The sequence below is a fragment of the Desmodus rotundus genome, chromosome 4 (genome assembly GCF_022682495.2).
Source record: "Desmodus rotundus isolate HL8 chromosome 4, HLdesRot8A.1, whole genome shotgun sequence".
Classification (NCBI taxonomy): Eukaryota; Metazoa; Chordata; class Mammalia; order Chiroptera; family Phyllostomidae; genus Desmodus; species Desmodus rotundus.
In genome coordinates, this window is record NC_071390.1 from 59,139,850 (window position 1) to 59,211,938 (window position 72,089).

Here is a 72,089-nt window from a genome sequence, read left to right on the forward strand (position 1 = left end):
CCTGTACACAAATGTGCACAGCAGCTTCATTTGTAAGAGCCCAAAACCAGAAACAGTCCACATGCCCTTCAACAGGTAAATGATAAAACAAACCAGTATATCCATCCAATGCAGGGAACACTACTCAGCAACAAAAAGAATGAATTCAATATACATAGACACTTATATGAACCTTAAGAGAAATAGCCTGAGTGAAAAATAGCCATTTCCAAAAGTTTACATACTGTATTTTTCCATTATTATAACATTCTTGAAATGACAAAATTATAAAAATGGAGACTATATTAGTGGTTTCCAGTGTTTAAGGGAGGGATGCACACAGAATGGAAGTTACTGTGGTTATAAAAAGGACAAGATGAATAGTCCTTGTGGAATGTAAATATTTTATGTTGCAACTGTTGTTTTGAATACAAAAAACTACCCATGCTAAATTTTATATAACTAAACAACAAATAAACCTAATGAGTAAAACTTAGAAAATCCAAAAAAAACCCCAATGGATTATATTAATGTTGATATCCTGGGTGTGATATGATACTATATAGTTTTGCAAGATATTGTCATTAGAGGAAAGCAGATGAAGTATACATAAGATCTCTCCATTAGGTCTTCCAGCTGCAGGGAATCTACAATAATCTAAAAATAATTACAATAATCTAAAAATAGAGAGTTTAATTGAAAAAAAAGTGTTTTGAAAAGAGTCCACTTAATCATACGTAAGTACCTTATGAGGAGGTAGTGCGTCAATTAGCAGGTGTCTGGTATGTGGTAGACACTGTGTTTTGCTCTTCTCACTCGTGACTTTGTACATCATTTGACTAGAAAGGGAAGTTTTACATTCTCATGAAGCTGAGAATAAACCATGACCCACAGATTCTATTCAGCTTACCTCTTTCCTTACTTAGTTAGATTTGTGTTTGCTATTCAGTTTTATATTAATTACCTTATCAGACAGGAACCAACTAGGGAAAATAATAAAACAAAACTCCCAGGGTTTTAAAATTTAATTAAAAAATATAGTTCCCTCTAATTAAATAAAGGCAATTAGTAATACAAATGTTAAAAGATGTGGGAAGACAGAAGAGAAGGATGTTGGGGGAGAATAAATAAACAAACAAAATAAATTTTAAAAAGCTGATTGATAACCAGAGATGTGTAACTTCTGAAGCCACTTCCATTCCTAGAACTGAGGAAGATGAGTAGAGAAAGAAAATGGTGCTGCCAGGATCCTGGACATTTGAACAATGTGGTCAATCTTCCTTTTCCAAGTTTTTCTTCAATCCTTCATCCCTAACAGATTATCTTCCTGGGGGACTTGAAGACTCTACAAAGGTTAGTGCCTTAAAAGCAAAGGTAGTGTTTTCAGGATCCTCTTACAACCTCTTTCTGGTTCCCAGACACATATTTTGAGTTAAATCTTAGCAAAAATGATGGAGGAGAAGTTATGATTCAGTTTATGATGAAAAAGACTTGCACATCAAGGAAACTGCAGAGCCAAGTCAATGTATACTAGAATAAATGACACTGAGGGTGCTGAATCATGGAGAAGGGCATAGAGTTGGATAATGAAGAGTTTATTGGTACAAAAACACTACCCCAGGATTTAGGAATAAATGACCTGCCAGGGATCCAGGAAGACTATTTTAATGCACAACTAGAATGACTCTTGGTAGTTTGGAAACATGCTAACCCATACTAAATTACATAGAAAAGTTAGAATTTCCATGATAGATGGTGAAAGAAGTAATAAAAAGGCTCACAAAAGTGGCAATGTTAGAAGATTTTAAAACCCACAACCCAAGTATGTATGTTCAAACAGCACTAAGTAACCAGAAGTGCTGAGGAGAAGGCACTGTCATTACTGAGAAGCTCACTGGTAGTTGTCCTTCATGAACTAATGCTGGGGGTAAGTAAAGCTGTGAAAGAACAGAGCTCCCTCATAGTAATGGGAATTCTAGAACCCCAAATAGCAGTTCTAGTACTTAATCATCAGAAGTAAATTAACCATAATTATTTAAATGAGTAGCAAGCAGCCACAGAATTTCAAATCATAGAAAGTTATGAGGTTGGTACCCAGAAATATAGTACATGGGCAGCCAATGAAGGTATTACTTAATCTATACAATATTTTAAAAAGGTCAGCATAGACAGTGGATAATTAGAACCCATGGCAACTTATTTGGGCAACCATATATTGTAGGAAGGGGACTACCTAAACCTTTGGAGGACTGCTTCATCATTACTACTTTTGACAAAAGGCCTCTCAGGTAGTAGCTCTAGCACTGGGTGGATTTTGTATTAGTAGAAATAAAGGCAAGCTTTTTGATCCAGTCTTCCAAGGATCCACCAGACAGATCAAGAAAATTAATTACAATTCTTTGCAAATTAGGTCATTCTAGTCCCCTTAGTACTGACACTAGGAATGTGGGCTGTTATTTTTAAGGCTATAGTTGAGCTAGGCTGGTAAGCAGGAGGTGAGGCTGAGTAAGTTATAATACCAGAAAACTTGCTGTTCTTACAGAGACCTACTTTTCTAGAATAAGCATTTCCCTGATTGTTACAAGATTTCTGTTAGTTTGAGTTTTTATTTATTATAGATCTACAGTAAACATGATACATAATGATAATATAAAATATATTTTGTACTATTTTATTTAAAAATCCATAACTTGTTCATTCACATAGAATTCTAAACAATAGATTTTAAAAATTATACAGTAAACTTTAAATGTACAAAGACAGAAAAAGTACTTTTAAAATACAGTGTTTCAGATGTTGTAGGTGATGAATCATATGTGGCATCAGATTTTCATCAGATATTTGTATTTTATAGCATGCATGCCAATAGACTGCAGAACAGACAATTTCATAAGAAGTATATATTGGAGTATCACAGTTATTTAAAATGTTAGCTAATTAACTCTTTGGCTTAACAGCAAACTGTGATTCATTCATAAATGTTAATATATCCATTTAGAAATTACAAATTCGAAACCATGTTTCAAAAGAGAGTGTTGGGATAATATAAGCTTGTAAAAATAAAATAAAATATTTAACCTCTATATTTAGTTCTTCCACTCCTTTGGAAGCTAAGTTAGTTTTGGGAAAGAATCTCTAAAAGAAAGGTTATTTTAATAAGCAACCCAAACACAACGCTGAGGATCTTGAAACACTGTACAAGAGAGTCTGGTTAGAAATCACATTTAATTCTCCCTACTTCATATATTTTATCTTTGTGAAAGAAGCAATTTTGGTGCAAACTCAAAGGAGTATTTTATGAAGAGGACATGCAACTGTGCCAGACATTTGCCTGTCTGCTGTCATACACAAGCTACACTCTACTACTGGGAATGGCATCCCCCAAGCTCCCTGTTGGTGGCCAGTCTTTCATCTATTGAAAAATTATCTCCAAGTTTCCACAATTTATATTCAGGTAACTTTCAGAATCATGTTGTTAATTTATAACAACAATTTTTGAGGACTTGACTTTTGTTGAATTTGTAGACTACTTTCCAGAAAAATTGATGTTTTTATAATATTAAGTCATCCTATTCACACATTCAGTTTAACTTTTCAGTTTTTCCATCTTCTTTTATTACATTTAGTAGAATTCGAAAATATTCTCCACTACTTTCATACACATATTTGCTTGATACTTTGTAGGTATTTTTTCCTACATTCCTGCCCTTCTTTGCTTTTTCTTCCTTGCTTCCTTCCTTCCTTTCCTCCTCTCTTCCTTCCTTCCTTCCTCCCGCCCTCCCTCCTTCCTTTTTTAATAGGATCTTTTTTCCTTCCATTTTCTAAATGTATAGATATAAGTTATTTTATGCTTAATTGTATCTGGCAGCTTGTTTATCTTTCATGCTACTTTGTAAGTTATTTACCTATACTTTCTAGGAAGATGATACTGTAACAGTGATTAAAGTAAACATTGTATATTAATCCAGTGGTAATTAGAATAGGTTGTACTAACAAACATATAGAAAATTTATGTATTAAAAGTTTCCTTATAAGTATTTTATAGACATCAGCAGCTGAAGCTCCTGCTTAACCAAGGAACAACCTTGACCACAAGAACTGGGCAAGTGTCAGCAACTAATATCAGAACAAGAAGAAATGCTGCCTGCATTTCCTGTTCCATTTATCAGCAGTAAAACTGCAGATGGAGCGACAAAACTATATTGAGATGCACATAGGAGATAACATTGACACCACCTGAGAGCAGAGCTAGAAACTGTATGTTGCCAGAAATTCCTTAGTTCCCCTTTTCCCAGGGTTCCCCTATATCAACTAACTATGACTCCCAAGATACTAAGATGGTTTTGAAGGCATGAGCCTGGCATCTTCTCAGGTTTGTTGACTCCTGAATGAATGCCTTTTCTTTTTCGCCAGCACCTGTCTCACAGATTTGTCTTTCATTGCAACAGGCAGCCAAACCTTGGTTTCAATTACAACAGTATCATCTAAAACTAAGAGTTTGACCTTTTTCTTTCTCATGTATACAGCCATCACTTCTTCATTGTGTTGCTTGTATTCAACATTCAATACATAACTGAATGAAATAGTAACACTATGCTGGGCATTCTGGTCTCATTTTATGATTTTATGGAGAAGGCATTTAAATTTTGAAGTAGAGTATGCTTGCTGATGCTTCCATTTATATGTATATATGTGTCATAAACTTTTTTTCAATGAAGATAAAAAATTTCACTCTTACTCTCTTACGTTGGAGTTTTAAATTATTTTAAACATGAATTTGTGTTAAATTTTGAAATAATTTTCAGGATCTAATTAAATAATTATATGCATTTTACATTTAATTCTCACATTTATTGAGGATAGTAATATTCTCTTGTTGAACAATTATTATTCTCATAAATAAATTTTAATCAGTTACAAATTTATATTTTATTACATCTCTGCATTTAATCTGTTTTTTTTGTTTGTTTGCTTTTGAATTTTTGTTCATGGGTAAAATTGATCCATAATTTGTTTATTTAATTGATTGTTTTTGAGAGAGAAACATCGATATGAGAGAGAAAGATTGATCAGTTGCTTCCTATACATGATCCAACTGGTGATCAAACCCACAATCTAGGTATTGCCCTGACCAAGAATCAAACCTACAGCCTATTGGTGTATAGGACAATGCTCCAACTAACTGATTCGCCTTGCCAGGGAGGTCCACAATTTCTCATTCCCAATTGTCCTAGCACAATTTGAGTACCAGGGTTATATAAGCTCTAAAAAAATAAGTTGAATTATGTTCCATGGCTGGAAAGATGATAAGGAGACATTAGCAGTGACATTCTCACTTGACTCCTTGGGCTGCAGTACCCTAATTAATAGCTGTTGGTTGTTCCTGAGCTCATTCTTCTCCTTATTTATAGTTTCCTGGTATGAAGTAACTTTGTTTTTGCTCCCATATTTTGCAGCAGTCCACTGCACACGCAGTTTGGTGTAATTCCTACCAACAACTTGATACATCTACCACCTTGTTTTTTAGGTAATCCTCACAATTTCTGCTACTTCATGTTTTTCCATTTTTGTTTTCAAACCGTTTTAGTGTTTAACCCATTAAAGAATATGACTTCCATCATTTGTAAGAGTTACTTTTGAATGGATTCTTATCATATTTAACATAAAACAAAATTTGTAGAGTGGATCTCAGGGCTTCATGTAATCTAAATCTGTGAATATTTCATCTTTTAATCTTTCTTCTCCTTATTCATTCAGCTGCAATGATGCTATCATACTATTTCTCAACATGCTAAATATGGTCCATTTCAGAGCAGTTGCATTTTTGAATGCCCCTACCTGGAATATTCTTTACCTAATCTTTTGATGTTGTTGTTGTTGTATTGGTTTAAAGGTCACCTCCTCAGAAAGAAATACCCCTAATAGTTACCTAAAATAACACCCCTTAGTGTTATTTTCCTACTGTTTTATCTTTCTTTATTGTACTTATCATCAGCTGACATTTTGAAATATAAATATATTCATTTGCTTATTTTCTATTAACTACATGATATAGATGAAGGCAGAAAGTTATTTGTTCTGTTCATTCACCGGTGCTTTTTTTTTTCTCTTCACTTCAATATGTCCATATACATAAACTTAACTATGTCAAAAAACTCTGAAAGAGCTCAAAACAGAGTACCTGAACTTAGGAAAAATATGTTGAAATGATAAAAAGTGATCAAAGAAATATCATGAGATGGTATAGAGCATATATGCTACAACAGAATTTAACTTACTTTGCTCAATAAATAAAGGGAGAAAAGCTTCATTCTGGGCTTAGGATACATTATACAACTGAATATTAACACTGTAATAGCTCAAAAAACAAAATGTTAGATTTCAAAATTAGTGGGCACAGGAGGTAAAAGTATACATTAATGTCAAATGACTCTAGAACAGCAATTTTTAAAAACAAATTTTTATTGTTATTCAATTACAGTTGTCTGCATTTTCTCCCCATCTCTCCACCCCACCCCAGCTGAACCCACCTCCCTCTCCCACCTCCACCCTCCCCCTTGATTTTGTCCATGTGTCCTTTATAGTAGTTCCTGTAATCCCCTTTCCCCACTGTCCCCTCCCCAATCCCCCCTGCCCATTGTTAGATTGTAGAACAGCAATTTTCAACTGGTGTGCCACAAGAATTTTTAAAACATGAAATACCTGGCTATTTAGTCAGGGACACTGACCTCTTTTCTCTTAGATTGTCACATAATAAAATGACAACAGCTAAAACAACAATAGCCATCCAGTGTGAAATACATTTTGCCAGACTGGCAAAAATGTATTGTTTTTTTGGTGTACAGAATTTAGGCTTCTTTTATGTTGGAGGAACGGGGAAATTGGAAGGGTTTGAGGTTAGGAGGTGATTGATAACCACAAACATCTGGACACCAGCAAGGGTCTCATGAGGATGGTAAAACCCCTTTGTTTTGGTCAACAAATTCCAGTTGCTGTCCCAGTCACAATCTTCCTATAAATCTTTTGATAAATAGTCATTACTTTTATCAATACCTTCTTTATCTTCTTGGGGAGGTAGTTGTGAGCAGGAAGGTTATTTCAGTAATTTCTAGGCTATAGGTTAGATTTCTTTAATGATTAGCATACCTGTGTGCAGGACTAAGAAGAATTTGCTAACAGAATTTGTTATGAGAAATGGGTAGGCTCCAACTAGGTGGAGTCAGAAAGATTGATTATTTTATTCTATTACAACTGGTTTATTGTAAAAGTATATATATAACTCAGGAATAGTCAAATGGAAGAGATGCATAGGGCAAGGTATATGGGAAGGGAAATGCCGTTTTCCCTTCTCAGGCACACCTCTCAGGCACACCATGCACCTCCTATCTTCATGTGTTCACCAGCAAGAAATCTCTCTGACCTTCCTCTTTTTGGGGTTTTTTGGAGGCTTCAATACATAGTCATAACTGCTTAAGCTATTGGCCATTGAAGTTGATCTGTACGCCAGCAATTAATTCCCTGCTTCCAGGAGATCAGGGATGAGATTGAAAGTTTCAGCCCCTCTAATCACCTAGTTGGGTCTCCTGGAAACCAGTTCCAGTCTTTTGGCTACCTGAAGACTTACCAAAGTCACCTATTAACATAACAAAAGACACCTTTATCACTCTCAACATTAAGAAATTCCAAGGGTTCAAGGATCTGTGAGTCAGGAATTGTGGATGAAGACTAAATACATATAAGAAATATATTTTGATCATCTGAATAACCAAATACATATTTTTATAAGTTACAATATTACAGCAATTATATAAATATTATGGAAGAAATAATCACTTTTGATTATGTTTTATCATTTATTCCTACATTTTTAGCATTCATTACATAGTCATAGAAACAAGAATAGTATAACATGAAGACAAATAAAGTTGATGGGAAAAAACCAAAAAGTTTTGCAACCACTTAATTATCTTATAACATGGTGATAATTCTTTGTGACCTTTTAAGAGTCTGTCAAAAGACAGTTTTTGAAAATTCTGACTTAGAGAATACTGCATGACTCTAGGAGTGTAACAGACATCATTCTAATGGCATTTAGCTTCTTCAATTAGAAAAAGGAGAATAATTATGAAAAAGTATAAAGAATTAAAAAAAGCAATTCTATAGTAATGCAAAGGCTGGAATCTTCCATGCCATGAGTCCAATCATCATTGGCTAAGTGTGCCTTTCAGAAGTGATACATACACAAAAGCTTTCCAATTTTTATCCCAACAAATTGGCTTTAACTTAACATTTATTAAGCATTCACTCTGTTCTCAGTGCTTTGTCCCGGTATCCAATGATCCAAAGAGACAATGAGGAATCATTCTTTAGTCACTCTGTTATGTTCATTTCTTTGACTCAATCAATTATAAATTCTTACCAAATATGTGCTAAACATACTTTAAGAACATTTTGTCTTTAACCCATTGTCATTGCAACTACATTAGTTTAAATCCTCATCATCTCTAGTCTGGTGTAGATATCAACTGGTCCTGCTGCTTCCAGTGTTTTTGCATCCAGAACAAAGTCACCTTCTCAACAGATTGATGTATTTTTGCTTGCGTTAGAACTGAAGGATAATAGGGAACCATTCTAGATTCTGTCTCTATATATTTTTACTGAACTCTATTTTATTTCATTTAATGAAGAGAACAACTCCTTAGTTAAGATGATGAGTTTTTTATTTATTACAATATCAGTGAAAACATTTGTCTAATGCAGTGTTTCTCAAACTTAACCTGCATCCAGATCCCCAAGAGGGCTTGATAAACCACAGATTGTTGGTTTCTATGGCCAGAGTGTTTGATTCAGTAGGTCTGACACAGGGAGATCGCTGGGGAGAAGAGAGGAGTCACAGAAAGGTGAAGGCACGGATTGAAGCTGCAGCATGTCTTCTAATAGATTTTCCCTACCCCAGGGCTAAAGGGTAAACAAACCGTCACAGTAGCATCAGAAAGTCGCCTGAGCCACGGAGCTGATAGATATGCTGTCAGCGGCTAGCGAGAGAGACTGACAGAGGGAAGCCCTCTTACTACCCTTTTCATTTCTGATTAAAGGGAAAAAAAAAAAAAAGAGATCACAGAGTCATGTGTACATGAAGGTTCACATGGTGGCAAGGGGAGGGGCAAACCAGGCAGTCTAGCCTAGGGGACTGGCTGGGTAGTTGGATACTTTGAGAGTGAATGGAATTTTGAGCCTGGAGATTCAAACCGAGGAAAGGAAGAGCCTTGGGCCTTTTGTTTCCCCTTGCTCACCTGGATGGGGTTGGTGGGGGCTGCTCAGGCTAAGGCCGGTCCCACATGCCAGGTCATGGTCTGGGATGCATGCCCCTGCATCATTCCATGGGACATCACTCCCATTTCACTCTGCAGTAGAGGTCCCAGACTGTGCCCCTTCTCTTGTTCTGAGTTCAATGCAGAGATGCCTGAGCCAGACTGCTTCGCCCGGCTCCAGCGGCACCGTCAGGGCATGTGCTGTGGATGGAGCTCCTGCACCACCAGATGCAGTGGTCGGCAGCAGCCCAGGGCTTCCAGAGTCGGAAGAAACTTTGGCATGGCAATGGTGGTGCTGACCCCATGTGCATGCACTCCAGTGAGGGTGCCTGAAGTTGGAGAGCTGTCTATCTAGCAGCCTTGGGCTCCAGAAGGACAGATAAGGATGGAGGGGGCTTTCTACTTTCTGGACACTATTTCTGGAATTGGGGGTGGCTGGGTTTGTTTGCGTGAGATTGGCCTCGGAGCCAGGGGAGTCCCCTGTGTCCCAGAAATTATTTAATAAAATTAAATAATTTTAATTAAATTTATTTAATAAAATTAAATAAATTTGATTTATTTATTAAATTGTGCAACATTTTAATAAATAGCTTTTTCCTTTCCCAACATACTTTATTTTATACCTGTATTCAGCACTGGGCAGCCAAATTCCACTTTTATTTGGTAACAGGTCTGCATAGAATAACACCCTCTTCTGTATTCCCAAAATGCCATAAATAAAGTTATATGTTGTACTTAAAACCTTTTAAGGTAAAAAAAATCTTGACTAGGTTAGTTACAAATTAGCTGTAGTGCTTAATTCTATGTTTCATAGTTGTTGTTTTTTCTCTCTCTCTCTGTTCCCAACTTAAACACATCTGACAGAACACTTATTTTCTGGCATTTTGAAATCAGCCTTTTCAGTTCCTAATGTTGATACAGATTTTTCTTTTTATAACTATGGGTTATTTTAGATCATGGTTGGCATGGAGGAGAGTATGGTTAAATAATGATTTTTTTTTAAGCAAAGGTTTATAACATGCCCGTTTTAGTATGATCATTCACATTGCCCATATTATTATACTAAGTGATTGTTTTCAATTAAAAATACTATCATTTAAAAGTTAGTTATAATAGTTTACAAAGACTACTCTGTATTTAACACTGCTATCTTTAGTAAGTACAATCAGTCTAAATCAAAATACAGCACGTATACATTCCAAGGTTAATTATTACCAGCTGTTTTCACTTAGCTTTCAAATAAATCTCTTATTGATTTGCATAAAATATCATTAAATGTTAGTATATTTTTAATATTTAAAATATAAATATTATGGTTTAAAAGCAATGTGGTAGAAAAATGAGCAGTAAGCAGTGGTGCAAAGTTCAATTGCAAAATGTGTAAAAATGATGAAGCAAAATAAAACCTGGTTATACGAATTCCAGTGCTAAGCGCCCTGATACTTATCACCAGCTGGTGTTGTTTATTTAGCTTCAGTGACATACAATATATTTTAAGAAGCTCTTAAAGCTTAATGTAAAGATGATTGTAAATGGCTATTGAATATCATCCTTTATTGAAGTGATAGTATTTCTAGACAGAATTAATTTAGAAGGATATTGAACAAAATTGAATTTTGATGAATCAGTTATGAAATAAGTTGTGAAAATTCCATAAGAGAGATGACTGGCTCTTTTCAAGGTGGGAAATATATTTCAGTTTTCAGTTCATGGGGTTCACAAAGATTTAAAAAAAAACACAAAGTGAGAACAACTGAATGAGAAATCACTACATAAAATGCTGAATATTTGAAAAAATTAAAACATAAAATGTTTAAAATAATGGAACAATTCATTCTTTGGCCCTGTCTTTTGATAACTAAATCATTATTTGTACCTTTGTATCAACTAGAGTAATTGCCCCAACCCCCTCTTGTGATTTTACTTTACTTGATTTCAGTTATCCATGGTCAAATTTGATCTAAAAATATTAAATGGAAAATCCCAGAAATAAACAATGTATAAGTTTTAAACTGTGTGCTGTTCTGAGTAGCATTATGAAATTTCATTTCATTCTTTGTCTTACCTAGGACATAAATCATCCCTTTGTCCAGCTTGTCCATGCTGTATATACTACACACCCCTGAGTTCATTAGTAGCCTTCTTGGTCACCACATCAGTGTCAGATATTGTGTGTGTGTATCTGTGTATGTGTGAGAGAGAGACAGAGAGAGATATAGGAAGCCACATTCACATAACTTTTATTACAGTATATTGTTATAAGGAAATTATTATTGTTAATCACTTACTGTGCCTAGTTTATAAATTAAACTTTATCATAGGTATGCATGTCTCCCAAAAAACAGTATATATAAGATTCAGTACTATCCATGGTTTCAGACATCATTTTTAAAAGCAGATTGCTTGTTTTATTATTATTGAATTTGAGAGTGTTCCGTTTAACATATTCTAGAAACAAGTCTTTCTTTCAGATACACTATTTAGAAATATTTTCCCAATTATCTTTCATATATCTTTTTAATATCATACATTTTATTTTTTATAATGTCAAATTTATATTTTTCTTGTATAAATTTGAGTTGCCTAAGTAAAGATCACAGGTTTTTTCTGGAAGTATTATAATTTTGGACTTTTTATTTAAGTCTATCTTTTATTTTGAGTTGATTGTTAGGTATGGATATCCAATTGTTCCAGTGCCATTTGTTGAAAAGATTATTCTTTTCCCAATGGGTTCCTTTGGCACATTTGTCAAAAATTAATTATATAACTTGTTTGAGTCTAAAGTGAATTCTGTATTGTTTTATTAATATATATATTTATCTTTATATCAATACCACACTTTCTGATTATAGTATCTTTATAACTAACTTTAAAATCAGGAAATAAGTCTTCTAACTTATTGTTTTATAAAATTATTTTGGCTATTTGGGGTTCATTGCATTGTCATGTAAATTTTGGAGTCTGCTTGTCAGTTTCTCCAACTAAACCTCTTGAGTCATGTATTCATAACAACTTTAATTTATAATAACTTTTTATGAGCGCTAACCCCATCTTCAGTGACTGTGCAAGATTCTGCCTGGTCAGTGCTAGGGCTCTGGGGGCATGGAAACTTCCTATCTAGACCACTGCTGTGCTTGTCTGACTCCAGAGCACATTCTGACATGTCCTATTTACATATCTTGTGAATGAAGTTGGGCCTGACTTTTCATTTGCACAATGTGTGATTCATCAGAAGGGGTTTGACATACCTGGTTTAACTCCACCACACACTCTGTCGATTGTCAGTATTCCACCTTCATGTTTCTGTTTTATATTTTCCCGCATCTTCTGTGAAATCCTTCTACAGTATTTTGGTGTATGCCTCTCATTTTTTGGAAATTACTAGTAATTTTTCATCCAATGAAAATGCTCATTTTATGTTTTAGTATGACATGGAACTCATTTATTATTAAGTATTTTTTCTTCTATTTCTGGAGAGTTGAGAATGGAGAAGGAGGCTAGAGCATGTGATCATGCTGCTGTTTTGGACTGATTCACCTACACATTACTTTTCCCTTTTGCCATATTTATTGTTATTAATATACAGAAAAGATTATACTTTATTTTGCATTGATTTTTATATGAATGTGACTATATTTTTTATTATCTTGTTTTTGTTTATTTATGTTTACAAATTAGCAGTGAGTCTCAAAGAGCTTTCCATGTCAAAATAATTACATTTACAACATTATTTATAACTGCTTAAACATCACTATTTTGGAAATACTATAATTTATTTAATAAATGCTGTGTTAATGGACATTTATATCACTTCTGTTTTTTCCAAATTTAAATATTATAAGTAAAATTATGATTTACATTTGAAATTCTACATCTTAGTGTTTGTATGATAACATTTGTAAAGAGTACATTTTGAAGAAATAAAATAAGTTTGTTAAATGTTTGTTCATTATAATTTTAACAAATATTTCCAAATTATTTTAAAAGAAGATTATAGCAAATTTTTCTCCTGGCAAAAATATGCATTATCCCATATTCTCATAAACAGTTTATCCATTAAAACATATTAATATATTTAGTGAATATTTCCCATAGTTCAGATATTGTGCTAAGCCCTGTGAATTAACTAGTGGGAAGACACATTAGTTATGGTATTCTTCATAAATATAAAGTTGCTACTTAAATAATGGTGCAATGTGACTATCTAAGATTCTGTTAAAATACAAATTAGGAGAAATAGACCCAGTTAAGGAGAATAGTAAAGAATTCCCTAAAATAATATATTGTGTATATTTTTAAATTGGTACTCAGATGAGCAAAACAATATTTCATTTTATTTTTAATTCTTATTTTCTTGGTTAACAATAAGGTTAACTTACTTTTATAAATTTATAAGCTACTTCTATTCCCCACTATGTATCATCTGTTAATGTATTTGGCCCATTATTCTAATAAGCTATATAAATTTTAATATATATTTTCATTTTTGTTTTTGTAAGATATACTGTATGTTAATTTTTTTTTAAGTGGTGAGCTTTATAGGGTGAGCTTTGGATCAGTCAAATTTATGTATGGTAGTTGTTTAAAAGATTAAGATTTTGAAAAGGAAAATATGTCCTAAATCATCTTACATATTAAAAATAATTGCATCCTGGCCAGGTGGCTCAGCTGGGTGAAGAGTCCTCCCATGCACCAAAAGGTTGCTAGTTCAATCCCCAGTCAGGGCACATACCTAGGTTGCGGGTTCATTCCCCAGTCAGAGGCAACTGATCGATGTTTCTCTCTCATGCCCCTCTTTCTTCCTCTCTCTAAAATCAATAAGCATATCCTTATGTGAAGATTAAAAATATCCTTTAAAAATAATTGCTTTATCTTCATTTATTTTATTCTTATGTTTTTTGTGACATAAAATGGAGACTTAAATATACTTTTGCCAGATGTATATAAATTTTATTGAAAAATTAATTAAATACTTTATTTTACCACTGAATTAATCTTTTACTATTTATTTCATCCCCACCCAAGGACATTTTTTAAAACTGCTTTTAGAGAAAGAGGATAGGAGGAGAGAAAAACATCAATGTGAGAGAGAAAGATCAATTGGTTCCTCTTATATGCTCCAGGACCAGCGGTTGAACCCACAACCTACATAGATGCACTGACTGGGAATCAAACCTCAACTTTTCAGTTACAGGATGATACTCTAACTAACTGAGCCACACTGGCCAGGACAATTTTTTTCTATTTATAATATAGGAAATAAAACTCATGGCATATTTGGAAATATCTGAGCTTCAACCATATTCTCCCTAACAAAAATGTATCTTTAGCCACTTTAGAGTTTTAGAAGTGAATCCTATAGTAAGCAGAATTTCTAGGCTTCCATAACCAAGATTCCTTAACCAAAAATTCTTAGAACATGTAAATTTCAGGGAATACCTCTCCCTGTAATTATGTTATGTGATATTCTACAGTAGAACTTAAAAAAAAGGACCTTGACCACTTCAAGCGAAGATGGAGGTGTAGGTAGATAAATTTTGCCTCCTTGCACAGCCAAAGGAAGGGCAACAAATGTAAAAACAAAAAAATAACCAGAACTGCCAGAAAATCGAACTGTATAGAAGTCCACTACCAAGGAGTTAAAGAAGAAACATTTATCCAAACCACCAGGAGAGATGGATACAGGCAGCCAGGGTGGAAAGGACTCACAGCAAGGTGGTGACTGGAGGACAGGGGTGTGAGAGGTGGGGGCATGCAGACCAGGTGAGGTGGCTGGTGGACTGGGCAGTCCACATTTGTGTGCAGATAAACTGAGAGGAACAACTGGGGAGCAAGGCAGACCACACAACCTAAGGTTCCAGAGTGAGGAAATAAAGCCTCAAAAACCTCTGACTAAAACACCTGTGGGGCTTGAGGCAGTAGGAGAAACTCCCAGACTCCCAGAAGAGTTTGTTGGAGATACCCAAGGAGTCCTAGAAGGTACACAAACCCAGCAACCCAGGAATCAGCACCAGAAAGGCTCAACTTGCTTGTAGGTAGTGGGGGAAGTGACTAAATGTGGGACAAAAGCCAAGCAAGCGGCAATGTTCCCTCTCAGACCCCTCCACCACATACAGTGACAATGCAGTATGTGGGTTGCCCCGCCCTGGAAAATACTTAAAAAAAAATTGCAGAGGACATTGAAAAACAGATGGTGAGGAGATTGCACTGGGATGGTAAGATCCCTGGGATCTGCACCAGGACCAAGGCTGCTGTGGCCCCTGGCCAGGCGCCTGCCACAGGATATGTGGAGGAGAGTTAGATCACCAGCTCCCTCCCCTACCAGAGCAGGGAGGGCACCCCAGCACTAGGAGGGACCTGGGTACTGGAAGTCACTGGGGGCAATAGAGACAAACTGGGAGATACACAGACACATCTGCTGGGACTGTGGACACTGGTACCAGAGAAAGTGGGGTGCCGGGCAGCACCTAGAGAAGGGAGGAGTTGGGCCCTGTCCGATCCTGATTTGGAGAGGCTCCAGACTGGTTGGAAAGTGGGGCTGTGTGAAAAGCCATGTGCTTGTTGGGAACTGTGGGCTGCTGCTTTTTAAGGAACTCTCCAGCAGTGGCTGGCATGTCCTGAGGGTAATTTCAGCTGCACATGCCCAGAGCAAGTGGCTGAGCAGAACCATGTGCCCCACTTGTCTGCCACTGTGTGCCCAGAGACAGTAGCTGAACAGAACTGTGGCCCTTGCTTGTCTGGCACTGTGCCAGAGATTGACTCACTCTGTGAGCAGCTGAGTGGCTGATTTGAGCCTGGCAGCTCACAGAGGACCTGGAAACTGAATATTGTGACCCAGACCTGGTCCCCATCTTATCACAACCAAAGGAAGGGAGAAAAGTGAAGCGCAGCTCCCCTCTTCCTGTGACATCTAGGAAGACCAGCAGAACTCGCTGAACAGGTTTAAAGTCAGCAGAAGGCTTATTATTATCTTTTTTTTTTCTTTTTGGGTCCTCTCTCTTTTTTTCCCCCTTTTTTTTCTTCCCCCAAGTGAGACAATAAGACATGGAGTTACAAAGGGTCTAGAGACAGATTGAAAGGGGGAGCACAAGGCTAACCCCAAAAACTGAGAATAAGAGACAAATGTCACTTTGCTATCATGTAGAACTGACATTTTATTGTGCATGTGTATTATTATTATCTTGTCATTATCTTTACCACTTTTATTTTATTAGTATTTTTTTCTTACTTATTTTATTTCTTACATGTAAATTACAGTTTATAAAGTATGTCTACCCACATCATTTCTCTTTTTTTTTAATTTTTTTATTTTTATTTATTTATTTATTTATTTTATTGTTATTCAATTACAGTTGTATGCCTTTTCTCCCCATCCCTCCACCCCACCCCAGCTGAACGCACCTCCCTCCCCCCTCTCCACCCTCACCCTTGGTTTTGACCATGTGTCCTTTATAGTAGTTCCTGTAATCCCCTCTACCCACTGTCTCCGCCCCCACCCCCCACCCCCGCCCTGGCTATTGTTAGATTGTTCTTAACTTCAATGACTCTGGTTATAATTTGTTTGCTTTTTCCTTCTATTGCTTATGTTCCAGTTAAAGGTGAGATCATATGGTATTTGTCCCTCACTTCCTGGCTTGTTTCACTTAGCATAATGCTCTCCAGTTTCATCCATGCGGTTGCAAAGGGTATAAGCTCCTTCTTTCTCTCTGCTGCGTAGAATTCCATTGTGTAAATATACCATAGTTTTTGGATCCACTCATTTGCTGATGGGCACTTCGGTTGCTTCCAGTACTTGGCTATTGTAAATTGTGCTGCTATGAACATTGGGGTGAACAGCTTCTTTTGGATTGGTGTTTCAGTGTTCTTAGGGTATAATCCCAGCAGAGGAATTACTGGGTCAAAGGGCAGTTCCATTTTTAGTTTTCTGAGGAAATTCCATACTGTTTTCCACAGTGGCCTCACCAGTCTGCATTCCCACCAACAGTGCACGAGGGTTCCCTTTTCTCCACATCCTCTCCAACATTTGTTTGTGGATTTGTTTATGTTGGCCATTCTGACTGGTGTGAGATGATACCTCATTGTGGTTTTAATTTGCATCTCTCTGATGGCTAGTGATGCTGAGCATCTTTTCATATGTCTCTGGGCCCTCTGTATGTCTTCCTTGGAGAAGTGTCTGTTCAAGTCCTTTGCCCATTTTTTAATTGGGTTGTTTGTCTTCCTGGAGTGGAGTTGTGTGAGTTCTTTATATATTTTGGAGATCAGGCCCTTGTCTGAGGTATCATTGGCAAATATGTTTTCCCATACTGTTGGTTCTCTTTGTAGTTTGGTGCTGTTTTCTTTAGCCCTGCAGAAGCTTTTTATTTTGATGAGGTCCCATTTGTTTATTCTTTCCTTTATGTCCCTTGCTTTAGGGGATGTGTCTGTGAGGATGTTGCTGCGTGGAATGTCTGAGATTTTCCTGCCAATGTTTTCCTCAAGGACTTTTATGGTGTTACGACTTATATTTAAGTCTTTTATCCATCTTGAGTTTATTTTCGTGTATGGTGTAAGTTGGTGATCGAGTTTCATTTTTTTGCACGTAGCTGTCCAGATCTCCCAACACCATCTGTTGAAGAGACTATTTTTGCTCCATTTTATGCTCCTGCCTCCTTTGTCGAATATTAATTGATCGTATAGATTTGAGTTTATTTCTGGGCTCTCTATTCTGTTCCATTGGTCTATGTGCCTGTTTTTATGCCAGTACCAGGCTGTTTTGATTACAGTGGCCTTGTAATACAGTTTGATATCAGGTATTGTGATCCCTCCTGCTTTGTTCTTCTTTCTCAAAATTGCTGCTGCTATTCGAGGTCGTTTATGGTTCCATATGAATTTCTGCAATGTTTGTTCTATATCTGTGAAATATGTCATGGGTACTCTAATAGGGATTGCATTGAATCTATAAATTGCTTTGGGTAGTATGGCCATTTTGATAATGTTAATTCTTCCAATCCATGAACATGGTACATGCTTCCATTTGTTTGTATCTTCCTTAATTTCTTTCTTCAGTGTTGTGTAGTTTTCTGAGTACAGGTCTTTTACCTCCTTGGCTAGGTTTATTCCTAGGTACTTTATTTTTCTTGTTGCTATATCAAATGGGATTTTTTTCCTGATTTCTGTTTCTGCAAATTCGTTGTTGGTGTACAGGAATGCCTTTGATTTCTGGGTATTGACTCTGTATCCAGCTGTTTTGCCAAATTCATTTATTAGGTCGAGTAGTTTTTGAGTGGAGTCTATAGGGTTTTCCATGTACACTATCATGTCATCTGCAAACAGTGACAGTTTCATTTCCTCCTTTCCAATTTGGATGCCTTTTATTGCTTTTTCTTGTCTGATTGCTGTGGCTAGGACTTCCAGTACTATGTTGAATAGGAGTGGTGAGAGAGAGCATCCTTGTCTAGTTCCTGATCTTAGTGGGAAAGCTCTAAGTTTTTGTCCATTGAGTGTGATGTTGGCTGTAGGTCTCTCATATATGGCCTTAATTATGTTGAGGACTGCTCCCTTTATTCCCACTTTGCTGAGTGTTTTTATCAGAAATGGATGCTGTATCTTATCGAACGCTTTTTCCGCATCTATTGATATGATCATGTGATTTTTGTCTTTGCTGTTGTTGATGTGATGTATTATGTTTATTGATTTGTGAATATTGTACCATCCTTGCATCCCTGGGATGAATCCCACTTGGTCATGGTGGATGATCTTTTTAATATATTGCTGGATGCGGTTTGCTAATATTTTGTTGAGAATTTTAGCGTCTATGTTCATCAGCGACATTGGCCTGAAGTTTTCTTTCTTCGTTGTGTCTTTATCCGGTTTTGGGATTAGGATGATGTTGGCTTCATAAAAAGAGTTTGGGAGTCTTCCATCAGTTTGGATTTTTTCAAATAGTCTGTGAAGGATAGGGGTTAGTTCTTCCTTAAATGCTTTGTAGAAATCTCCTGTGAAGCCATCTGGTCCAGGGCTTTTGTGTGATGGGAGTTTCTTGATGACTTCTTCAATTTCCTTTGCTGATATTGGTCTGTTCAGGTTTTCTGCTTCTTCTTCATTCAGTTTTGGAAGATTATATTTTTCTAGAAATGTGTCCATTTCATCTAGGTTTTCAAATTTCTTAGCATACAGGTCTTCATAGTAATTTCTTATGATCCTTTGTATTTCTGTGGTATCAGTTGTAATCTCTCCACTTTCATTTCTAATTCTGTTTATTTGGATCCTCTCTCTTTTTTTCTTGATGAGCCTACTTAAAGGCTTGTCGATTTTGTTTATCTTTTCAAAGAACCAGTTCCTGGATTCATTGATCCTTACAATTGTGCTTTTAGTCTCTATGTCATTTAGTTCTGCTCTGATCTTGGGTATTTCCTTCCTTCTGCTTGCTCTGGGCTGTCTTTGTTGTTGTTCCTCCAGTTCTTGTAGGCATAGGGTTAGGTTGTTTGTTTGAACTGTTTCTAACTTCTTAAGGTAGGCCTGTATTGCTATGAACTTCCCTCTCAGGACTGCCTTTGCTGTGTCCCATAGGTTTTGGGTTGTTGTGAGTTCGTTTTCATTTGTTTCCAGGAAGTTTTTGATTTCTTCCCTAATCTCGTTCTTGACCCATTCATTGTTTAATAGCATGCTATTCAGTCTCCATGTTTTTGAGTGTTTTGGGTTTTTACCCTTGGGGTTGGTTTCTAGTTTCATACCCTTGTGGTCAGGGAAGATGCTTGATATGATTTCATTTTTCTTGAATTTGTTGAGGCTTGCTTTGTGTGCTATCATGTGGTCTATCTTTGAAAAAGTTCCATGAACACTTGAATGGAATGTGTATTTTGCTTCTTTGGGATGAAAAGCTCTGTATATATCAGTTAAGTCCATTTCCTCTAGGGTATTGTTAAGTGACACAATATCTTTGTTGATCTTTTGTTTGGAAGACCTGTCCATTTTTGATAGTGGGGTGTTAAAATCCCCTACTATAATTGTGTTGCTGTCAGTATCTTTCTTGAAGTCCTCCAAGATTTTCTTTATGTATTTGGGTGCTCCTATGTTGGGTGCATATATATTTATAATGTTTATGTCTTCTTGGTGGATTCTTCCTTTGAGTATTATGAAGTGACCTTCTGGATCTCTCTTTATGGCCCTTCTTTGGAAGTCTATTTTGTCTGACATGAGTATTGCTACCCCTGCTTTTTTTTCCTGTCCATTTGCTTGGAAAATTTTTTTCCAGCCCTGCACTTTCAGTCTGTGTAAGTCTTTTGTCCTGAGATGGGTTTCTTGTAGGCAGCATATGTGTGGGTCATGTTTTCTTATCCATTCAGCTGTTCTATGTCTTTTGATTGGAGCATTTAATCCATTTACGTTTAAGGTTATTATCGATAGGTAGTTATTCATTGCCATTATTTCCTACCTGTGTTCCTCTGTCTTTCTCTTTTCCTTCCTTTCCTTAAAGCAGTCCCTTTAGCATCTCTTGCAGAACTGGTTTGGTGGAGCTGTATTCTTTTAGACTTCTTTTGTCTGGGAAACTCTTTATTTGGTCTTCTATCTTAATTGAGAGCCTTGCTGGGTAAAGTAGTCTTGGTTGCAGGCCTCTGGTTCTCATTACTTGGAATATTTTTTGCCATTCTCTTCTGGCTTGGAGCGTTTCCATTGAGAAGTCAGTTGCTAACCTTATTGGGGCTCCCTTGTATGTTACTTCCTGTTTCTCCCTTGCTGCCTTTAAGATCCTCTCTTTGTCTTGGAAATTTGCCATTTTAATTATGATGTGTCTTGCAGTGTGTCTCTTTGGGTTCCTTTTGCTTGGGACTCTCTGTGATTCCTGGATTTGGGTGATTTTTTCTCTCCTCAGGTTAGGGAAATTTTCCATCATTACTTTTTCAAACAGGTTTTCTATCCCTTGCTCTTCTTCTTCTCCTTCTGGTATTCCTATTATACGGATATTGTTACGTTTCATGTTGTCCTGCATTTCCCTTATTGCCTCTTCATTCTTTCTGAGCCTCTTTTCCTTTTCTTGCTCCTTCTGGGTGTTTTTTTCTACTTTATCCTCCAGCTCGCTGATCTGATCCTCTGCTTCATCAAGTCTGCTTTTAATTCCTTCTACTGTGTTCTTCAATTCAGAAATTGTATTCTTCATTTCCTCTTGGCTCTTGTTGATATTTTCTATTTCCTTTTTCATGTTTATATAGTTTGCAGTGAGTTCATTGTAGTTTCTCTGTAGTTTCTGGTAGTTCTCCTTGAGCTCAGAGAGCTCAGTGAGCTTCCTGATGACCATTGCTTTGAACTCAGTATCTGATAGTTGAGTTGCCTCTTTTTCGGTTAGTATTCTTCCTGAGACTTCCTCCTTTCCTTTCATTTGGGAATTGTTTCTTTGTCTTCCCATTGTTTGTGAGGCTCTTCTTGTTGGCCTCTGCTTCTTAAATTGCTTTGTTCTGACTCCCTGGATTTATGATATGAACTTCTATGGTAGAATGCCAATGGGATTCGGTGGTGCTGTCTCCTTACTCTCCTGTGCTCACTGGTCTTGAGGTGACGTTTATGTGTTTAACACGGTCTAACTCTAGTCTTTTCAGCCCTCCAGGTTTTGTTGTCTAATCTGTGGGAAAAAGAGAAAGGGGGGGAGAAAGGAAAACACACACACACACACACACACACAAAAGAAACCACAAAAAAAAAACACCCCCAAAAAACCAAAACAAAGATGGGAAGGAGGGAAAAAGGAACTAGGAAAGGAGGAAAGGAAGGAAGGAGGGAAGAAGGAATAAAGAAAGATCGTAGGCAAGATAAGAAGGAATTTTAACAAAAATTAAAACATAGAAATAGATAAAAGAAGGCAGGAAGAAGACATAAAAATGGTAAAGGATGGGAGGAAGAAGGAATGAAAAAAAAGAAAAAAAGGAGAGAGGAAGAAGGAATTCAGGGGGAAAGGAAAGAAAAGAAAAAAGATAAGAAAAAATAAAAAAAAAGAAATCTTCTGTTGGCTTTGAACCGGTCAGGTTATATCTGCTGGTGTCCTGTCTGTGCAACTGGAGGGGGTGGTTGGAAGGACTGGTTTCACTTTTCTCCCTTCCTGGGTCACACTCTTCGCTGTTTTGTAGGTGTGGTCCCTGGCAGTCAATCAGGCCGTTGATCAGCCACTCCAGCAGCTCTGTTCTTGGGACACGCAAGCAGCGGCTCCTTCCGCTTCAGCTTGGTAGACGTGCGCGAGCAGCACGGGAATCCAGCCGCTTTGGGTTTGTGACGTATTTTGTGCCCTGAGCGCGCTGCAGGCCAACCAATCGAGCCGCCAGGGCTTGGGACTCTGCAGTTAGTACGCTCGCCAGCAGCTTTGTGCCCGGAAAACGCGCACCCAGTCGGCCCTGCGCTCGGCGAGCGCGCAATCCGCTGCGCCTGAGGTTCTATGCTTGGGTGCCATCCAGCCGCCCTGGGCCCTGGGCTTGAGTCTCTTGAGCGGGAGGGGCCGCCCCAGGGACTGAACCACACGGCACTCGGCTCCAAGGTCCTGGGCCCGTGGGTGGAGCAGCTAGCCTCAGCTGCAAATGATCTCGGAGGTTTCAGGTGTGGGCGCCCCTCCGGGGTTTCATGTATGGGCCCCGTTCACTAATCTGCGCGCGCGCGCCCCACCGGACCTCGGCTGAGCGCCCTCACTTTTTGTGCTGTTTATCACCCCCCCCCCCCTCGCAGTCCAGGGGCGGAGGGGGGAGGGGCGCCAGTGGTCTCGGTTACTACCGAGAGTTCTCTAACTGGCCCCTGAGTGTCTCTATTTTCTTTTTCTTTTTTTTTTTTTTATTTTTTATTTTTTATTTTTTTTATTGTTATGCAATTACAGTTGTATGCCTTTTCTCCCCATCCCTCTACCCCACCCCAGGTGAACCTACCTCCCTCCCCCCTCTCCACCCTCCCCCTTGGTTTTGTCCATGTGTCCTTTATAGTAGTTCCTGTAATACCCTCTTCCCACTATCCCCGCCCCCACCCCCCCACCCCCGCCCTGGCTATTGTTAGATTGTTCTTAACTTCAATGTCTCTGGTTATCTTTTTGAGAAATTCCTCCTTTTCAAGCTCCCCTGGTCCAGTCAAGCACCTGGCTGCTCACAGCGCAGCCTGGCCCTCTCCCAAGACTCCTGCAGCCGCCCCTGCGCCAGGGCTGGCGCTTCTGCCGCCCTTGTACCGCGCGTTCCTGGGTCCCGGGGACCTTATTGTCCTTGAGCACTCTTCTTACCGTCAGATCTTTCAATGTCCTCTATCTTTGGTCTCTAATCTTCGTATATGCTGGAGTACTGTTGGCTGTTCGCTCTGCTCCTCAGATCAGCTAGGTATTTCCCTGGCGCTGAGGGGAAGTGGATTCCGCTCCCACCTATGTTGCCGCCATCTTCCTCTCCAGCCACATCATTTCTCTATTAGTATTTTTTATTTCTCTTCCTTATATCTAGTTTTCCTCATTTTATTACCCCGTTTAATTGCATCGTTTGACTGATTTTCCTTATTCTCTCTTTATTGTATTTTAATTTTCTTTTTTTTCACTTCACCCATGTTCCAATAACACACAACTCTTGATCAGGTTCTTTCCATTCTGGATATCCAAGTCATATATTTCTTGTCACATTATTGTTGTTCCAGTATTACTGTAAATACTTGTTGTTCCATACAATTGTACATACAACACAGCAACACTCCATGATCTTAGCCCACTTCACTTTAATCCTGAGCATTATTATTGTTGTGGTTAACTGTATTCTGTCTCACAGTATGCCTACTTTCTATCCTTTACTCTCACTATGTCTCATTATCTAACCTTGCACAAGCACACTGTTATCTGCATTCAGCTCACAAATTTCCTCCCCTGTAACAAGAGTCTTATTCTCTTTCACCTTTCCTAAAAAGTTACTAGTTGGGTGAAATATGTCAGTTAATGCTATACTTATCCAAAGAATCTTCTATCTCCTCTCTACTTGCTGGTATTTTAAATCCCATAAAATACCCTCCTGCTGTCTTAATCCATTTTGCCTACTCCCGCCACTGACCACATACAAGAATAGGTGGGAGCTGAGAACATCAGTATAGCTGCTGGAGGAGAAAAACCACCAACAAAGAAACCACCAAAAGGTAAAAACCCACATGCAAAAAGACAGACCACACAAACACAAAAAGGACAAACCTAGAGTGTTCAGACAAGGAGATCAAAGAGACCACACCACTGAAACTCATAGAATATCTACCATAGACATTCACCATACAAAGACAGCTAGCAAAGCGAAACTTTGGGACGCACACAAACAAAAAGTCAACTAAAATAGGGAGACAAAAAAGAACATGCAATCAAAAGGAATGGAAGACACCCCACTAAAAGAACTAAACAAAATGGAGGTAACCAAACTATCAGATACAGAATTTAAATTAATGGTTATAAAGATGCTCACGGAACTCACAGACAACTACAAGGAACTGAGTGAGAATTACAACAGTATGAAAAAGGAAATAGAAACTATAAACAAAAACCATGAAGAATGAACAATAAAATCTCAAAAATAAAAAATACATTAGAAGGAATTATAAGCAGGCTAGATGAAGCAGAGGATTGAATCAGCAAGTTAGAGGACAAGGTAGAAAAAAAACACCCAGATAGAGCAAGAAAAGGAAAAGAAACACAGAAAGAATGAACACATGGTAAGGGAGCTGCAAGACAACATGAAATGTAATAATATCTGTATAATAGGGACACCAGAAGGAGAAGAAGAAGAGCAAGGGAGAGAAAACCTGTTTGAAAAAGTAATGATGGAACACTTCTCTAATTTGATGAGAGAAAAAGTCACACAAATACAGGAAATCAGAGAGTTCCAAGCAAGAGGATCCCAAAGAGGCCCATGTCAAGACACATCATAAATAATATGGCACAATTACAAGATAAAGAGAGAATCTTAAAGGCAGCAAGACAGAAACAGGAAGTAACATACAAGGGAGCCCCGATAAGTCTAGCATCTGACTTCTTAATGGAAATGCTCCAAGCCAGAAGAGAATGGCAAGAAATATTTGAAGTAATGAAAACCAGAGGCCTGCAACCAAGATTACTCTACCCAGCAAGCTCTCGATTAAAATGGAAGGCCAATTAAGGATCTTCCCAGATAAAAGAAGGCTCAACGAATATACCACCACAAAACGAGCTCTGCAAGAGATGCTGAAGGTACTGCTTTAAGAAAGGAAGGAAAAGAGTGATAGAGAGAGGAACACAGGTACAAAAAAATGGCAATGTATAAGCATCTATCAATAATAACCTCAAACTTAAACAGATTAAATGCTCCAATCAAAAGACATAGAGTAGCTGAATGGATAAGAAAGCATGACCCACACATATGCTGCCTACAAGAGACCCACCTCAGAACAAAAGACCTACACAGACTGAAAGTGAAGGGCTGGAAACAAAGTTTCCAAGCAAAGAGACAGGAAAAGGAAAGTTTGGGTAGCAATATTCATATCAGACAAAACAGACTTCAAAAAAAGGGCCATAAAGAGAGACCCAGAAAGTCATTTCATAATACTCAATGGAAGAATCCATCAAGAAGACATAAACATTGTAAATATATATGCACCCAACATAGGAACACTCAAATACATAAAGAAAATCTTGGATGACTTCAAGAAAGATATTGACAGCAACACAATAATAGTAGGGGATTTTAACACCCTACTGCCAATAATGGACAGGTCTTCCAAAGAAAATATCAACAAAGACATTGAGACATTGAACAATGTCCTAGATCAAATGAACTTAACTGATATATATATATAGAGAGAGCCTTTCATCCCAAAGAAGGAAAATACACATTCTTTTCAAATGCAGGTGGAATATTTTCAAAGATAGACCACATGATAGGACACAAAACGAGCCTCAACAAATTCAAGGAAATTGAAATCATATCAAGCGTTTTCTCTGACTACAAGGGACTAAAACTAGAAACCAACCTCAAGGAAAAAACTCAAAAACACTCAAACTCATGGAAATTGAATAGTATGGAAACAAATGAAAATGAACTCACAACCACCCAAAACTTATGGGACACAGCGAAGGCAGTCCTGAGAGGGAATTTCATAGTGATGTAGGCCTATCTAAAACAAAAAGATATATTTTGAATAAACAGCCTAACCCCACACCTACAAGATCTCAAAGAACAACAACTAAGAGAGCCCACTGCAAGTAGAAGGAAGGAAGTAACCAAGATCAGAGCAGAATTAAATGATATAGAGACTAAAAGCACAATTCTAAGGATCAATGAATCCAGGAGCTGTTTCTTTGAAAAGATAAACAAAATTAACAAGCCTTTAAGCAGACTCATCAAGAAAAAAAGGGAGAGGACCCAAATAAACACAATCAGAAATGAAAGACGAGAGATTATAACTGATACTTCTATAGAACAGACCTGAAGGGGGAATGGTATATTATTACCAAATGGACCCACCCTTGTGCTCCAGGGGTTCCCCACCCTGTACTAGGATTGCCTTGCCCACCACAAGGGAAATTCGTCTTTCAGTGCCACAGATTGTTAAAAAGGAACAGGATTATTTATTTAAAGAGTTATACAAGCTTAAGAGTAATGACTTAATGTCTTCATTGAGATCTCAAAGTCCTTTAGAATACCCAAAAATGCACAGTCCTTCCTTCCCTCTCTTCCCAGTCTCGGGTACCTATCTCAGAAAAAGAAATAGAAGTCTGTGGTTCTTCTCTGCCTATGCCATGTGGTCCCAAAAACACCCTGCATGGCTGGCATGTCTGGGTTTAAATCCCAGTGCCAATCTTCCTCTGCTGCACCATTTCCAATTCCTCCCACAATTGGCCACAGCTGCCATGATTCCCATATTTTTCCAGCTTTACTGGGCTGCCATAGTAAGTCTGGGCAGGTGTGGGCCTGTAGTATGCAGCCAATCATCTCCAAGCTGTTCCACAGGCTCTGTAATCAGGGGAAGTTGCCTCCCAGTTACATCATGGGTTGAAGTCACTCCCATCCCTGTGGCTCAAAGCATGGGCACAGCCATTTAACATATCTATGAAACAAGTTAAAAGTAATGGATATGTTAAATTAACATTCTAGAGGTTATCTGCAAAACTATTGCTATTCAAACCAACTCTCAGGGGCCCTGCTCCATGTGTCCTATCCCCCAGCTCAGACTTGTGGGGGTGAGGACATCCTATATATTTTTTTTGTAATATATCCTGGACACTGAGTTCTGGACACCATTACCAATCCCTATTTGCCCCTGCCCCCTGGCTACACATTATTGAAATATCTCAGAAATACAAAGGATGGTAAGAAATTACTATGAAAAAATATATGCCAAGAAATGTGAAAACCTAGATGAAACGGACAAATTTCTAGAAAAATATAACCTTCCAAAACTCAATGAAGAAGAAGCAGAAAGCCCAAACAGACCAATAACAACAGATGGAAATGAAACAGTAATCAAAAAGCTTCCAACACACAAAAGTCCTGGACCAGACGGTATCAAACGAAAATTCTAGAGAGCAGTTAAGGGAGAGCTAACCCCCATCCTCCACAGATTATTTAAAAAAATTCAAGAAGATGGAAGACTCCCAAACTTGTTTTACGAAGCCAACATCATCCTAATCCCAAAACCAGATAAAGACATAACAAAGAAAGAAAACTTCAGGCCAATATCCCTGATGAACATAGATGCTAAAATCCTCAACAAAATATCGGCAAACTCCATCCAGCAATACATTAAAAAGATTATACACCACAATCAAGTGGGATTCATCCCAGGGATCCAAGGATGGGAGAATATTTGCAAATCAATAAACGTAATATATCACATAAACAAAAACAAAGACAAAAATCACATGATCATATTAATAGATGCAGAAAAAGCATTTGAATAGGCACAGCACCCATTTATGACAAAAACACTCAGCAAAGTGGGAATAGAGAGAGTATTCCTCAACATAATAAAGGCCATATATGAGAGACCTACAGCCAACATCATACTCAGTGGGCAAAAACTAAAACTTTCCCATTAAGATCAGGAACAAGACAAGGTTGTCCACTTTCACCACTCCTATTCAACATGGTACTGGAAGTCCTAGCCACAGCAATCAGACAAGGAAAAGAAATAACATGAATCCAAAATGGAAAGGAGGAAACGAAACTGTCACTGTTTGCAGATGACTTGATAGTGTACATAGAAAATCCCATAGACTCCACCAAAAAACTACTTGATCTAATAAATAAATTTGGCAAAACAGCAGGACACAGTCAATATCCAGAAAAAAAGGCATTTTTGTATACCAACAATGAAACATCAGAAATAAAAATCAGGAAAAAGGTGCCATTTGATATAGCAACAAGAAAATTAAAATATCTGGGAATAAACCTAACCAAGGAGGTAAAAGTCCTGCACTCAGAAAACTACACAACACTGAAGAAAGAAATTAAGGAAGACACAAACAAATTGAAACATATACCGTGTTCATGGATCAGAACAATTAACATCATCAAAATGTCCATACTATCCCAAGCAATTTATAGATTCAATGCAATACCTATTAAAGTGCCAATGGAATATTTCACGGATCTAGAACAAATACTTCAAAAATTTATATGGAACCATAAATGACCCTGAATAGCTGCAGCAATTTTGAGAAAGAAGAACAAAGTAGGAGGGATCACAATACCTGATATCAAACTGTATTACAAGACTGCTGTAATCAAAACAGCCTGGTAGTGGCATAAAAACAAACACATGTACCAATGGAACAGAGTAGAGCACCCAGAAATAAACCCAAGTCTCTACAGTCAATTAATATTCCACAAAGGGGGCAGCAGCATAAAATAGAGTAAAAATAGCCTCTTCAAGAAATGGTGTTGGGAGAGTTGGAGAGCTACATGCAAAAAATAAAACTTGAGCACCAACTTACGCCATACACAAAAATAAATTCAAGGTGGATAAAATATTTAAATATAAGTTGTGACACCATTAAAGTTCCAAAGGAGAACATAGGCAGAAAGATCTCATATATTCCATGCAGCAATATTTTCATTGAAATGTCACCTAGAGCAAGGGACATAAAGGAAAGAATAAACAAATGGGATCTCATCAAAATAAAAAGCTTCTGCATGGCTAAAGAAAACAGCACCAAATTACAAAGAGAACCAACAGTATGGGAAAACATATTTGGTAATGATACCTCAGACAAGGGTTTGGTTTCCAAAATATACAAAGAACTCACATGACTCCACTCTAAGAAGACAAGAAACCCAATTAAGAAATAGATAAAGTACTTGAACAGACATTTCTCCAAGGAGGACATATGGAGGGTCCAGAGACATATGAAAAGATACTCAGTATCATTAGCCATCAGAGAGATGCAAGTTAAAACTACAATGAGATACCACTTCACACCAGTCAGAATGGCCATCATAAACAAAGCAACAAACAACAAGTGTTGGAGAGGTTGTGGAGAAAAGGGAACCCTAGTACACTGTTGGTGGGATTGCCGACTGGTGCAACCACTATGGGAAACAGTATGGAATTTCCTCTGAAAACTAAAAATGGATCTGCCTTTTGCCCCAGCAATTGCACTTTTAGGATTATATCCTAAGAACCCTGAAACACCAATCCAAAAGAACCTATGCAGCCCTATGTTCATAGCAGCACAATTTACAATAGTCAAATGCTGGAAGGAACCTAAGTGCCCATCAGTAAATGAATGGATCAAAAAACTATGGTACATTTACACAATGGAATTCTATGCAGCAGAAAGAAAGAAGGAGCTCCTACCCTTCGTGACAGCATGGATGGAACTGGAGAGCATTATGCTAAGTGAAATATGCCAGGCGGTGAAAGACAAATACCATACAATCTCACCTTTAACAGGAACCTAATCGCCAAAATGAACAAGCGAGGAAAATATAATGAAAGACATTGAAATTGAGAACAGGCTGACAGTGACCAGAGGGGACAGGTTAGGGGATTATAGAGGAAAAAGGTGAAGGTTTTACAAGAACAATTATAAAAGACATATTGACAATAACAAGGTGAAGGCGGAAACAGGGGAGGGAGGCAGAGAGGGCTGGGGTTGGGGGAGGTGTGGGGGGAAAAAGCAGAAAACTTTACTTGAACAACAAAAATATTAGAAAAATAAACAAATGTCTGTGGAAATTTAATTTCTTTAACATTTGATAACTGAATTTTGTATAAGTACCACGTGGAAATCAGAAACTAGTTTCTTCAGAAAATATGTATGGAAATAAATGAGATACATGTAAATGAATAAAAGAATATTTCTAAATTCAAATATGAATTTGTAATCGTCTTTTACCTTTACCAAGGGCCTCAAAACATATACTTTTTAGGCCTTAAAATTCTCCCAAGGTTTCTTATGTATATCCCAATAATTCTCCTTATTTATAAATAAAGTACTCCTTTCCATTATGTCTGCTCAGATCAATCTGGACAGCCGGTTCTCTAAACTTGTTCTCTGAGAACAGCTATTTCTGGATACAGACCATTAACTACAAAGATAAATGCTCCCTTTCCTGGATATAATTTTCTGTCAAATTCTTTGTTTTACTGTACATGTGTTAAGGAATTTTAGATATATATTTTGATGTTTTACCTGTTGAAAATGTCTTTATCCTGCTTAGGTTGGCTGAATTTGAATATTTTATTTTGATGTTATTTTTTCACATACCATTTATTGTCTGTTTAATGAAGTAGGAAATTTGTTTTAAAAGCCTTTTAGTCAAAAAATAATTTAATTTTTAAAGTATTACTAGGCAAGAAGGGAGTGAATTTTCTAAGGTTAAAGCCATTGACCTCATAAGAGAGCTGAATCATCATAAGAGAAATTTCTCCAGTGCAAGTCCAGTAACTGTGAGACTTGCAGTTATTTCTGGAAACTTAAGAGACCAATAAGAATGCTAGCTTATTTTCATTCTCTGGTTTCAGATATAAGCAAATTAAAATCCTCTCAGAATAACAATTTCTCAATGACAATCTGAGTTATTTCTACATATTAAGATTAAACATGACAAAACATACAAACAAAGAATGCACCACTAACAGCTCCTTGGGGAAAAAAGTTTTAGAGTTCCCCAAGAAAATAAGATATTATATTCATCAAATAGTGATAACTTAATTATATATTAAATGTTTAATATATAGAAGATGGAATCACAAAATAGATAAAAACAACTATAGACTATCAAATATAATTAAGCTAATTTAAAGAAAGATAATATTACAAATGAAAACAAATTATTGAAAATTAAAAAATTAACTAATGGCTTTCAGCCTCTAATTAGATAAGAAGAATACAAAAGACATTCACTTACATGAACACAATTAGGAAATTTAGAGGAAATTAAAATATTGTTTAGTTTTCTTTTAACTATATCTACTTGTGGATTTTTTGACAAAAAAAAAAAGTACTTTTCTCCAATGTAACAAAATCCTGTGAAATGTAGTTAGAGCTGGTTGGATATCAGCTCCTTGTTTATCAGGAGGGGAACTCTACCTATCTTGAAGAAATAATAATGATAACATGTGACTTCTATCTCATTTTCCATGATGCCAACTTCTTGGTTACATTTCAGTAGCAAGGAGTGGTAAAGAATAAAGGACTATTCTTAGATTCTTTTATCCCATCAATCATTTCTAAGGGCAAGTAATGCTAAGAAATACAGTTTTTATTCCATAAAGGTCACTGAGGCAATTCAATGAGGAGAAAGAAAGTTTCTCACAAATGACACTTAACACAATGGTATAAATAAACTTTGATTCCTTCCTTATACCATAGACAAAAACTAGTGATGGATCACAGAATGAACAAACTGAACTAACAAGCAAAATAGAGACAGACTCATAGAAAGTAGGATGGCATCTAAGGAGGAGAAGGGGTGGGGAAATTGATAAAAAAAGAAAAAGGACTAATGGACTGTACAACTGTGTGGTGATTATAGGAGGTAGGGGAGTATAGGGGGACTGAATAGTAATGGGAAAAATGCAATAAAATTAGAAAAAAATCTAAACTAAAATTTCTGAAAGACAACATAGGAGAATTTCTTTAAGACCTTTGTCAAAAGCTTCATACATAAGAAACAAAAAGTCACTAAGCATAAAATAAAACAAAGAGACATGAATAAATTGGACTTCACTCAAATTAAAAAGCCCTGCTCATCAAAATATACTGTTAAGAAAGTGAACAGGCAAAAGTAGGTGGGGAGAAAATATTTGCAATATGTTTTCATAGACCAATGAATAGACAAAATCAAAACAAACAAACAAAAAAGGAAATGTAGTGAACTCAGCTACATTTGTTGAACTCAAAAATGGACCTACATTTAACTTAAAAATAGGTATATGATAATTTAGATGTATGGTTCAATCAACATGCTTGGAACATTCAATAAATCATTAATGAATAAATTGTATCCATATAGAAGTGAAATTAAACATTTGGTCCACTATTTCTTCTGAAATAAAAGCCATTGTTTGTCTTTATCCCATCCTTATTATTGCTGTTGAGTTATTACTACTATTTCAGGTTAGAGAGGTTAATGCATATGTGTTAACATAAATGAAATGCTTTAGTTTGTTTTTGTGGATTCTTAAAGTTCTATTAAATTGGCATGCTAATTTCATCTAAACTGTTTTAATAAATATTTATGTAGTGGTCAGGCTTGATATATTATAAACAATGCTTCCATGAATATCATTGTATAATGTTTATACTATATCCTATAGATATGTAGGAAAATGTTCTTTTATTTTAAAGATTTATTTATTTATTTTTAGAGAGTGGAAGGGAGGAAGAAAGAGGGGGGAGAAACATCAATGTGTAGTTGCCTCTTGATCACCCCCTACTGAGGACCTGGCCCAAAACCCAGGCATGTATCCTGACTGGGAATCCAACCAGCTACCCTTTGGTTCACAGGCCAGTGTTCAACCCACTGAGCCACACCAGCCAGGGATGTAGAAAAAATGTCTACAGACAAAATCACAGAATCAAATGGGTTTGCCTTTAAATGTTGAATAGAATGACCAATTATCTGCTCTTTCAAAAAATATTTTCAAAGATTTGTATTCTCAACTATTGATGCTCACCAATCTATAAGCTAATAATTGAATTTTAATTAAAAGGTTTTTAAATTTAAAATTATAACTTGTTTTTATTTTCTTTATTTTGTGAACCATGATTCCATGAACTGTGTTGGGTATTTTCTCTTTGTCCCTCCAAATTAACTTAGCCTCCTTTTCCTCTGTGTACCATGTCTTTGTTACCTGACAGTTGACTTTGACCTGAAGGGGTCAATGGCAGGAGACAGATGATAAATGGATCAGGTGTTTATTCCACCATTTCCCACCCTGAGGGGATTACTAAGGCTAGCTGAATCTCTGTGTCAAAACTAAAGCTACTGTCAGAGTACTGTCTCCATATGGCTCCTCCTGCTCTTACCCATGCAGTTCTGGAAGTGGTAACAAATGTAAGCTGTTGCTAGGTGTAGGTTTTGGTTACCATAATGCTATCACACCATTGTAAATAGTCTCTTTATGTAAATTACAGAGTAAAAAAATATTTCCTACGAATTTGCTCACATATTTGAAGAACACACAGTTAATCTCTTTGTTGGAAGGTAATTGAAAGCTTAATCCGTGGTGCCTGTGAATGTCACCTTCTCAGAAAATAAGGTCTTTGCATGTTCAATAAAATTAAGAAGAGGTCATTAGTGTGGGCCCTAAACCAATATGGCTTGTGTCCTTATAAAAAGAGGAATGTGCCATCTAAAAACAGAGACACTCAGGGGAAGTGCTGTGACAGGGAGAGATTGGAGTGGCACAGCTTCAAGCCAAGGAATGCCAAAAATTAATATGCATCACCAGAAGCTTGAAGAGGCAAAGAAGGATCCTACCCAGGATCTCAGAGGGAGCATGGCCCTGCTGACACTTTGATTCCAGATTTATGGCCTCCAGAAGTGTAAGAGAATAAATTTCTATTGTTTATAAGCCACAGAGTTTGTGGTACTTTTTTATTGCAACCTTAAGAAACTAATACAGGGTGAGAAGAACATGGGATGACAGAATAGTAACCTCTGCCATGTGGTGGCATATCATGATTATACAAATTATAATGTTAATATGATATGGACATCTTTGAGAAAATCAAGAAAATATGGCACTTACACACAGTAATAGCTAGTCTTTTTATAAAAATACTCAGTTCCAGAGAAGAAGAAGTAATGGCTGTGAATTTTACACCTAAAACAAAAGGGGAAAGTGATTTTGGGAAGTTTTAAAAGGGTCATTTATTTCCTGTAATAAATGGAAAATATATCCATCTGCCCTGAACTTGATCATCAGTTTTGTAGAGTTGCTTGTTAAGTGCTTAACTGTGTCAAGGAGCTTCTTCTAAGGTAAGAGAGGTGATGGGGAAAGATGGGGACTCTGAAATATGAAATGGGATATTTGACTTAATAGATGAAGCTGGATCTCTGTTGCAAATTGAGTCATGTGCAGGGTTAGAACATGAGTGATGCAATTCTAGTACCTATGTTACAAAATTTAAGGAGGCATTTATTCTCAGACACCAACTTTGTACTTAAATGACATTGAAAGTGAGTGAATGCTCCCTTAAATTTTAGCATATTGTAAAACTTGGAGGAAAAATATTATCTTGGTCAAATTTATAAAGCTTAGCCAAATTTAACACAATTATAAACCACATGGATCTCTATAGTCAAAAGACTAATTGCCTCTCTGACCCTTTGGTATGTTGGGATAATTGCAGCTCTATATTTTTTTATGGTTAAGCACAACCCTTGACCTCAACCAGTCTGAGATCTTGTTACTCTCATCAATATCAGGGAAAGATATTCTAATTTAATATGCCCCATAATAATTTTCAACTTAAAAGAAAAAACACCATAGATAGCATAAAAATATTGTTTTATAGAATCTCACAAAAAGGCACCCCTGTGGGTAAGATAGTCAATAATGTGGACAAAGTCAACTGGTCAAACAGACCAAATCAGACTGCTGGAGCTGCCACACATCCATAGGTCTGACCAGTAAGGAGACTATAAGCTCAAATGGACTCAGACAGTTTGTCATTCATGTTACAATACATAGAATGCACTTCATGTTTGCCTTGGCTCCCTTTGAACCTTCCAGTTCTCATTGGAGTGATGCAGAATTGGGCATAGATGGATACCATACACATGGTGGATCTATGTCACAGCTGAAGTACAAAGAGCTCAGAGAATTCTTAATATTTTAAGGGCATTTGTAGCAAACTTGCCTAATCTTTACCCCAAGGGAATACCTTACCTTAATTATCCTGACCAGGAAACAAACTTGCCCTCTGACCATAGAAAGACATATCTCTAGCTTCCAAGTAAGTTTGCATACAAACATACTTGAAAATACAATCCTGATATGTGGAAATATTATGGAGAATTGTCTCCAAACAGACAATACTACCTACCCTTTGGATGTGAATAGGATTTCCCCCAGCAACTGCACTGCTTGTTTAATGAGAATATGTCCAAGGTGACCATGAAAGTAGCTGGGTATGGGCTCTACAAATTAGATTTCCCCTCATAAAGACTGATTTGACTATAAAACACACTTACTGCCCAATCTATGAAAGTAAAGGCCGACACTGAGCATCCCCTCACCAGCTCCCATGTGAGAACATTTCCTGGGAAAAGCAAAAGCAGGTAGTAGGTTGAGGACATTAAATACCTTTTATCAGGAGGATACTAGTGATGTTTGCTCACAGGGACAGATGTATTTCAGGTATGAACGTGCCCTCCCTCATTGATTTATAGAATACCTTACAGTACTCTTAGCATGGATTTACCCATGTAAGGCATTCTGTTTCTCTAACATGCAAGGACGAGCTCATACACAGGGAACTCACTAGTGTTACCATGTGCTTCATTACAAAGAAACAGCTGGAGTCATATAGCTTCATTATAGCTCTAGTTGGGAAGTAAAATCCTGCAATGTTGGAGGGACTTTTCCAGCAAATGAAGCATATACCTTAAAATAGCACCCAGTGAATTTCCTCATAGTCAGGATTCACAGTTCACTAACAAAACGGAGGTGATCATTACACTGAATAACCCATTGAAATAATTTTTAGTTCTTGTACAATCAACCTTGGGATCAATGGATTCAGAGTGCTCAAGTGTCCAGGAGAAGAATGCTTCCACTAAAAAGCAGACTTTTGGTTGTAATTGGAGGTTGATAGTTCTCCTTGGACATTTAGGGTTCTTTGTGTTGGTCATTTAACAAGCATGAAGGGGAGATTGCTCTAGGAGCCAGGATGATTAGCCCTGATTTCCAGAGGAAATCAATGGGTACAAGGATGATTCAGCATGGAGCCCAGGGGATTTACTGCACACTTCACATATTCTCTTGCCCAGTAGTCTTGATCGATAGTTAAACTTCAGCAATCCAATAAATACAGGTCCAGAAAAGACTGACATGCTGCAGATACAAAGTTTTGGTTAAAAATACCATTCAGCCAGAATACTGGGGAATATAAGAGGATTCTGCAATCGCCTTGAAAAAAATAAGCTACAGTTATCAGCCTAGGACTAACGACTACATACATAAGTGAAAACAGTAGAAGCTACATGTTAGCAGTTTTACTTTCCTCATTTTATCCCAAATATCTTATATGAAGAACACTAGAAGTGACTATAATAATTTAGGTTCCAAGTAGCAGTATGACATAATGGATAATTCACCATTTACAATGTAGCACCTGATTGTTCCTTTTGTGTTCCCTATTTGAATAACACATTTTTATTCTGGACAAAAGAATTTTGTGGATATTGAGGAGAAAATTCAGCAATATTTGTAGATATCTTTTTTATTTTTGCTGCATATTCACTTTCTACCAATATCTACCTCCTGTGGGGGCTGTGAGACTGACTTTGGTGGGAAATTTGACGTTTCCTTTACTCTTTATCTTCTGAATTGGCCATTGGGAGGCACTGGCAGTGTATAAGGTGGATGGAGATGAAAGTGATTGAGATACTTAATCCCTGACCCTAATCCTGTGCAGTTGCCACAGATTGGTTTCACCTATCAATCCACTGTGTTGACTTTTGATTCTCCTGAGACCACCAGGAAAATGTCTTTGAGGGCAAAGCTAAGATTATGAGACCTACTGCAGGAAGGGAAAAGGCTACCTTACAAAAGTCATAGAGTCCCAAATGAGGAATTCTGGGAAGTATTACAGGGTTTTTAAGGCCTGGGCTAAGAGACCTTGAGTGGGGTCTTAGAAGGTTCAATGGGCAGTTTGCTTCCCATGCTTTGGCCAACATCAACCTCATGTAACTTGCTAGAGCAGAGACTACTGAAGGATACCCCAGTGTGTTGGATTCAGCACATCTGGGGTGAGACACGAAGTTTGAATTTGTAACAAGTTTCTCTGGTTAGGGACCCAGAGTCTGAGAATTACTGTCTACTGCCTTGTAAATGTTTTTATACTTTTTGTCAATTTTCTCAAGCTGGGAGGCATCTTCAGCTGTTTTACCATCAGGAAAGGTCTGTGACTAACACATTTCTGCAATACATAAGGAATCATTATTTTTTTCTCCTAAAGACAATTATGCTATGCTTTTTGAGTTAAAAGGAAAGCCATAGGACTTAATTTTGGTCACTTCTTTTAATATATATGAATGTTTGCAGATCATTTAACCTTTATATTATCTGTTGAACAGTATAGTAAAATCTATTTAATATGGCTTCTGTGAAGAGAAAATGAGATCATACTTATAAACAGCTTAGTTGATTGCTTGATGTGGTAAGTGCCCAAGAATTGTTTGTTTTTGCTGTTGTTGCTGATATAGACTCTTTATATCACAGTTTTTTTTTCATTTGTATAATGTGAAGAACAAAAGGGTATTTGTAAGATTTGAATAAGTTTGATGAAACTCTTTGGATGATCCAGAAGGCCCCAGCTATGGGCAACTGATGATTGGCAGCTTCATCATGACAATATTCCCAGCCACACATAACGTCTTGTGTAGAATTTTTTGGCAAAACATGAAATCACCAAGGAAACTCACCACCCCTACAGCCCAGATTTGGTGGCCTGTGACTTCTGGCTTTTTCCAAAACTAAAAATCACCTTTGAAAGGGAAGAGATTTCAGACTGTTGATGAGATTCAGGAAAATATGATGGGGCAGCTGACAGTGACTAGGAGAACTGTGTGAGGTTCCAACATACCTACTTTGATGGGGACTGAGGTATCATTGTTCTATGTACAATGTTTCTTATATCTCCTTCAATAAATGTTTCTATTTTTCACATTACATGGCTGGATACTTTCTGAACAGACCTCACATACCAGATATGACTTTCAAATGTGTCTGGTAGTTACCACTTCAATTACTAATGAGTTTCAGTTATTATGAAAGAAAATACAATGAAACATTGTGGATTTTTTACATGAGAAAAATTTAGGTTGTTGCAGTTTATCTTTTCAGCACAGTATTTATGAAGATTGTGCATAGCTAATTCTATCAATTGACCTTTCCCTCAGCCTTTGCTTTCTAACTGTGTTCTAATTTCTAGGAGTCTGGTCAGATCACTAGGAGACTAAGAAAATAAACATTATTTTAACATTAGATTAATAAATATGGTGGGGAAATGAAAAGGGAAAATAAGATTAATAACTAGAATAATTCAGATATAAAAATAAAACTAACATGAAATGGAGAAATTGTCACTAATTTGAATGAGCCAAACAACACCAGAGTTAATCTTGATTTTGTTAATATAGAATTATAGGATTTTGTTTTTTTTAACATTTTTACACATTTATTTTTTTCATCTAGTGAAAGAAGGGTGAACAAGATGATATAAGATGTCATTTTAGATATGAAATCACTTCATTAATATTCTTTTCACAAGTGTTTTTGCCCATTACTAAGCTTCTGACACTGGCCAGATTCTAGGAATTTGGAGGTAATTACAATATTTATGTTACAAAGAGACATAGTCTAATGGTAAAGTCAACATGTAAAAGAAAGTGATATGGCATGAAAATAATCAATTAAAATATGCACAGTATAAAACAGAAAGAATAATAGATGACAGATTATGAGAAGATCTAGGAATGGTTTCACATATGAGGCAAAATAGAAGTTCCTATTTAACAGTAAAGAATGGGTGGCTTTTGAAGCAGAAGCAGCAGCAAGTTATGGTCCATGGAGCTGGGAAGGAATATGAGGTACTTAAAATAGCAGAGCCTTAGTAGGTGCTCAGTATAAACCTATGTAATATTCTACAAAATACAGCAAGAGTGTGAGAATGGTAAGAATTGAATCTATAAAGGAAGGTATAGGCCCGATCATGAATCCCTCTTTTCCATGATATATGAGGTCTGTTCTGAAAGTATCCAGCCACACAATATGGAAAATAGAGACATTTATTGAAGAAGGTACAAGAAACATTGTACATAGGACAATGAGAGCTCAGTCCCCTTCAAAGTAGGCACCTTGAGATCTCACACAGTTCTCCCAACTGTCATCAGCTGCCTGGTTGTATTTTCGTGAATCTCATCGATGGTCTGAAATCCCTTCCCTTTCTTTTTCTTTTCTTTTCTTTTCTTTTTTTGTTTTTGTTTTTTTGCCATTTTTGTTATTCTTGTTCAAGTACAGTTGTCTCCATTTTCCCCCACCACTCCCCCCACCCTAGCCATCCCCACCTCCCACCCTTGGTCTCACCCCCCTTTGGCTTTGTCCATATGTCCTTATACATGTTCCTTGACAACCCTTCCCCCTGTTACCCCCATAATCCCCTTCTGCCTCCCCTCTGGTTACTGTCACTTTGTTCTTAATGAAATCCTTTCCCTTTCAAAGGTGATTTTAGTTTTGGGAAAAGCCAGAAGTTGCAGGATGCCAAATCTGGGCTGTAAGTGGACTGAGTCTCCTGGGTGATTTGATGTTTCATGAAAAAACTGCATGAGATGTGATGCGTGAACAGCCACATTGTCATGATGAAGCTTTCAATCACCAGTTGCCCATAGCTGTGGCCTTCTGAATCATCCAAATAGTTTCTGCAGAAGAATGTTCAAGCTTAATGCAAAATTTGATGCAGATTCGTTGCTCTACTAACTTAGTCATTTTGAATGCAACAACCACACGGTACACACGTTCACTCAACAGCATCTACTGCTCCCATTGACTAGTACAGCGAAGTTGTTGTTCCTGGATGCACATTCCAGTCCACTCTCCTTGGTTACCAAGTTACATTCATGTCATGAAAACCATTCTCACTATATTAACAATGGCTTGATGGCTGGATTTTTTCCAGACAAACCAAAGTCTGTTTAGTTTTTCCCTAAAATACATTTTTCATCTTCACCAATAACTTTATTTATTTGAATATTTTGAGTATTCTGGCTATCTTCTACGTGGTATAATGTTGATTCTTCTCAGTTAATGTCTCAACTTGATCACTATTAACTTCAACTGGTCTACATGACCATAGAGCATTGTCTAGTGAGATCTCCAGCACAAAACTGCAAACCACTATTGTCATGTTTGATCAGTCACAGCACCTTCTTCACATACTGTACAAATCTTTTTTTGCCTTTCAGTTTTATTTTGATTTTTCTTGAAATAATAAAGCATAAATGCTGAAAATGTGTATTTTCTTCCATCTTCAATGTGAAAAATGATTACACAAAGTTCACCAATTTTGATGTTTTTATAAAATTGTTATTCAAGTATAATTGTCTCCATTTTCCTGATACCACTTTCCCCCACCCTCCCCCAGACCCCTTCCTTGCATCCTCACTCCTTCCCCTCTTTGGCTTTGTCCATGGGTCCTTTATACATGTACCCTGACAACCCTTCCCCTTCTCTCCCCCATTATCCTACTCCTCCCTCCCCTCTGGTTACTGTCAGTTTGTTCTTTATTTCCATGTCTCTGGTTATATTTTGCTTGCTTGTTTGTTTTGTTGATTAGGTTCCACTTATAGGTGAGATCATATGGTATTTGTCTTTCACTGCCTGGCTTATTTCGCTAAGCATAATGCTCTCCAGTTCCATCCATGTTGTTGCAAAGGGTAGGAGCTCCTTCCTTATTTCTGCTGTGTAGTATTCCATTGGGAAAATGTACCACCATTTTTTGATCCACTCGTTTAGTGATGGGCACTTTGGTTGCTTCCAGCACTCGGCTACTGTAAATTGTGCTGCTATGAACATTGGGGTGCATAGGTTCTCTTGAACTGGTGTTTCAAGATTCTTAGGGTATAATCCCAGAAGTGGAATTGCTGGGTCAAAGGGCAGTTCCATTTTTAGTTTTCTGAGGAAATTCCATACTGTTTTCCACAGTGGCTGCACCAGTCTGCATTCCCACTAACAATGTACTGGGGTTCCATTTTTTCCACATCCTCTCCAGCAATTATTATTTGTTGATTTGTTAATGATGGCCATTCTGATTGATGTGAAGTGGTATCTCATTTCTTTTAATGCATGCTGATATGACATCTGTCACAACACAATGTAGCAAAACTGTTTCAAATTAAGTTAAACACAACTAAGTGCTACTAGAGCCCTCTTATGGGAAAAAAATTTTGGGCCAACTCAAAAGTAAATTTCAAAAGTAGAATCTTAATCTTATGGGAAATAGGTAGGAATAATTAAATAAGTAATCATGATTGGATTTGGGTTTCAGAAGTTCCACTTAGCAGTTATCTGAAGTCCATTTTAGGGGAGTGGAGTCATATCAAATCTGGTAGAAAAATATTGCAAAGTTTTTCAAGCAAAAGTGAGTACATAGTTTTAGGATTAAGTGTGGCTCCAATAACAAAAATGTACAAAATAACCAAATTAATAAAGATAGACAATACTTCTCTATCATGGTGAAAAGTCCCAAAATTGTCATTAGAGGGTCAGAATGGCCCTTCATACTGTTAGAGGCTTAGCCCCTTTTATCGTTCTACCTTGCCTGAGTACCATTCCCAAGGTGATTCATGGGCCGCAAGGTTTGCTGTAGGTATTGCAATATTAGTGTTACATCGTAGTTAAACAAGCAAGTAAAAGATAGAGAAGGAAAATAGCACTCTTCCCTTAGAGATTTGTTCTATATTGTCTTCTCCAGGAGCCAGAAATTCATCACATGGCCACGAAAAACTACAAAGAACTTAGTTATAAAGATTTTCTTCTGAAGGCCATTGAAGATTATAGTACCATGAATGGAAATAAGTACTTACTGTTGCAGGGCTTGAACTAAGGAAAAAATGCCAATGTTTGTAAAGAGCAGGCAACGCATTTGACTACTATTTCAAAGAAATTATTAACAGCACTTGTAACTTAAAGATGAGCATGAGTAATTAATAAATGTATGTGACATCTTGCCTGATTGTGTAGTGAAATATACTACTAACTGAGCTGAGTTTAAAGAGTGGATGGGAAAGGTCTGTTTAAATACTTGGTATAAACATATAGTCGTGTATGGATGCCATGCAGTCATCCAACAAAATAAGAAGGCAGAAGAATTTGAAATAAAGATTGGAAAGTAGATGAACAAGTAGGAATGGTATTTGTTCAAGGTGGAAGACTCAGAGAAAGTTTTTCTTACTCTCCCTCAATACAATAAAATATGTTGTGAGAGCTAACTTATGTTTCTTGGGATCATTCTCAACCTCTCCCCTCCTACATAGACAGGATGCCTCCTAGCCATTTCCATGACTCATTTGGAGTTTCATTCATTGTAGTCACTAACAAAGACAATGGTCATTTTAGCATTGCTTCATTTTTTCTGATATAATCTGTGAACAATTTTATGTCTTATTTTAAAATGTAGGGTCATCTTTCTTGTATTCAATGATACTTTTGTTTAGTGGAAATTATTAATTTTTAAATAAAATCTCCTGTTGGTAAGTTAGCATTTTTGTTGAAGTTGATTTACAAATAATCTAATTGGGTCACCATTTTAGTCCTTTATATATTGCAAATACATTGCTCTGTTTAATCCTTTGAGTGTGTATGCCTGTGTGCATGTGTTTGCACGTGTGTGTACATGTATGCATGCATTTCTCTTCATAGAATCAGCTATAAAATATGCCACAATTTTTTTAGAAGCTTGCCACATTAAAAAAGATAAGGTTTAAGTACACAAATTGGAGAAGATAGTATAGATCTCATTTACTTCAGAACCTTCAAATTATGCTTGTAATTTCATATTTGTTTTTTTAAGCAATTTTCAAAGTGATAAGCCTAAGGACTCAAAATTTAGTTCTTCCAGTCAGAAAACAATCAAAATAGCAAATAAGTTTTGGTCTGTGGAATCTGGTATAGTTTATTATCTGTTACCTTGAGCTGTGGTGATGGCATTTGGGTGTGTGTTTTCATGAGATTTTTCTTTTTTTTTTGCTTAACCCCTTCACTTTTTTTTTTACCTAGCTCTGCAAACCCCCTCCCCTCTGACAGCTGTCAGTCTGTTCTCTGTATCTATAAGTCTGTTTCTATTATATTTATTAGTTTATTTTTTCATTAGATTCTACATATGAGTGAAATCATATGGCACTTTTCTTTCCCTGACTGGTTTATTTCACATGATATATATATTTATTTCATATATACTAGCATAATATATATATGTGTATTCTCTTCTTGTAAATTTAACTAGTATAATTTTAACTAGCATCTAACATTTTTAATTTTAGAGTTATAAGAGGTAAGGTAAAAATCTTGTTAACTTTTCTAGGCTCCACAATACTAACTCACTGAAAATGTATTTTGGTTCTGTATGGTTGCAAACATAAGAAAATTTAGAATGTGTAGGAGAAAAATTTATGGCACAGGGAGATAAAAAGTAACTTAGAATATAAATGCTGATTAAATTAAAAGTCATAAAAATGTTTCAGCAAAGAGAAACCGGAAGAAAAATGTGAACTTTTTTTTCAATGAATACAACCTAGTATGGTCATTTATCACAAACTTCCCAAATTAGAATGGGTCAGCATTTGATAGGTCCAGAAAACAATTTGACAAATTGTCCCAAGTTTGCCTATGTAAGACTATTACTCTCAAACTATTGCATGCATCAAGATCACCCCATTAAAGGGCTTGTTAATATTTGAATTATTGTGGCCTATTTCCAGAATGTCTAATCCAGTTAAGTCTGGAGTAGAGCCTGAAAATCTGCATTTCTTAGTAGATCCCCAGTGATGCTGATACTGCTGGTACAAACCACCTCAAGCACTGCTACATTATGAGCCAGACATAAGAACGGACCAAAGTTAAACAACTGCCCTCAGAGAGAGCCAGTTTTCTTTTCTACGAATACCAACTTAAGGCAATATATTTAATGCTGGATTCACCTTTCTATTAAATTATATAATAAAAAACCTTGATATTAAAAAATTTTTCTAAGGGCCTCTGGAGATATTTATTTTGACCTTGAAAGATATAATTTATACAGCTGATTTTATGATTTTGGTAATGTTATTATTTCCCTCAAATACTATGTAGGAATTTTAAAAATCATAAGCATTGCTTAACTTTTTAAATAGATAATTCTTAGATTTTTGGACAAAGATTTAACTTATTGGATGAACTTATAAATGTTTTACACCTTATTTTTCAAAAAACTCTAATGCTTAAATGCAAAATATCTTCTCTGCCTCTTATAATCATGGTTCTCACTCTTTGTTATGAAAAATGGTTGTTCATAATAGAAGCAGAACTGGAAAGGAATTAGAGAAGGTCTTGTATATCAGAGAAAGGAGTCTGGCCTGTATAAGCCTGAAATATCACAGGTTCTCCAGCCATTACATTACATTAAATTCTACGTAGATATTTAGACTTTCAAGAAAGACAAAGATAACTATTTTAATTTTCTCTCAGCCCTAACCCCCAAAACCATAAAAAATAAAAGATAATAAACAGTTATGTTGATTCAAGGAAAAGCCTGCATGTGTGTACTTTAACATGTGCTGGCTAGCTATAATTTAAACCAAATTAGAAGAGGACACAAATACTGATATTGAATTCTGTTATTGGTTGCACAGTATCTTGTTGTACAAATTGAATTATGAAATCATAAGAGCCTCCAGTTAGGGTAGTTTATGTGAGCAATTTTAAAATATTAAGATAAAAAATAATTCATTTAATGTCAAGGCCTGAATTTGCATTCACATGATAATAAGGAGAGGAAATAAATTTGGAGTCTAGTTCCTTAACTCAATCTGTTAAGCCTGAGAATGCTGGGAGGGAAAGTTTTCACTCATCCAAACAAAATATGTAATGAGCACCTACTATAGTCTACCATTTTCCTAAACTCTAGAGATGAAGTAGTTCACAAAACTTCAAGACACTATCCTCATAGACTTTATGTATTAATGAGTTCTGGTGAAGGTGTTGGGGAAACTTATATATGAAATAAAAACAATATCACAAACCTGCCTACAACAAAAATTGGACAATAAATAGAAAGTAGTATTCTAGATAGAATGCTATTGATATGTTGTCTTTGACTAGACCTGAACCATAAGAAGAGAGAATGAATGAGAAGAAAAGCATCTCAGATACAGGGAATAACTAATGCAATTTTCTTAAGGCTTGAGGTTTTGGTCATCATAAAGATGTCTAGAGAGTGTGGACAATAATGAACAAAACATATAGGGAGGGAGATAGCATTGGGGTGAATTATAAGCACCAAATCACACAGAACATAATATCTCATGAAAGATATTTTATTTTAAACAAAAATGTTGTAATGAAATTTAAGTTGATAAAAATTCATTCTGACCACTGATGCAAGGATAAAAGAAGACTCATGCAGCCAGGTAAGAAGGCTTATTTTAAAAATTGATAAGGCATAATTATCATGATATAAGGGACAAAACTATGTAAAGTGTTTAAAAATAAAAATGTCTTTAAAATATATACTAAAATAGTATTAACTGATTTCAGTAAGCCAAAATCCAATTAGGTGTTCTTTTTAGTAATTATCATTAGAAAGTTGATTATGTTTATTGCTTTCCACCAATATTTTCTTTAGGAGATTGTTAAGAGAGGTGACTTCATGTAAATGAATTATTATTATTGATATCTGTATAAGCGATGGCCAATGAAAAATAATACCACTATACAGATGTTGACCTTTTTTATATTTTCACAATTAACAAAGACATCTTTCAGAGTAGGTGCAATGAACTTTGACAACTAGCAATCTTTTTTTCCAATATGCAGAATTATTTATTTAAGAATTCACTAGCTGATTAATGATCATAAACCAGTGTCAGCTTAAAACAATCTATAACATTTAATGATCTTTAATTATAATTCACTGAAACTCAAAAATGAAATAAAGTCCTCTATTATATAATAGATTATATTATAGAAGTGGATTTAGGCCTTGCCTATTCCAAACCCTCCAGTGAAAAATGATGGTCATACACAGTGTTCTCCCAGTGTATCTTAGAACCAAGAATAAAAGTGTTTCCTAAACAAGAATGAGTTATGGGATTTAATTCCAGGTCTGGCAATGACTCATTGGATAACCTTGGGAAAGTTACTTCAACAGTCTCTTGTGGTTTCCTAGTTGTAAATGGGGATATTAACCATTAGTCACTTAACTCCTAAGTCTGACTTATGAGATAGTAGTTGCTTACTGAGAATTTTAAAATACGATGTAAGCTTTGAAATAAGCTAGATATTCTGTTATAAATAAAAGTTTTATTAAGGTTTTACATTCCAAGTACTGGTTTAGGCACAGGATAGCAAGATGCTCTCAAGTATATCATTTTCAAGACAAAGAGAAGGCTCACATGAAAAGTAAATTTATAAACATGTATATGCTATTGAGAATGACTGGCCACTAGAATATAAGAGCCATGAGAGAGGAGACCTTATTTGTCTTGTTCCGTGTTTTTGGTCCACCACTTGGGACAATGCCTGGAACTTTGGTCATTCACTATTCATTTTTAAGTAAATATTTATTGAATTTCCACAATGTACCAGGCATAGTTCCAGAACTGAGAATATTAGCATGACCTCACACACATTATATTGTAGTGTAGTAGACAGGCACTAGCAAATAAACAAGATGTATGACATCGTATTAAGTAGCAATAAGTGCTCTAAAGAAATATGGTGTACAGGAGGAGACAGGATGTGCAGAGGGCTACTATTTTAGGTATGTTGACCAGGGAAAACTCCACCAGAAGAAAGTGGAGACAGTACAGGGTAGTCCTTTGGGGAATTTCTACATAAATAGGTGCAGACAAATAGGAGCACTTTCTATTGAGGAATATTTTACTTTATTTTTAATTTTAAAATTATTTCATTTAGAATGAAATATTATAGTTAATCTGTATGCTGGTGGGAATAATCCTGAAAAGAGAAAAAGAGTGGTAATAGCTAGAGCAAATTGCTTGCAATGACAAGATCAGATTCTATTCACTGGAGGGTAAGTTTTGGCCAACCTCTCCCACCCTGATCAAATTCATCAGAATCTCTCACTCAGAGTTTTTATAATAATCTCAGAATATGTCACTCTACTTCTCTGTTTACCACAGTCTTATCTCAACACAGCAGACAGAGTGACTATTGTGAAATGTAATTCAGGTCATGTCAGTCTTCTGTCTCTTCTCATTTGGATTAAATCTAAAATTCTTATTCTTGCTTAAATGTCTTTTTGAGAAATAGCTCCCAATTGCCTTGCAGAGCACTTCTCCTCTCATTGCTGAGCAACTATCCTCTCACTCAACTCCAGCTTCACTAGTCTTCTTGTGGAACCTTGAACTTGCCAGACATACATACCCCTAACTCTTAGCCTTGCACTGGCTCTTTCTTTGTTCTTCACTTTCCTCCCAGATGGCCATATGAGTCACTCCCATATCTCCTTTGCTGATTAGATCAAATGTTATCTTCTTAGTGAAGTTGTGTAGAATTATCTGATTTAAATCTTCACAGTTGTTACCACCTCTACCCCCAATTCCCTATCCTATAGACACCTATTATCCTTTGAAAATTTATACTGATTCTACAGGTTCATTTAAAATTTGAGGTCTTAGATTTCAGATAATATTGGTTAACAAGTTTCTTTGCTTTTTCCCTGGCTACATTCTGGAATGGAGAAGCAAAAATGGATTTAACCAGGACTGAGGTTTGCTAGAAAATAAATTGGAATAAGGGAACAGCAAATGATTGAGGCTAAAAACAATGAAGTGATTTCAATAGTGGATTATATAACCCAATCTATATCAGAAGGGTAAAACCATGGAAGGGTCAGTTGAAGTCCGGATGGGTGAAGTTGTTGGTCCTGGAGAGGGAGTAAAAGGAAGAGAATGTGGTAGGAGAATGACACAATTTAAACAGGAGATCTATATTAATTGATAACTTTTAGGATTCAACACCAGGGCTGAAATAAGAGTAAAGGAGCAGGTCATTACATGGATGGAGGTCTAAGGCAGAGAGGTCAAAGAATTGGATGAATTATATATGTGATATTAAAATAACCAAAAAGATGGCAACAGGTAGCTGTGGTTAGTGAGTGAGTAACCAGGTATGAAATTGAATGTGGAAAGAAAACAGCCTCATAGTAAGAGGACTGCAAGGGAAATAGTGTTTTCAGAAAGCATGCAGATTTTGGAGAGAGCAAAGTCAAGGTACATTCAGAGAACAGTTTGAGGATACAGGGAAAGTTTGCTGAAAACAGACTCATTTCCAGCAAGCACTTGAGAATGAACAAAGCTGAATAGGGTTAGAGCCTATTGACCCTAGATTTCTAGAGCTGAGGGCTGACCTGGGAGGCTTGGCCTTCTCAAAGAAGTCTGAGGGCTCCAGAGATGTGACACACAATGGGATTTGTCCTGGAAGCTTTTTAGCAGGAAGTGTATGCTTAGTTCTGCTGAAGCCTCTTCTTGGTCCCAGAATCTTAGGTGTGATAAGAAGGGGTCTGTTGGGAGTCTGAATAGCAGACTGGCTGGGAGAATGAGGAACTCTTGTAGACCCCACTTTCAGTTCTATCAAAATGAAGGATAGTTTTTGCTCAATCCCATTTTGGAGGGAAAGAAAATTTATTAACTTCTTATATGGAGAGAAGGGAAAAGAAAAATATTAAGAGGGAACAAAAAGTGAAAATAAAATATATTTAATAATCACAAAATATCTAGTGACAGTGGTTTGCAAACATTCACAATATTCACTGCACTGGTTAGAGGTAATGGCCATTATTAAAATCCAGGTCTTCTGACTCCCATTAGGTTTAATTATCTCTACCCTTCTGACTAAGTGGATTCTTGAAGTATTCTAAATGATACAATTAAACTGATGTAAGAAAGGGTTAAATATCAGTTGGCAAATGTAAACTGTTTCAAGGCTCCTTCACAAGAGACATGTATAAACACTGAAATTATCTTGAAATGACTTACTTACAGGTATTATTTTTGAAGAGCCATGGTTATTTATATTGCAATGTTCTGGCAGAGAACCATGCCACCTGCTTTCCTCTCCTGACAAACAGGTCCAAAATACTGATGTTGTTTTGCAATTAACCACTTGGATCTACTTGTAGCAATGCATTCTTCATTATCTTTGCATTATAATACAAGTAGCACCTCTAAAATTGCAGGCATTTAGCTACAGAAATGAATGTAAACACTCACATACAGAGGGACCAATAACAATTACAGCAAATAAGCAGCAGCAGTAAGAAGCTCCTTAAGAGCACTGAAATACAACTTCGCTTAAATCAGGTCAATTTAATTTCTTGTATATGATAGTTAAACCTATACTCACTTTGGTTCTAATTTCTACCTGGTATTAAGTGATTCTGCTCATCCCTAGCTAATTCGACTGATGAAATACACATGGGCAAGGTGATGGGTAAATATAATCAACAACCATATCTTTGTGAACTAAGAGAAAACTAAAATTTGGGAAGGAAGAAAATCATTAGCCATTTTATTAAGGCAAGGATAGGGACAGAGTGAAGTTGGGGGGAAAAATCTCCTGTGTTGGCTAAAATCAAGTGCACTTGAATAAAGTAAGTGAAACCAGGACATGTAATATTATTTTTTAAATAATGTTCTAAAATGCATTTCCACAATAATCAGATATTACAAAAAATGGCATCTGAAATCTAGTCTTTCCACTTCACCTTGCTATTATGAAGGATAAAAATAATTATTTGGGCATGATTTTTTAATTGTGGCCACTGAAATATATATTATATGCCTATAATATATATATATATCTGTATGTATCTTGCATGTGTATAGTATAATGCACTATACACACATACATGAGAGAGAGAAAAAAACCTTTTATAGGCAAACAAGTAAGAGAAAACCTCTCACATAAGACATGTTTCTTGGTTTGCAACCTTGCAAGCTTCCTCAGGTGAAAACTGAAACTAACTCCAGGTTGATAACTATATAGAGGCAAGCTACTGAGGCTTGGTAGATGGCAGATTTAATATGCATAGGAACTTATTTATGAGGCTCATCTTGGGCAACTGAAAGCTGAGTAGATCTCTTCAAACACCTGCTAAAATCTTGAAAGTTTATATACAGGCCTTAAAGGTGTTCAATCACATATACTGTTCAGATAGTTTCAAAACACATCACCCTCTCCAGGCAACCTCTTGAAAACAGCTGTCAGTGTGGGTACAGTGTGCAGGACATACATTTCAAGAACAGGGAAGGTAGTGAGGAGCCTCTGATTGCCAGATTCAGGTTCTGGGTCGCAAGTGTCACATCCTCTTGATGACCTCCTTCAACAATGTTTCCCTGTGAACAAAATTGATGCTTATTCCTCAATAAAAGTGTAATTTTGACCTTAAATTCTATCATGACCTGAGAGAATTTAACAATAGCACTCCTCAGAGGTTCTAGATGTATAAGTGCCTTGCACATAGTTGGTACTCAATAAATAACTGACATGACATAGGGTCCTCTTTTAAATACAGTTGGCTTTTATTAATTTTTAAAAATTTTTATTGTTATTCAATTATAGTTGTTTGCATTTTCTCGCCATCCCTCCACCCCAGCCCAGCCGAACCCACCTCCCTCCCCCACCTCCACCCTCCTCTTTGATTTTGTCCTTCTGTCCTTTATAGTAGCTCCTGTAAACCCTTCTCCCCACTACCGCCTTCCCACTCCCCTCTGGCTATTGTTACATTGTGCTTCACTTCAATGTCTCTGGTTATATTTTGTTTGCTTTTTTTTTTGTTGATTTAGTTCCAGTTAAAGGTGAGATCATATGGTATTTGTCCCTCACCGCCTGGCTTATTTCACTTAGCATAATGCTCTCCAGTTCCATCCATGCTGTTGCAAAGGGTATAAGCTCCTTCTTTCTCTCTGCTGTGTAGAATTACATTGTGTAAATGTACCATGGTTTTTGGATCCACTCCTTTGCTGATGGGCACTTAGGTTGCTTCCAGTACTTGGCTATTGTAAAGTGTGCTGCTATGAACATTGGGGTGCATAGGTTCTTTTGGATTGGTGTTTCAGGGTTCTTAGGGTATAATCCCAGCAGGGGAATTGCTAGGTCAAAGGGCAGTTCAATTTTCAGTTTTCTGAGGAAATTCCATACTGTTTTCCACAGTGGCCTCACCAGTCTGCATTCCCACCAACAGTGCACTAGGGTTCCCTTTTTTCTGCATCCTCTCCAGCATTTGTTTGTGGATTTGTTTATGTTGGCCACTCTGACCAGTATGAGATGGTACCTCATTGTGGTTTTAATTTGCATCTCTCTGATGGCTAGTGATGCTGAGCATCTTTTCCTATGTCTCTGGGCCCTCTGTATGTCTTCCTTGGAGAAGTGTCTGTTCAAGTCCTTTGCCCATTTTTTAATTGGATTGTTTGTATTCCTGGAGTAGAGTTATGTGAGTTCTTTATATATTTTGGAGATCAGGCCCTTGTCTGAGGTGTCATTGGCAAATGTTTTCCCATACTGTTGGTTCTCTTTTTATTTTAATGCTGTTTTCTTTAGCCAAGCAGAAGCTTTTTATTTTGATGAGGTCCCATTTGATATTCTTTCCTTTGTGTCTCTTGCTTTATGGGATGTGTCTGTGAGGATGTTGCTGCATGGAATGTCTGAGATTTTCCTACCAATGTTTTCCTCTAGGACTTTTATGGTGTGATGACTTATATTTCAGTCTTTTACCCATCTTGAATTTATTTTTGTCTATGGTGTAAGTTGGTGATCGAGTTTCATTTTTTTGCTCGTGGCTGTCCATATCTCTCAACACCATTTGTTGAAGAGGCTATTTTGTTCCATTTTATGCTCCTGCCTCCTTTGTCAATTATTAATTGACCGTAAAGACTAGGGTTTGTTTATGGGCTCTCTGTTCTGGTCCATTGATCTATGTGCCTGTTTTTATGCCAGTACCAAGCTATTTTGATTACCATGGCCTTGCAATACAGTTTGATATCAGGTATTGTGATCCCTCCTGCTTTGTTCTTCTTTCTCAACATTGCTGCAGCTATTCAGGGTCGTTTATGGTTCCAGATGAATTTCTGAAATGTTTGTTCTATATCTGTGAAATATGTCATTGGGACTTTAATAGGGATTTCATTGAATATATAAATCACTTCGGGTAGTATGGCCATTTTGATGATGTTAATTCTTCCAATCTATGAGCATGGTACATGCTTCCATTTGTTTGAATTGTCCTTAATTTCTTTCTTCAGTGTTGTGTAGTTTTCTGAGTATAGGTTTTTTACCTCCTTGGTTAGGTTTATTCCCAGATATTTTAATTTTCTTGTTGCTATATCAAATGGGATTTTTTTCCCTGATTTCTGTTTCTGATGTTTCATTGTTGGTATACAGGAATACCTTTGATTTCTGAATATTGACTTTGTATCCAGCTATTTTGACAAATTCATTTATTTGGTCAAGTAGTTTTTTGGTGGAGACTATAGGTTTTTCCATGTACACTATCATGTCATCTATAAACAATGACAGTTTTGCTTCCTCCTTTCCAATTTGGATGCCTTTTATTGCTTTTTCTTGTCTGATTGCTGTGGCTAGGACTTCCAATACTATGTTGAATAGGAGTGGTGAGAGAGCATTCTTGTCTTGCTCCTGATCTTATTGGGAAAGCTCTAAGTTTTTGTCCATTGACTATGATGTTGGCCATAGGTCTCTCATATATGGCCTTTATTATGTTGAAGAATACTCCCTCAGTTCCCACTTTGTTGAGGGCTTTTATCATAAATGGGTTCTATACCTTATCAAATGTTTTTTCTACATCTATTGATATGATCAAGTGGGTTTAGTCTTTGCTTTTGTTTAAGTGGTGTATTATGTTTCTGATTTGCGAATATTGTGCCATCCTTGCATCCCTGGGATGAATCCTACTTGATCATGGTGTATAATTTTTTTTATCATATTCCTGGAAGCGGTTTGTCAATACTTTGTTGAGGATTTTAGTGTCTATGTTCATCAGGGATATTGGCCTGAAGTTTTCTTTCTTTGTTTTGTCTTTATCTGGTTTTGGGATTAGGATGATTTGGGCTTCATAAAACGAGTTTGGGAGTCTTCCATCTTCTTGAATTTTTTGAAATAATCTGTGGCAGATGAGGGTTAGCTTCCCCTTAAATGCTCTGAAGAATTCTCCTGTGAAACCATCTGGTCCAGGGCTTTTGTGTGTCAGAAGCTTTTTGATTACTGTTTCAATTTCATCAGGTGTTACTTGTCTGTTCAGGCTTTCTGCTTTTTCTTCATTCAGTTTTGGATGGTCATATTTTTCTAGAAATGTGTCCATTTCACCCAGGTTTTCAAATTTCTTAACATACAGTTCTTTGTAGTAATTTCTTACAGTCCTTTGTATTTCTGTGGTATCAGTTTTAGTCTCTCCTCTTTCATTTCTGATTATGTTTATTTGGGTCCTGTCTCCTTTTTTCTTGATGAGCCTACTTATGGGCTTGTTGATTTTGTTTATCTTTTCAAAGAACCAGTTCCTGGATTCGTTGATCCTTACGATTTTGCTTTTAGTCTCTATGTCATTTCATTCTGCTCTGATCTTGGTTATTTCCTTCCTTGTACTTGCTTGGGGTTGTCTTTGTTGTTGTTCTTCACGTTCTTGTAGGTGTACGGTTAGGGTTTTTTTTTGAGATGTTTGTATTCTTTTAGGTAAGCCTGTATTGCCGTGAACTTCCCTCTCAAGACTCTTTTTGCTGTGTCCCATAGGTTTTGGATTGTTGTGAGTTCATTATCATTTTGTTTCCAGAAACTTTTTGATTTCTTCCCTAATCTCATTCTTGACCCACTCATTGTTTAATAGCATGCTCTTCAATCTCCATGTTTTTGAGTGTTTGGGTTTTTTTTCCTTGAGATTTGTTTCTAGTTTCAGTCTCTTGTGGTCAGAGAAAATGCTCCATATGATTTCAATTTTCTTGAATTTGTTGAGGCTTGTTTTGTGTTCTATCATGTAGTCTATCTTTGAAAATGTTCCATGTGCATTTGAAAAGAATGTGTGTTTTGCTTCTTTGGGATGAAAAACTCTATATATATCAGTTAAGTCCATTTCCTCTAGGGTATTGTTAAGTGACACAATATCTTTGTTGATATTTTGTTTGGAAGATCTGTGCATCTTTGACAGTGGGGTATTAAAATCCCATACTATAATTGTGTTGATGTCAATATCTATCTTGAAGTCCTCCAAGATTTTCTTTATGTATTTGGGTACTCCTATGTTGGGTGCATATATATTTACAATGTTTATGTCTTTCTTCTTGGTGGATTCTTCCTTTGAGTATTATGAAGTGACCTTCTGGGTCTCCCTTTATGGCCCTTCCTTTGAAGTCTATGTTGTCTGATATGAGTATTGCTACCCCTGCTTTTTCTTCCTGTCCTTTTGCTTGGAAAATTTGTTTCTAGCCCTTTACTTTCAGTCTGTGTAGGTCTTTTGTTCTGAGGTGGGTCTCTTGTAGGCAACATATGTGTGGGTCATTCTTTCTTATCCATTAGCTATTCTATGTCTTTTGATTGAAACATTTAATCCATTTACATTTAAGGTTATTTTTGATAGGTACTTATTCATTGTCGATTCTTTGTACCTGTGTTCTTCTCTCTCTCTTTTCTTTCCTTTTCTTACAACAACCCCTTTAGCATCTCTTGTGGAGCTGGTTTGGTGGAGGTGTATTCTTTTAGACTTCTTTTGTCTGAGAAATGCTTATTTGTCCTTCTATCTTGATTTAGAGCCTTGCTGGGTAAAGTAGTCTTGGTTGCAGTCCCCCGGTTCTCATTATTTGGAATATTTTTTGCCATTCTCTTCTGGCTTGGAGTGTTTCCATTGAGAAGTCAGTTGCTAACCTTATCAGGGCTCCCTTGTGTGTTACTTCCTGTTTTCCCCTTGATGCCTTTAAGATTCTTTTTTTGTCTTGGAATTTTGCCATCTTAATTATGATGTGTTTTGCAGTGGGCCTCTTTGGGTTCCTCTTTATTGGGACTTTTTGTGTTTCCTGGACCCATGTGACTTTTTCTCTCATCAAATTAGGGAAGTTTTCCATCATTCCTTTTTCAAACAGGTTTTCTATCCCTTGATCTTCTTCTACTCCTTCTGGTATCCCTATTATACGGATATTATTGCGTTTCATGTTGTCCTGCATTTCCCTTAATCCCTCTTCATTCTTTCTGAGCCTCCTTTCCTTTTCTTTCTCATTCTGGGTGTTTTTTCTACCGTGTCCTCCAGTTTTCTGATCTGATCCTCTGCTTCATTGAGCCTGCTTTTGATTCCTTCTACTGTGTTCTTCAGTTTAGAAATTGTATTCTTCATTTCCTCTTGGCCCTTGTTGATAGTTTCTATTTCCTTTTTCATGTTGATACAGTTTGCAGTGAGTTCATTGTAATTTCTCTGTAGTTTTTGGTAATTCTGTGTGAGCTCATGAAGCTTCTTTATAACCAATTCCTTGAACTCATTATCTGATAGTTTACTTACCTCTTTTTCATTTAGCATTGTTTCTGAGGCTTCCCCCTTTCTTTTCATTTGGGGATTGTTTCTTTGTCTTCCCATTGTGTGTGAGACTCTTCCTGTTAGCCCCTTGTTAAGTTGCTCTGTTCTGAGCCCCTGGGTTTTTGGTGTAAATTTCTGTGATAGAATACCTGTGAGAGTTAGTGGCACCATTTCCTTGATCTCCTGATCTTATTGATCATGGGCTGTGGTTTATGTTGGCTCTGTGTATGTCTTTGGTTTTTGGTTATTGTTGGGTCTTTCTCTGGCGGGTCTTTCCCACCAGCTGGTTATCTGAGGGTTAGTCTGTCCACCACCTCTTGTTTTCTGTTGTGCAGGTGTGGGCAGGTTGTGTTGGAGCTGGTTCTTGTGTGTGTACAAGATTTTGAGGCTTTTTTCTCGCTCTTGTTCAGTTGTTTTTTCTTAGTAATTTCTTCACTATTTATTTGTATTTTCAGATAGTTCCTGGGCTGACTTAGTGTGACTTCCACTCCCTCTTTCACCTTCTTCTATTCTTATCTGTTGGTGTTTCCTTTGTTGGTGGCTTTCCTCTTACAGCAGGTATCCTGTTGTCTCCAACTTCTACCTACTCTTTTTTATGGTAGACTTCCTCTGGGCTATGGGTGTGCACGCAGGGCCTTCCTTGATTTGCACCTTCCCCAGTTCCTGTGGTCTCAGTTCCCTCGGAGATGAGCTGAGATGAGGTGTGGACACTCCCCGATGGGTGTGTACAGACTCTCGTGGGTGCGTACACTCTCCAGTCATTGGGCACACTCTCCAGTAGCTGGGCACACTCCCCCGGTTGGTGCCTGTAGTCTCAGCTCCCTCCGAGTTGAGGTGCGACACTCCCCTGTGGGTGTGCATAGATTGCGGTCCCTGGGCACACTCCCTGGTCGCTGGGCACACTCCCCTGGTTGGTGCCTATGGTCTCAGTTCCCTCCGAGATGAGGTGCGGACACTCCCTGGTCAATGAGCACAGTCCCTGGATAGGTGGCAGATTGGAGAGGAGACTGGAGCTGTTGCTGCAGGGGAATTCCCCAAAGTGTATATTTGGCTTTTAAGAATTATCTCAACCTAGTGGATAGGATGCAATAATAAAATACAAATTATCAGTTACACACTTATGCAAAAAATTTGATATACATTACTCTGAATAAACATGGCTATATACAAAGTAATTGCCTTCTGTGAAGCAACTTGAATATCTCACATACTTATGAATCTCCTCATTCCAAAATTTTCCATTGTGTGCTATGATGAACCAAGCATAATGCAGGCTCATTAACTGGAAGCCAACATAATCGTTATATGGACAACATGTGAATGGATTATTAATATTTAACTAGCTCATTGTGAATTTTTCATTAGTTTCTGCTTAACTGATTTGTCTGCTTAACTGTATAGACATTAAATTAATAATGAACTAACTCTAAGACACTGAGAATAAGTTTGTCATAGAAGTAAAAACCCCTGTGGTCATTTTCAAAATATATATCTTTAAGCAGACTTTAACATCTTAATTTCACAGCCAATGGCATTTCTTCACAAATGTTATTTGGAGAACAGATTTAGAGCCACTGGTATCTATTAGCATTAGAAGCAGATAATAAAATGAAATCATCTATTGCCATACCCTCATGGTAGGTGAGGATATCAAGGCATAGACTGGTTAAATGAATTGTCTATGATCACAGAACTTGTAGGAAGAAGACCTGAAACTGATATGCTCTTTATGACTCTTCTTATTAAGTTTGGCTCTAAAATAGATTTTAAAATCAAACTCATGAGTGCATAGTCTAGTATGATTATGTAGTCTACTATGAACTGATTTACTCCTGAGTTTACTCTCCCTTTTTCTATATGATGTGTTGCTTTTTATATAATCTGGAAATATTAAAATCTTCAGAACTATGTAGTATAGAACCAAATAAGTACATTTATTTCCCTGTGTCACAGAAATGCCCTTGATCCTTTGTATTGTAATTATATTTACATAAGGCCTTGTATAATGTGGATATAACCAGATGTAGAGATGAGTGTGAATGATCATACTATAAGAAGCAGGCAGTTTATCTCTGTCTAAAACTTAATACTATCTTAAACTTAAAACTATATATATCTAGCCATGATCTAATATCCAGTTCAAATTTAAATTTGACCCCATAAAAATACAATAATTTTAGGTTAATGATATTAATACTGAGTACATAATTTAGTAAATAATTTAAATAAAATGTTCAGTAAGAAAAAAAATCTTTCAAATCTTTTCAAAAGAGAAAGCATTCCCCAACTGATACATGTGAACAAAGAATTTGTGATTAAATTACAGGTGCAGATAAGTGAGAACGCTTTTTCTTTAGAGGTAGAATATATAATTAATATAGCAGTGCGACATGCAAATAGGACAGGACAGATCATTATCCAGTTGGGAGATCAAGGTAGATCAGCATGAGAGGTGCTTCTTGAAGTAAGTCAGGAAGACTTATGTGGTTAGTGGTATGTTAGTAAGTGTATAGTGTAGGGAATAGAGTTTGCATGGTATATGGCTTTTTAAAATTTCATTCAATTCTTACTGTTACATTTACTGTTTATTTTAAGAAAGTAAAGCATAAATACAATACAGTGGACAAATATTACTGCATATTTATAACCTTGAAAATTAGTCTACTACCCTATATCCTATCACCTCTGAGTTCCAGATAAAGGTAAAAGTTGAAGCTCGTTTAACTCTTAATTCTGTGTTTATTACCATATTCTTAAAAATGTTTTTTCTATTTACCAGTTATAATTCTAGGTAACTTCTATTGATTTACACTATGGAAGATGAGGGCAAAGTCTTATACAACCATTTCCATAACACAGACCAACAACAACAAAAAAGAAACCATGTACTAACACATACACATTGCCCTGCCCTGCTCTCCAATATAATTATGTTACAATGTGGGGGTAAGTCACTAATCAAGACTTCCATGTATCATTGGTAATCTGACTACAATAATAGTAAACCAATAACAAAGTCCAGATCCTAATATATATTTGCTATAATACATTCTATGCTTGCTACTGAACAACCTGACAAGCTTTGCCTTCAAACTGTGTTTCCCTACAGAATTTTCTGTCTTAGACAATTTCATTTTTCAAATTATCTTGGATAACCTAGTTAGATAAATTTACTGTTGCAAAGAAAAGCGAACAGGCATAATCGTATTTATCACAATGGTCTTGCAGATAAATGGAACAGGTAGGAAAAGTAAAGAGAAGAGAGGTAAAACGTGTATGTACTTTCACAGAGCCAGCTAGACTCAGAGATGTGAGACCATCTGAAGTGAATCTGTGCTATGCTGGATGATGGCTTAATTTAAAGTGATATCTTAGCCCTTGCTACCTCTATCCACTAACCACACTGTCTCCACTCATGTGTTCTTCTAAACAGAATTATTTTTTTTAAAAGCAAAAGTTTTTGTTTGTTTTTCTTTTATGTATTCTTATTTTTATTGTTGTTCAATTACAGTTTTCCCAATTTTTACCCATTGCTCTCTCCTGCCCTGCCCCTCCCCTCTCAATCAATCCCCACCCTGTTGTCCATTACCATGGGTCCTTAATACATGCTCCTTGACTAGACCTTTACCCTTCTTTCCCCTATTATTCCATTCCCCAAACTCCTCTCATCACTGTCAGTTTGTTCCTTATTTCCATGTCTCTGGTTCTATTTTGTTCATTTTTTTGTTTCATTCATTGGTTCACTTATAGATGAAATCATATGGCATTTGCCTTTCACTGCCTGGCTTATTTCACTTAGCATAATGCTCTCCAGTTCCATTCATACTGTCGTGAAGGGTAGGGGCTCCTTCTTTCTTTCTTCTGTGTAGTATTCCATTGAGTAAATGTACCACAGTTTTTTGATCCGCTCATTTAATGATGGGCACTTAGGTTGTTTCCAGCACTTGGCTATGTAAATAACACTGCTACCAACATAAGGGTGCATAGGTTCTTTTGAATTATCTGCACAGCTAAAGACAACATCAACAAAATGAAAAGGGAACCAACTGTATGGGAAAACACATTTGCCAATGATACTTCAGACAAAGGTTTGATCTCCAAAATTTATAAAAAACACATACAACTCAACACCAAGAAGAACAACAATCCAATTAAAAAATGAGCAAAGGACCTTAACAGACATTTCTCCAAGGAGGACATAAAGAAGGTGCATAGACGTATGATAGAATGCTCAACATCACTAGGCATAGGAGAGATGCAAATTAAAACCACAATAAGATACCATGTTACACCTGTCAGAAGGCTTATCATTAACAAATCAGCAAACAATAAGTGCTGGTGAGGATGTGGGGAAAAGAGAACCTTGGTGTACTGTTGGTGGGAATGCAGATGGGTGCAGCCACTGTGGAAAACAGTACGGAATTTCCTCAAAAACAAAAGACAGAACTGCCTTTTGATCCAGCGGCCCCACTTCTGGGATTATACCCTAAGATTTCTGAACAGAATCCTTATAAATTTGGAGGATTCAGTTAGATTTTTTCTGGTTTTCATGGTTCTGTCTTTTCTATTAATTTGGAGTTGAGAAACTGTCCATCAATGATAAATAAGGTTTATACTGTAATTTTTCATAGATCTCAGAGTTTCCCACTCTTTCCATAGGCAGATAGGATAAAGGTTAGTCATTGTAATCTAGTCAGAGACTAGCTGCTATATGGCTGTTTCGGGAAAGTTTGTCTAGTCTTAATTTACCAGTTTGCTTTTGATTCTGAACCATGGTCCTGAGGTATTCCAACCAAGAACCTAATATGATCCCCAGGACCCTTCCTCCTGGAAGTTTCTGAACTTGAATCTTTGTCTCTTTATCACTGCAAGACTCCTCAAACTCTAGTGCATTATATAGTTACTACCAAAACATGGGCCTTTAAAAAATGTAAATCAATAAATTATCTATACTATAAATAGACAAGTAAAACTGTCATTAACAGACACAAATAGTAATGATAGTAAGTTTTTAGTTTATAAAAGTGTAATATTTCAAATAAGATGGAGGACACAGTTGTCTTAATGGTGCTGGATTCACTGGTTAACATGTTCCTTTCTCAATCCAATTTTATGGGTTTTTAAAAATTTTTTATTGTTATTCAATTACAGTTGTATGCCTTTTCTCCCCATCCCTCCACCCCACCCCAGCTGAACCCACCTCCCTCCCCCACCTCCACCCTCCCCCTTGATTTTGTCCATGTGTCCTTTATAGTAGTTCCTGTAATCCCCTCTTCCCACTGTCCCCACCCCACTCCCCCCTGGCTATTGTTAGATTGTTCTTAACTTCAATGTCTCTGGTTATATTTTGTTTGCTTTTTTCTTCTATTGATTATGTTCCAGTTAAAGGTGAGATCATATGGTATTTGTCCCTCCCCGTCTGGCTTATTTCACTTAGCATAATGCTCTCCAGTTCCATCCATGCTGTTGCAAAGTGTATAAGCTCCTTCTTTCTCTCTGCTGCATAGAATTCCATTGTGTAAATGTACCATAGTTTTTGGATCCACTCATTTGCTGATGGGCACTTAGGTTGCTTCCAGTACTTGGCTATTGTAAATTGTGCTGCTATGAACATTGGGGTACATAGGTTCTTTTGGATTGGTGTTTCAGGGTTCTTAGGGTATAATCCCAGCAGAGGAATTGCTGGGTCAAAGGGCAGTTCCATTTTCAGTTTTCTGAGGAAATTCCATACTGTTTTCCACAGTGGCCTCACAAGTCTGCATTCCCACCAACAGTGCACTAGGGTTCCCTTTTTTCTGCATCCTCTCCAACATTTGTTTGTGGATTTGTTTATGTTGGCCACTCTGACCAATATGAGATGGTACCTCATTGTGGTTTTAATTTGCATCTCTCTGATGGCTAGTGATGCTGAGCACCTTTTCATATGTCTCTGGGCCCTCTGTATGTCTTCCTTGGAGAAGTGTCTGTTCAAGTCCTTTGCCCATTTTTTAATTGGGTTGTTAGTCTTCCTGGAGTGGACTCGTGAGAATTCTTTATATATTTTGGAGATCAGGCCCTTGTCTGAGGTATCGTTGGCAAATATGTTTTCCCATACTGTTGGTACTCTTTGTAGTTTGGTGCTGTTTTCTTTAGCCCTGCAGAAGCTTTTTATTCTGATGAGGTCCCATTTGTTTATTCTTTCCTTTATGTCCCTTGCTTTATGGGACATGTCTGTGAGGATGTTGCTGCGTGGAATGTCTGAGATTTTCCTGCCAATGTTTTCCTCTAGGACTTTTATGGTGTTACAACTTATATTTAAGTCTTTTATCCATCTTGAGTTTATTTTTGTATGTGGCGTAAGTTGGTGATCAAGTTTCATTTTTTTGCACGTAGCTGTCCAGATCTCCCAACACCAACTGTTGAAGAGGCTGTTTTTGCTCCATTTTATGCTCCTGCCTCCTTGGTCAAATATTAATTGACCGTAAAGACTTGAGTTTATTTCTGGGCTCTCTGTTCTGTTCCATTGGTCTATGTGCCCGTTTTTATGCCAGTACCAGGCTGTTTTGATTACAGTGGCCTTGTAATACAGTTTGATATCAAGTCTTGTGATCCCTCCTGCTTTGTTCTTCTTTCTCAAAATTGCTGCAGCTGTTCGGGGTCGTTTATGGTTCCATATAATTTTCTGAAATGTTTGTTCTATATCTGTGAAATATGTCATGGGTACTCTAATAGGGATTGCATTGAATCTATAAAATGCTTTGGGTAGTATGGCCATTTTCATGATGTTCTCTATCCAATTTCGAATGGCATTATATTTATGAGTTTTATATTGTTACGATGTATATAGCACAGGTGTCCTTTTAGTCACCAAGATACTGCCAGCTATTTAAAATTTCATTAATATTGAAACAGATTGAATATTTCAATATAGTTATTATTTTTCAATATAGTTATTATTTTTAGTTTAAAAGCTCTATAGGGGATATTTTATGGCTAACTAAATTTAATGGTATTTAACAAAAAGAAAAAGGAAGTTTCATGTATTGATATTAAAAATATAGTTGTAATCTGTTACAAGGTGAACACAGGTTCATGTAAGTCCAAATTGCATTATGTAAGAAGCCATGCAAACAAGGAAAATATCTGATGTTTCAGGCATTCATATTTGAAATATTTTAACTTCATTACTAAAATATCTGTGTTCAGCAAAGTAGGGAATAAACAATTACAGATTATTTGCATTATGTGTCAGTCAGAATTTAGTAAGAAAATCGAAGTCAAATCATTCATATTAACAGCATTTGATATGAGGAACAATATTTTATGCACTTGTATGAAAGATTTCAAAGGTAAGAAAATCAAGTACATAAAACTTTTGATATAACAGAGAGGTAAACTACAGAAAGTTGCTAACATGTATAAGGCTACAGAAAAGGTTAGGGTTATTAAAACCTAGAAGTCTGGAAGTGTTTCCCCCTAAAATGGGACCTTTGTATCTGAGCAGAGATGTACCTCAGATGGCCCTGTTGCTTCAGGAGGTCATGGTAGAGTCCATACTGGGCTAAATCGCAGACCTCTGACTAGGGTACACTGTCTGACTGGGCCTCAGACTGCAGCTCTGAGCAGACGGCAGCTCACTGAATGGAGAACCTCTGAGGAGGAGAGAGCTGGTATTTGTGTTACAATGAAGCTGGTTCTGAAATTATGGGGGAAAACCCCCCAAAACTGGAAACTAGAATCAACTGAGGCCATAGCTATATTGACAACTTTCATCTTCTAACACCAGTGGACATTTCCTTTGGCCATAGAAAGAACCTCTTCCTTCAACAGTTTCTTTCTATGGCCAGAAATTTAAATGTTTTTTTCCCTAAAGTTTCTGAATTTTCAACAATTCTGATTTTGACTACTCATAAAATTTTTAATTAAAATTTTCTATTGAACATAAAAATGCTAAAAGATTCACCAGAGAATTGCTACAGTTTCAGATATTTATTCCCTGTCCTGTGCAGCAGTAATGCATTTCCCTCTCAGTTGTCAGAATAAATAATATTTGAAGTGACAAAATTTTAGAAATAAAGAAGAGTAGCTGTTGACCTGGGCTGGAAATGATGTAGGGAGTTGGCAGTAGAAAGTTGGGTGGGTTTACAAAAGGGTTAACACCAAAGGTCTTTGTGGCAATGGAATTGTATGGTGTCTTGACTCTGGTGGTGAACAAACAAACCTATACAGGTAATAAAATTGTGTAGAGCTAAATACACCCACAGAACTTCATAACCAATAAATAATGTAAAGCTAGAAAATGGAATAAGATTAATTATATTGATGTCAGTGATTTCGTAATATACTTTTGCAAAATGTTACAAATAGGGTAACTGGAAAAAAAAAGTAAACTGGGATTTCTGTATAGCTGTTCTTTTACCTTCATGTGAATCTACAACTATCTCAATAAAATTTTCAATAAAAATAACCAAGTAAGAGTTCTTCCAGTTTTACCTTCTGAATAATTCAGTCCCAAATACATTAGGTGGGAGAGATCAACGTAGCTGAGATTGGGTAAGAATGATGGCACAGACAGGCTGTCAGAGGTGGATTGCAGTAATAAGTATGCCCTTGGCAGGCAGACTGGAATGAGATGTCAGAGTGATTAGTTTGAGGAGTGCTTCTACACTTGGTAGCAGCAGGAGTGAGGTGTGAGTCCAGGGAAATAAAGACTATGTTTACAGAAAGGGCTGGCCAGGTGTGGGATATCATAGCACAACTAGTGATGAGGCTACCCATGTTAGGAAGTGGCCCAATATGGAAAATCAGAGACCATGAAGGAACATAAAAGAATGGCTACATATTGGAGAATTTAACAAATAAGTTATAAGGATAATGGCTTCATTTCTCAGCTCTTAGAAAAACAAATTAAGAATACAAAAAGGGAAATTTAGAAATGTAAAAATAAAACTAAATTATGTCCTAGGTTTTCATGTGCATAGAGAGAAATAAATGTAGATAAAATGTCTCTTTAGGGATCAAAATCAATGACACTGCAATAGCAGTGAGCACATATACACCCATAGCTTGGCTTCTAAATATCACTCATCACTGAAAGGAGTCAAGGCAGATTCCAAAGCAAGGAAAGGAATTCTATAGATGTGCTTAGAATTACTTTCATATCAGGAAGTAAGAATGTACTCAACAAATAATTGAGTTATTCTAAAAGAACACAGAAGCCAATCAAATAACCTCCTTTTAAAAACAAATCATAAGCAATATGTTTATCACAATCATGATAGTAATGGATTATATAACTTATTTAATAAAATATAAATCCATGAGTTTATTCATATATAGGTAAATAAATACATTACAAGTTTGATGAAAAACAGAATATTAACATAGTTTAAAGTACCTCCCAATAATATTACTATTACTTACAAAGGAGAAAAACATAACTTTTACAGTGGAAAATTGTATTAGACACCAAATGACTAAGTGGAAATCATCAGTAATTGGGCAAACTTAAATATTCTGTTACCTGATAAAATATAATGAGAAGAGCACCCCACACATGGAATTTTGGACAAAGATATATAAACTGAGTCTCACCTTAACACACAATGAGAAACTAAAGTTGAGGAACATTCTGAAAAAGAACTGACTTGTAATTTCCAAAAATGGTAAGGTCTGGAAACTTAAAGCAAGAGAGAGGAATTGTTTCAGACTAAAGAGAACTAAAGAAACATATTAACTAAATAAAATGAGTTATTCTGAATTATAAATAAATTGTTGCTATACATGAATTATTAGACAACTAGCAAATCTTGAATAAGGTATGAGGATTAGATGGTACATATATATTAACTTTATTGAGTTCTTGATTATTTAAAAAAATTCTGATGTAAAAACACACAATATGCAAATTGACAAAAACCACAAGTGAGAGAACAATTGTGGTCCTGAGTTTGTAAATAAAAGAGATTGCAAATTCAAGAAACTCTTAGATTGTACAGAATGGTTCAATCTCCTGTAATATGAAATCAGTGAAAATGTAAGTAAAGTCAAAAGTCAATAAGTCGAAAAGTTTATGCTTTCACCATTCCTTACATACTCTGCATGGACACTGATCTTGGAAGAAAGTTTCAAGTCTGGAGAAAAGTGAAGGTCCTACTAGCTGAGAGCTTTTGTGAGCTAGTTGGAATTACCTGTCACAATAGCCCTGAACAAATATTAGACATTATAATATTATCATGTTTTGGGGCATCAATCAACTTTTCCATGTAAAATTTCTCTCTAAATTATTTTTTACAGATAAACACATTGACACAAATTACATATAAATTAAAAATAAATATTTGTGACATTATATTAGTATATCATACAAATTTCTAGTATTCTGGTAACATTCACTTTAATTCTAGGACCTAGGAGTTTGTATTTATACTTTTGAATATGTAGGGGCAGTCAGTATCTGTCATCTACAAAAGAGAAAACAGAATACCATATTTGAATTTCCCTCTTTTGGACATTATTCATCATGAAATTAACATCTTTTATTCTCAAGAGCATATTAATCATTGCTTTCATAAACTATCTGTGTATTCCACTAAATCTGTTTCTCTGGATGTTACTATGATTGATGATGTATTTTAACTTATTTCTAACATAGTAATTTTGCTTTGTATTTGCCCCACCTTTTCATGATGAAATAATCATATTTTTTCCAGACATTTTGTAAAAAGTCTTTAGCCAGCTAAAATCAATGCTTTTCCACATGTTAAAGTCTACTTTTATAACCTTTAGAATTGAAAAAATATCTGTCATATAGATTTTATATATTATTCTTATATTTATTGTTAAGTATTTAATCCTCTTTGTTGCTATTGTTAATGGTCCTCTTTACCTGGTTATTTTCTGTTTATATGTAGGTCATTTTTTAACAGATATATCAAAATATAATTTACATAATGTACAATTAACCCATTGCACAATTCAATGATTTTAGTATATTCGCAGGGGTGCAAAAACTACCCCAGTCAGTTTTAAAATATTTTCATCATCTCAAGAAAAAAACCTCAGATCCCTTAACTATCAATTCCTAACCTCCAGACATCTCCACCTAGCCCTAATCCATTACTAATCTACTTTATTTTTCTATAGAATTCTCTGTTCTAGACTTTCAAATGAGTAGCATCACATAATATGTGGTCTTTTGTCTCTGTATTTTTTCACTTAGCATAATGATTTTAAGATTCATTAATGTCGTAAGATGTGTCAGTATTTCATTCCCCTTTATAAACACACATAACATTCCATTTGTTCCATGGTGGATATTCAGATTGTTTCTACCTCTTCACTATTATAAATTAAGCTACTATTTCCATGTGAACATATATATTTTCAGTTCTCTTGGACATACATGTAGGAGTGAAATTTCTGTGTCATATGGTAACTTCATGTTTAATCATTAGAGAAACTGCCAGATTGTTTTACAAATTTAATGGGCCATTTACATTCCCATCAGGATGTACAGGGGTGGACAAAAATAGGTTTAGAGTTGTTTCTATGGAAAAAACTACATAATTAATAAATAATGCAACAATAAACTGCTTTGCATTCTCACAGTTACCCTACTTTTTAAAAATCACTTTATTGTTGTTCAACTACAGTTGTCTGCATTTCCCCCCACCACTTCCCCCCACCCCAGCCAAACCCACCTCCCTCCTTCCCTTGCTTGCACTCTCCCCCTTGGTTTTGTCCATGTGTCCTTTACAGTAGTTCCTGAAAACTCTTCCCCCCACCGTCCCTTCCCCCCATCCCCTCTGGCTATTAGATTGTTCTTAATTTCAATGTTTTTGGTTATGTTTTGTTTGCTTTTTTCTTATGTTGATTATTTTCCAGTTAAAGGTGAGATAATATGGTATTTGTCCCTCACCACCTGGCTTATTTCACTTAGCACAATGCTCTCCAGATCCATCCTTGCTGTCATGAAGGATAGGAGCTCCTTCTTTCTTTCTGCTGCATAGTATTCCATTATGTAATGTACCAAGATTTTTAATCTACTCATTTACTGGTGGACACTTAGGTTGCTTCCAGCACTTGGCTATTGTAAATTGTGCTGCTATGAACATTGGGGTGCATAGGTTCTTTTGAATTGGTGTTTCAAAGTTCTTAGGGTATAATCCCAGCAGTGGAATTGCTAGGTCAAAAGGCAGTTTTACCTTTAGTTTTCTGAGGAAATTCCATACTGTTTTCTACAGTGGCTGCACCAGTCTACATTCCCACCAACACTGCACTAAGGTTTCCCTTCCCCCATATCCTCACTAGCTCTTCTTGTTTGTTGATTTGTTCATGATGCCTTTCTGAGCAGTAAGAAGTGGTATCTCATTGTGGTTTTAACTTTCATCTCTCTGATGGCTGGTGATGATGAGCATCCTTTCATATGTCTCTGGGCCCTCTCTGTATGTCCTTGTTGGGAAAGTGTCTGTTCAAGTCCTCTGCTCATTTTTTAAATTAGATTGTTTATCTTCTTGGTTTTGAGTTATAAGAGTACTTTATATATTTTGGAGATCAAACCCTTTACTGAGGTATCTTTGGCAAATATATTTTCCCATACAGTTGGTTCCCTTTTCATTTTGCTAATGTTTTCTTTAGCCATATAGAAGTTTTTACTTCGTTAAGTCCCATTTGTTTATTCTCGCCTTCTTGTCCCTTGCTCTAGAGGACATATCAGTGAAAATATTGTTGTATGGAATATGTGAAATTTTCCTGTCTATGTTCTCCTCTAGGGCTTTTATGGTGTTGTGATTATATTTAAGTCTATTCATCTTGAGTTTATTTTTGTATATGGTGTGAGTGGGTGGTCGAGTTTCATTTTTTTTGCATGTAGCTCTCCAGATCACCCAACACCATTTGTTGAGGGGGCTATGTTTACTCCATTTTATGCTTCTGCCCCCTTGTTGGATATTAATTGACCATAGAGACATGGGTGTATTTCTGGGCTCTCTATTTTGTTCCATTGATCTATGTGTCTGTTCTTATGCTAGTACCAGACTGTTTTGATGACAGTGGCCTAGTAAATAGTTTGATATCAGATATTGTGATCCCTCCTACTTTGTTCTTCTTTCTCAAAATTGCTGTGGCTATTTAAGGTTGTTTATTGTTCCATATAAATTTTTGAAATGTTTATTTTATACCTGTGAAATATATCATTAGTATTTTAATAGGGATTGCATTGAATGTATAAATTGCTTTGGGTAGTCTGAACATTTTGATGGTGTTAATTCTTCTAATCCATGAGCATGGTACATGCTTCCATTTATTTGTGTCTTCCTTAATTTCTTCAGTGTTGTGTAGTTTTCTGAGTACATGTCTTTTACCTCCTTGGCTGGTTTATTCTTAGGTACTTTATTTTTCTTGTCGCTATAGCAAGTGGCAATTTTTCTTGATTTCTGTGTCCAATATTTTGTTGGTGGTGTACAGAAGTGCCTTTGATTTCTGAATATTGACTGTATCTCTTTGCTTTGCCAAATTCATTTATTAGGTCAAGTAGTATTTTTGGTGGAGTTTATAGTGTTTTCTATGGTCGCTATCATGTTATCTGAAAACAAGGACAGTTTTACTTCTTCTTTTCTATTATGGATGCCTTTTATTCTTTTTCTTTTCTGACCACTGTGGCTGGAACTTTCAATAGTATGTTGAATAGAAATGCTGAAAGTGGACACCATTGTCTTGTTGCTGGCACACAAAAATTTTTTTAGTGGGAAAGATTTTAGTTTTTGGCAATTGAGTATGATGTTGGCTATAGGTTTCTCATATATGGCCTTTATTATGTTGAGATATGCTCCCTCTACTCCCTCTTTGCTGAGTGCTTTTTATCATAAATTGGTGCTGTACCATATCAAATGATTTTTCCACATCTATCATATGATCATGTGATCTTTGTCTTTTTAAAAAAATGTGATATATTATGTTTATTGCTTTGCAAATATTATACCATCCTTGCATTCCTGGGATGAATCATACTTGATCGTAGTGTATGATTTTCTAAATGTATTGCTTTATGCAGTTTGCCAATAATTTGTTTAGGATTTTAGCATCTATGTTCATCACAGATGTGGGCTTGTGTTTTCTTTCTTTTTTGTGTCTTTATCTGGTTTGGGGATTAGAATGCTGCTGCTCATGAAAACAGTTTTGGAGTCATCCCTCTTCTTGGATTTTTTGGAATAGTCTGAGTATAATAGGGGTTAGCTTTTCCTTAAATATTTTGTACAATTCTCCTGTGAAACCATCTGGTCCAGGGCTTTTGTGTACCAGGAGATCTTTTTATTACTGCTTCAGTTTCACCAGCTGTTATACTTCTGTTCAGGCTTTCTGTTTCTTCTTGATTCAGTTTTGGGAGACTTTCTTTTTCTAGAAATTTGTCCATTTCACCCAGGTTTTCAAATATCTTGGTATAGTTGTTTGTAGGAATATCTTACAGTCCTTTGTATTTCTGTGATATCAGTTGTAATTTCTCCTCTCTCTTTTCTGATTTTATTTATTTGGGTCTTCTCTCTTTTTTTCTTAATGAGTTTGGATAAAGGCTTGTTGATTTTGTTTATCATTTCAAAGAACTAGCTGCTGGATTTATTGATCCTTTGAATTGTTCTTTTAGTCTCTATTCTTAATTCTGCTCTGATCCTGGTTATTTCCTTCCTTCTACCCACTTTGGGCTTTGTTTGATGTTGTTTTTCCAGTTCTTGTAGCTGTAGGTTTAGGTTGTTTATCTGAAATATTTCTGTCTTTTTATGTAGGCCTGTATTGCTATGAACTTCCCTCTCAGGACTGTCTTTGTTGTATCTCATAGATTTTGGACTATTGTGTGTTCATTTTCATTTGTTTCCAGAAATATTTTGATTTCTTCCTTGATCTCATTATTAACTAATTCATTTTTTAATAGCATGCTATTCAGTCTACCTAAATTTGAATGCTTTTGAGTTTTTCCTCAAGGATTTTTTTTTCTAATTTCAAACCCATGTGGTCCAAGAAAATGCTTGATATAATTTCAATGTTCTTGAATTTGTTGAGGCTTTTTTTGTGTCCTATCATGTGGTCTATCTTGGAAAATGTCCCATGTTCATTTGAAAAGAATGTATATTTTGATTCTTTGGGATGAAAGGTTCTATATATGTCAGTTAAGTCCATTTGATCTAGTTGATCATTCAGTTCCACAAAATCCTTGTTGATATTTTTGTTTGGAAGATCTATCCACTGCTGACAGTGGAGTGTTAAAAAGTCCTACTAATGTGTTGCTGTCTAAATATTTCTTGAATTTCTCCAAGATTTTCCTTATATATTTTGGTGTTCCTATGTTAGGTGCATATATGTTTACAATGTTTATATCTTCATGATGGATCTTCCCCAGAGTATTATGAAGTGTCCTTATGTACCTCTTTTTACGTCCTTTGTTTTGAAGTCTATTATGTTGATATAAGTATGGTTATCCTGGCTTTTTTTATTCCTGTCCATTTGCTTGGAATATTTTTTTCCAACACTTTGCTTTCACTCTGTGTAGGTCTTTTGTTCTAGGTGGGTCTCTTGTAAGGCACCTATGAGTGGGTGTTGTTTTCTTATCCATTCAGTTGCCTGATGTCTTTTGATTGGAGCATTTAATCCATTTACATTTAAGGTTATTATTGATATATTCTTATTGATTTTTCCTCTTTTTACATGTGTTCCTCTTTCTCATTTTCTTCATTTTCTTAAAGCAGTCCCTTTACTTTATCTTGCAATGCTGTTTTGTTGGAGGTGTATTCTTTCAGCCTACTTTTGTCTGGGAAATTCCTCATTTTGTTTTCCATTTTAAATGAGAGCCTTGGTGAGTAGAGTAGTCTTGGTTGCAGGCC